Source organism: Pteropus vampyrus, unplaced genomic scaffold, assembly GCF_000151845.1.
Source record: "Pteropus vampyrus isolate Shadow unplaced genomic scaffold, Pvam_2.0 Scaffold41, whole genome shotgun sequence".
In the NCBI taxonomy this organism is placed as follows: Eukaryota; Metazoa; Chordata; class Mammalia; order Chiroptera; family Pteropodidae; genus Pteropus; species Pteropus vampyrus.
Window position 1 is genome coordinate 5,130,170 of NW_011888822.1, and position 72,089 is coordinate 5,202,258.

Genomic DNA, 72,089 nt, shown 5'->3' on the forward strand with positions numbered 1-72,089 from the left:
TGAAAAATGCTTGATTGGGATTTTATCTTGGAAAAAAAAACAACATAACATAAAAACAATAATATTTTATTTTATATTTAAGAGAACTTAAGCCATAATTTTAATTGTGAGATATTCTTAGAACATGATTATCTTAAGATCCATCCATATTGTCACAAATGGCAGTACTTCATCTTTCTTATAGCTGAGTAATATTCCATTGTATATATGTATCACAGCTTCTTTATCCAATCATCTATTGTAGGACACTTCAGTTGCTTCCATGTCCTGGCTACTGTTAATAATGCTGCTATTAACATCGGTATGCATATATCTTTTCAGATATATGTTTTCAAGTCTTTGGGCTAAATACTCAGTAGAGGGATTGCTGGATCATATGGTAGATCAATTCTTAGTTTTTTGAGGAACCTCCATACTGTTTGCCATAGTGGTTGTACCAATTTGCCGTCCTACCAGCAGTGTATGAGGGTTCCTTTTCTCTGCATCCTCTCCAACACTTGTTATTACTTGTCTTGTTGATAATAGCCATTCTAACAGGTGTGAGATGGTATCTTATTGTGGTTTTGATTTGCATTTTCCTAATAGCTAATGATGTTGAACATCTTTTCATATGTTCATTGGCCATTTGTATGTCTTTTTGGGAGAAGTGTTTGTTCAGTTCTTCTGCCCATTTTTTAATTGGATTGTTTGTTTTTTTTGTTGTTGTTGATTGTATGAGTTCTTTGTATATTTTGGATATTAGGTCTTTATTGGAGGCATTGCTTCCAAATATATTTTCCCATTCAGCCGGTTGTTTTTTTTTGCCTTGTTGAGTTTCTTTTGCTGTGCAGAAGCTTTTCAGTTTGATATAGTCCTATTTATTTATTTTTGCTTTTACTTCCCTTGCCTATCTATGAAGTCAAATTCATAAAATCCTCTTTAAGTCCAAGGTCCTGACATCTTTAATTTTAATTTTGCATCATGATCATAGATATCAGTTTGTAAAAATATACAAGATATTTATATATTTTGCTAAGGACTACTTCTAAATTTGACATTCAAGCAATTCCCATATGACGCATCTATAGTGACATATCTTACTTGCTTATGTTCCTTTTTTTGGTTACTAACTGGTCTAATTTTGCCATACCCCCATCTGTCATTGTCTTTGGGAATGAAGAGCGCAATTCTGCTCAGTAGGTAAGATCCCACATCTTTTGCAAGATTTATAATTTTACTTTGACATCCATTCGTATTGTTTTTGCATTGCATTTTGGGGATTTTAAAATAGCTCATAACCTATGAGATAATGACTGACAAATACCATTGACATAGTGAGGTGAGAAAACCTAAAATTAAAGCAGAAGATTGTTTGAGGGAAGACTAACTTTAAAAGAGGTAATTTTAGGGGGGAGGGTACACATAATATATACTAAGATAATAGGGACCTCCACTACTCAGAGCATAGTTTCCTGAAACAATATTGTTATGAGGTTAAGGAGCTTTTTATATACTCAGGTCCACATTTCAATAAGTGGTCTGAGATAACATCTTATCCATGTAAAAAAAAAATTAAATTAAATCCCTGCCTCACACAGAAACATGAATTATACTTGGATTAAAGACAAAAGTTAAAAAGAAAAACTTTAAAATGATTAGAGAAAAAGTAAGAGAATATCTTTATGACATTGAGATACGGAAGAAGTTCCTCAATAAGATAAAAGGCACAAACAAAAGAAAAAAGACTGATGAATATGACTATACTAAAAACAATATATAAATTCATCAAAATAAATAAAGAATAAAAAGACAAATTATTAGAGAGTGTATAAAATATACATAACTAACAACAATAAAAATCTGTGACGTTAAGAATTTCTACAGACCAATAAGAAGAAACTAATAATTAAATAGAAACTTTTGTATAAGTGAAAACATGAGTGTCTAATAAGCTTCTAAGAAGGCTCAACTCATTTGAAATATGAAAAATGATAATTAAAATCTGGCAATAGCATATTAGCTTATGTTAGACAAAATGTACCTGTGAGAATAACTAGACAAGCTTGACAAAATATTTTAAAAATTATCTTTGAAAGCATTGCTAAGACAATATCAATACAGTAAGAATTTGCAATTCTAGGACTGGAGAAAGAGTAGAATCTCAAAGTGGTGAGCCTGTAATCTGAAATGCTTTTCAACTTATGGAATTTGCTGAAATGAAAGAAGCAGTTGAGAGCCTCAAACTATTTCTATAATTTTTCAAAGTCAGTGTTTAGCACTCAAACAAAAAAGAGACATACATAAAGACAAGAATTGACAACCAAGGGGAAATAATAGAAACAGACCCAAGGAATATCCAAATAGATTTGTTATTAGACATGGCTATTAAAATAATCAAGAAAATATGTTAACATATTTAATATAAGATGGAGAATTCTGGTGGAAAACTGGTATAATAAGATGAGATCAATTAGTAACTTGAGAATTAAAAAGTAACTGAATTTAAGAACCCAATTAATGGGCTTAATAGAAATTAGATGCAGGTGTAGAGAGAATTAGTGAATGAGAGGTAGATCAGAAGAAAATATCCAGAATGAGGCCAGCATAACCTTAATACCAAAAACTGATGTAGATGTTATAAGAAAGTAAACCTACAGGCCAACTTTTACTATGAAAATAGTTTTTAAAAAATTCTGAGCAAAGTATCAGCATACTGAGTTCGTTAGTATTCAAAGAAGTTTAGTTACAACAAAGCTAAATTTATTCTAGAAATCCATGGTTGGGTTAACATTTAAAAATTAAGCAGTGTGACTCACTACATCTATAGCAAAAAGGAGAAAATGCATATTATTATCTTAATAGTTATAGAAAAAGCACTTAATAAATTCAATAAGCTTTCATGATAATATTTAACAAACTAGGAATGAAAGAGAACTTTCTTAATCTGATAAATCAATTTTTGAAACCTAAAATAATGTCATATTTAAGTGAAATGTTAAATTTTTTATCTCTCAGATTGGGAATAAGACAAATGTGCCTATTATTACACTTCTATTAAATGGCATACCATTGTTATTATTCTTTATATGTTTGGAAATACTTATGTACATATTTTTTCAAGTGAATAAAAAATAGACAACTCAACAGAAAAAAGTAGGTAAAAGTGTTGAATTGGTACTTCAAAAATATGATATTAAACAGCTAAGAAACTTTTATAAAAGTTCTCACCTTCATTAATCATCAAGTAAACAAAAATTAAAAGCACAATGTGATACACAGCCACCAGAATGGTTACTCTTATACATTGCTGTGGAAGTGCAAATTGTATTATCGCTTCAGATAGTTGTTTGACAGTGTCTTCTACAATTGTACTTACACATATCTTAAGACTCAGCAATACTCAACACAAATATATGCTTCAAACTCAAAAGAAATGTATGTAAGTGTGGCATTAAAAATACTGGAAATAATTCAATGTTGAGATACAGAATTATACATAAATTGGATATATACATACAATGGAAAACTATGTAACAATGAATAGCAATGAGTTATTGCTACGCACAACAGAAATGATATATAGCACCATTTCATGGTAGCATTTATAATAGCAAAAATTTAAAGATAATCTTAATAAACAGGAAAATGGATATACTGTGCAGTATTCACATAAAAGAAGTCCAAAAATATTGAAAATAAATGAACTAGCATTTTTTGCACAAAAATATTAAGTGAAAAAAGCAAGGCTTAGAAGAAAATTAGACAGTATAATAGTAAACTAATATATTAGTTTATATATTAACTAATGATATTATTTGAAGATACATGTATAAAAACTATGAGGGGGGAAAGGGAATGATGAACCCTAAATTAAAAATAACCTTCCTCGTCCATGGGGGATACGTTCCAACACCTGCACTGGATGGCTGAAACTGCAGATAGTACCAAACCCTATACGTACTGTTTTTTCCTAGATGTACATACCTTTTCAATTAAAGGAAGTACTTTATGGCTTCTCCTTGTCATATCTAAATTGCCAGCATAACTACTCTTACACTTTGGGGCTATGATTAAGTACAATAAGGGTCACTTGAGCACAAGGACCGTGATACTATGACAGTTGCTCTGATAACTGAAATGGCTACTAAGTGACTAATAGGCAGGTAGTATATATAGCATGGAGACACTGTACAAAGGAATGGTTCATGTCCTGGGCAGGACAGAGCAGGACAGCGCAACATTTCATTACGCTATTCAGAACAGCAATTTAAAACTCATGAATTACTTGTATCCAGAATTTTCCTTTTATTATTTTTGGTCTGTAGTTGACCGAAACCATGCAAAGTGAAACAGTGGATAAGAGGGACTACTGCAGTTTCTTTTCATAAAATGTAAGCACCATGAGTCGAGCCTTTTAGTCTTTTCTTTCTTTTTTTTTTTAAAAAAAATGTACTGTGTCGTAGTGCTTAGAACAGAGCTTGACACATAATAGTCACTCAAATAAATACTTTTTAATAAATAAATGAGGAGACAAGGATTGATATGGGAAGTTGTAGTAAGACTGGTAAATTTGTTACTTAAGCTGGACAATGAGTACACAGCGTGTGTGTAACTGAATTCCTTATACTACCTGTATGTGAATGTGCGGTCTTACGTATTATGACATATATAATATACTTTAAAATTTAAAAATACACTACCAAACTGTCAAATTGAGAAACATTACCAGGGAAGGTATAAAATGAATGTTTTTACCCTATCACTCAGAAACAAATTATTCCCCGGTGGGTGGGAGTGATGGGTATAGGGTAGGTGGTACCTCAGAGAGGCTAGATGACTCTGTATTTTAGGTAAAAAGTAGATTAAAAACCAGCATTTTAATATTATGACTCCACATGAAAATATCATGTTGTTATGTCCTGCTTTGTGCCTTTGTGAAAGCTAAGGAAGGAAGAAGAAAAAGAGGTAGATAGGTCCATTTGGGGGCAATTTGAGGTCATGGATGGCTTTTTAAGAAGGTGTAGCATTTAATTATTATTTCTTTCTCTAGCTCCAAAGATAATTTTTCTATGTACAAAAGTCTTTTAATTGAGTCAGTAAAAAATACCTATACCAAGGCATTCCCAAAATATGGTCTTAGAAAATTGCCCAATCTAACCACATGAGATTGTTTGCCAAAAAGTTTCCCCAATACTATGACCTTCAGTCAATCCTATTCTTTAATTTATTTTGCAGTTTTTTATATGTCTTTCTAAAACAAGCCATCCGTTTAAACAATTTGGAGGTCGACTGTTCTTATTAGAGTGTGTTTCCACAGAGTATATTTTAGTTCATTCCAACAAGTTCTGGCTGAGTTCCTATGATGTGTCTAGCACCTTTCAGAAGTGTGGAAAGCAGTAGATTCTAGTTCAGAAACAGCTCAAATACAGAGCTAACTTCTACCACAACTGACTTCATGAGTTAAGAAACTGGGTAATTTTATTCCCTGCCATGTTATCTAGAAGTCTACTTTAGTATTGTTGAATTTCATATGTATGTTATCTTAAGATCTTTTTTTCATTAGGACACCTTAAAGATATTATGAAGATAAGTTACTAATTCTGATAAGATATTCTGCAACAATTACACAATCTATAAAGAATTGGTATTAAAATATGTTAAAATGCCTATAAATCAATAAGAATAACACAAATAATCCAAGAGAAATATGGGCGGAAAACAGAAATAAGCATTTCAGAGAAGAGAAAACACATATGTACAATAGTTGCATAGTTGAAGAAATATTAATTATTAGTAATCAGAGAAATACAAATCAAGGCCACATGAGATATCATTTTACTGATAGTTGAATGGCCAAATGAAGAAGGTTGATAATACTAAGTATTGGAGAGGATGTGAATCCATAGGAATTTATGTATATTACTGGTAGGAGTGTAAATTGATGTCATCTCCTTGAATTTGAGCTTAGTGTTATCTCTAAGAGTTAAAGACTCACATACTCTATGACCCAGTAGTTCTACTCCAGTGAAATGCTTGCATATGTTCAACAGGACATATGTTCAGAGCACCACTGTGTACAATGACAAAAACCTGGAGGCAACCCAAGTGCCCATCAGTGAGTGAATAGATGCTTAAACTGTGATACATTCATCCATGGAATGTAATATAACAGTCAAATCATGTGAACTAAAATAGTATACAACAATATGGATGACTCTCAGCAACATGATATTAAGTGAAAAAAGCCCCCAAGTATTGCATAAGCATGATGTCCTTTTTATAACGTTAAAGATAACCAACTTAAAAAATAAAGTTTAGAACATACAGCATGGTGACTATAGTTAATAATACTGTACTACATAGTTGAAAGATGCTAAGAGAATACATCTTAAAAGTTGTTATTCCACGGGGGAAAAAAATGTGACTATGTGTGGTGATACATGTTAATTAGACTTATTTTGGTGATCATTTCACAATATATATAAATACTAAAAATATACAATTAAAAATATTAAAAAGTTATAAATTAAGCTTTTGCATTTTCATTTAAGCAAAATATAAAAATGATATTCACCAAATTTGAAAGGTACATTATAATGGTTTGTTATAAAATATATTTTAAGTGCCATAGTCAAAAATTTAAGCGGGATCAAGGGCATTGCAAATACAGGTGGCTATCTTCTAGCTGAAACTGGTAAACAGGAGGAATAAGTGACTGCTGATCAAAAAAGTCAAGGCATGTGTACCAAGAATGCATGGACCAAAAACATCATTGTCATTAACAGGGCTTTTAAACATAAGCCTTAAACTGGAAGACTTAAAAGTAGATACACTAAATTTATAATTGAACTGTTACATCTATGGTCAATTATGAAGAATACTCTAAGGTGAATAGTAGTAGGTATTATTTCATTTAACAACAGTTAATGAGATGATAGCATGTTATAGATACATATGCCTTTCTGAAGATCCTCCCTCATTGATTCTCAAATTTAAGATTCCTCTTTAAGAAAAAATAAGTGTGGTTCTCTGTTAAATTATTTTATTATAATATTACTTAAATGTATACATATAAAACTTATATAAGCAATTGTAAAGTTAAATATAATCAAAGAAAAAAATAAAAGCAAAATAAAGCCAGTATAATTAAAATTGGTTACATTTGTTAAATATAATTGAAGTTGTTTTACCTAGACCAAGTAACTGCTGGCAACATGAGTATGGGACTGACTGAACAAAGATTACTTTGAGTTCAGCCCACTTGAAACACCAAGTTAGTTGTTATAAATTGGTTTTCTTATTTTTGTCACTTTCTCTACTTAAATCATGGCAAAACTTTATCTCTCACTTGACATGCATTTAGTAAGTCTGCCTGTATTCTCTTCTCATTTGCCTCTAATAAATGTATGGTTCCAAAGTAATTATAAACCCAACTGCAAGTAAGGACATCATAATAGTTATTTTTTCCTTTGTAACACCACAAAATTCAGTGGCTTAAAACACCAATAATCATTTACTCTCATGATTTCTTTGGGTCAGAAGCTTAGGAGTGGCTGAGCTGGGTAGATATGGGGTAGGGTCTTTCATGTGGTTGTAGAGGCTGAGGTCATCTCAAAGTCTGTATCACTCATATATCCGATAGCTGGGCTAGAAAGACTCGAACAGCTGGGACTCCTCTAGCAATTTCTATGCAATCTCTCCATTTGGTCTCTGTAGCCTGACAGCTTGGGAAAGCCAGATTTCTTACACAGTGGCTTCCCCGGTTCATGCCTCAAAAGAGCGAGCCAGGGGAATGCCATATCTCCTTTCCTAACCGAGTCTTGGAAGTCATACAAGGTCACTTTATGTTGTTCATTAGAAGTAAGTCACTAAGTTCTGCCTGCGTTAAGGGAAATGAGACTCCATTTTTTGAAAGGAGGAGTGTGAGAGAATTTGCAATATATTTAACAACCCCCAGTTATTAAAATCATATGGCTATATTCAGTTGAAAAATGTTCATCAGTATGATTTAATATATGCTTTCATCTTTTTTATAAATCTTAGGGAATTCACAGAACCCTAAGAAAAGGTAAACCAATGCCCACGAGTCTACGAACCCCATTTTTAGAAAAATTCAATTATGCTCCAATTGCAATAACATGCAATGGAGGTTTCCTTAAGTTATAGTATAGGAGATAATGGACTTAAAGAAACAGGAAAAGAAGAAAAAAAACAAACTAGAAAGTGTTTTGTGAACTGGTGAAGCTGAAGAGCTTGATGTATGCATAGATGACTTCAAATCTTTATAAGTGCCTTTCCCATATTTTCTAATGATAGTTAAGAGACCAATTCTATAAATAGCTAGGACTAAATGTCAGGATCTTGCAGTGTTCATTCATTACTCAGCAAATACCATTCACTATTAAACAAAATACTCTTTTAGGTACTGGGTAATGCAGTAATGCATTCTCAGTAAGAGCAATGCAATCTCAGTCCTCAGGGTATTATTGGTCTAGTGGAGAAGACAAGTATTAAGAAAATTATTATAAATGTAATAAATACTATAAAAGGGAAATCATAAGGTTCTATGGGAATGCTAACTTAGTCTGGGGAAGGAGGCTGGAGCATTAGATCACCAGATGAAGGGGACGTGGGTGAAGAGTTATCTGGCTTTTTTTATATTGCTTTCAACCACTATATATTTCTTGTTTCAAACATTATACAAGAAAGTTTCTGGTCCATAAAAAAAATGTTGGATGGAATATGAATGTGCATATCGATTCATATTTAAGAATTATTTCGTGATCTTAAAATTCTGGTAAAGCGTAACAGGGAAATAGATATTCAAATGGCCTGAGTCAGCTGTCTATAAACCATCTCAGGAAGGCAGGTTTTCAGACTGGCTAGCAGTGCACAGTTGACTCACGCTGGGGATTATATGCATCAGAGCTTCTCTTCCATTAGCAATTTGTTTCTCCATCTTTGCAGCTAAGGAGTCAGAAAGAGCAGCTTACTTCTCACTGACTTCAAAAGGAGCCTGGGCCTGATGTCTCTGCAGCTGTCAGTGTTGCTTTCCTTATATCATCCACTCGTTGTGTGTAGGACTCCCATGACTCAAGAGATGTCTCTACCATCAGGCCAAGTGATGCTTAAGCTTTCTTTCAGCCATAACATTCATTTGCATAATTCTAAAGCCATAATCCAGGCACTGTTTTTGTTCCTAACATACAACACTATGTTGTGATGAAGAGCCTGCCCTGCAACCTGGGTCTGAATCCTGGTCAGTGATCCAGGGCAGGTTCAGTAACTTTTCTAGGTCCCATTTCTTCAACTGTAAAATGGGGAATATAATGGGATCTACCACAACAGAGGTTTATAGTAAGTGAGAGTTAAAAAGGATGATACAGGATGAGTACTTAGCACCATAATTGGTACAGTAGCACTCAGTAGATGTTAGTTCTTATTATATTTAATACTGAGAGTGTGGTGAAGAGCTACAGAGCCTCTTTCTTCATCCTTCAAACCCATCCATGATTTTCAAGGTTATTTTTCAAGTCGAAGCTGCCCTAGCCCTTGAGCCCACTCCTACTATTCATGGCACATTGAGTGGGAGGGGGAGAAGTGGCACGATGCCCGTCTTTAAAACGTGTGCCAGGCACCACCAAGGGCCAATTCTTTGATGTCTCAATCTGTTCAGCAGGAATCTGCCACATGCCAACTTTTGCTAAGACATGAAAAGATTTAGAGTTCATGGTGAAGTGAAATGTTCGACGAGGGAGAATTCTGCCTTTTGTTGGAATTTGGAAATGGTATTTTAAGGACTTCTAATTTCAAATGTTATCTTTTTCTGTCTGGAGGCATGATTGGACTGAGAGAAGTTGTAGAAGCACTGGACAGAACATTTCCCAGTTAGAATTTTCCTACTAAATTCTAATCAGAAGGACATGGACATATGAACGAACAGTAATGACTCAGAATTTCAAAATAAGGGAGAAAATGGATATACTGGTAAATTATAATTGATTATAAAGTGGTTGAAATCCTGGGGATTTAGTGGTCCATTTCGTTGAAGGGTCCAGGAAATGTGTTGATTTCAGGCTTGGCTAGTTCAAGTTGCTCAAATATTTTTACCAGGACTTGTTCTCTCTCCATCTTCCAGCTCAGTTCTGCTATGTTTTGGCTTTATCTTCAAGGAGATTTTTCTTGAGTAGTGGTGGCTAAGAAGTGCACTAGTAATTCTAGGCTTGAATTTTATTATTTCTCAACCCAAGCAGATTAAGAACATTTCTATTTTAAATCATGCCATGGGATTCTCATGAGTTCAGCTTGAGTTATGTGTCTTTCTCTGAATTTCACTGAGGCCAAGTGACACAGAGCTCTGCTTGGCTGGGCTCAGGCCACAGACCATCCCCTTGAGCCCAAAGGAAGTATTAAATTCAAACTTCACACACTAAGAATAGGGGGAAGGTTGTTTGCCCCAAAGAAAAGTGTGTTCGCAAGAGGAGGCATTCAAAAGCAGCAGATCTTATCCAAACAAGGATTTAGGCTGAAGAAAGCCATTAACACGCATCATATAAGGTTTAGATGGATACCTCAGTGAAACAGCTAGAAAAATCAGGTGTTTACCTTGATGAATCATTTTGTTGTTTCCTTTTCTTTAGCAAAGTCCCAGATGTGCATTCATCTAGCAAGCCCTGCCTCTGTTGAATTTTTACTCTGTGCCTGGCGTTGAGCTAGAAGCTGAGCACAAGGAAGGAGCAGGACCAAGGAAAGAGCGGGACCCTCCTGGAACTCCAGGCCAGTGTCTGGCTGAGAGCTGAAACATGCTACGACTTTGTTATATCGCTCTTCAACACAGATTTCTATATTCTATTATTCTTCCTGAATAAACCATGGACCTGCTTCCTTCCCCTTTGAAAGCTGATGGCTCACTCTCCAAGTTCCTTTGCTGGAAGGCATGTTATGAAACGGGATGTACCGTCAGAGACATAGGTAAGAAATCTGAACTGCATGGCCTCACATAAACCCCACCAGGTCTCTGTCAAGGGCGCCTTTCCCCTTCAACAGGTGTAAGGACAAAAGGCCCATTGTCCTTAGGAGCCTATAGGATAAATAAAAAGAACATGTCCTTGCTGGTTAATCTACTAGTGATAAAGAGTATTGTTTTATCTTCTGCCATCTCCATGGTTCCACGGGATGGGTTCTATTGTGACACAAAGTCCGCTTTGTTTTTCCAACCCAGTGAGACGTTTAAATTGACCTTTTATACATTCCGCAGTTGTCACACCTGAGCACTGAGCTGATATTATGCACTGAGAAGATTATCATTTTTTTTCCCCACACGGGTACTATGATCTACAGAAATGCTATGACTCTAAAGAAACCATGTGGTTCTCTTTTGCTTAAAAAAATATTTTTTGAGCAGTTTTAGGTTTACAGAGAAATTGAGCAGAAAGTAGGGTTCCTATCTACTCCATCACCCTGCAGCCAACCTGAGTTTTCTATTATTCACATTTTACATTAGTGTGATAGTGTGGGATATTATAATTGATGAGCCATTATTAATACATTATTATTAACTAAAATCCATTATTTACATTAGAGTCTACTCTTTACATTGTATATTCTGTGGGTTTTGACGAATGTATAATGACATGTGTTCACCATAATGGTATCACACAGAACGGTTTCACTGCCCTAACAATCTCCTGTGCTCTACCTGTCATACCCCCTTACTGTCAATCCCTGGCAACCATGGATTGTTTTACTGTCTCTGTGTTTACCTTTTCCAGAATGTCATAGTGGGACTCATACAGTATGTAGTCTTTGCAGATTATTGTCTTTCACTTAGCAATATGCATTTAAGTTTCCTCCATGTCTTTTTGTGGCTTGATAGCTCATTTCTTTTCATTACTGAGTAGCTTTTAATATTTCATTACTGAGTAGCTTTTAATATTTAAAGCTTTCGATGGATAAAGGCAGTATAATTACCCCCACTTCTAACTTCCCCCTTCACTGACATCTTCATGATTGTGGGAGATTTCTAGTTATCTCCTAAGTTTTAAAAAATGAGCTTATTATATTGTATAGTGTTATTTGAAAGAATGAAACACAAGACAACTTCAAGTACTCTCTGTAAGGCTGGAGAAATAAAAAGAAAATTCTAATATCTCAATCACAGTGAAACTAGAGGTCGTTCAGGCTACAGGCAACATTGGTATTCATGGCAGTTTTACCCAGAAGAGTTTATATCCATATAATTAGTGTTTTCCCTAGAATAAATGATTTCCTGATTTTGTTTTGTTTTGTTTTGTTTTGTTTTTGGTCTCCTATCAGCAGTGAAGTTCACACTTACTTGATTGGTAATAACATTTGTTTTTAATACATGAATCAAACCTTTTTCTTCTTTATTTATGTTTCTTAAACATAATAAGAACCCACTTAGTCCACAAGAAGAGTGATAGTGGAGGAGTTTCCATTTACTTCTCTGCTATTTGATAATTGTAAAGGGTACAGGCTTTAGTTTGAGGGAGTGTGAGTCGTGTCCTGACTCTGCCCCTTACTAGCTGTGTTTTTTTTAACAAGCCATTTCTCTTCTCTTGGCCTCAGTCTTCTCTTCCATCAACCACAGCTAATAATAGGGTCTCCCTTATAAGACTGTTAGGGATATGGAAGGAGATAATCCTTGGAAAACATTAAGCACAGTTTTAACAACAAAAATTTCTTCCAACCTCATCCCAGCCACACCAGGCAACTGGCCTGTGTATAAAAAAAATACTGAATGCAGTGTAGGTGCTCATTAAATTCTTCCTGACTGATCAAGGGGGCAAAGGGAGGGCAAATCTTATCACATGTGGGCTCTCAGAGAGCACAGTCAAGGAATCCGACTTAATTGGGGTCCAGCATGATGGAAGAGATTAGGTACCCTGTGCAATCTTATGGAACCAAGGACACCACTTCTAGAGCCTTTTGGCTCTGCTCCTGCAGAGATACGGCTACTGCTAATAACTCACATTCTTTTCTTCTCCCCTCCTCAGAAAGTCCATTCCCTGAGCAAGTGAAATAACTAATCGTTTAATAGTTATTAAGATCCAATGATGCAAGAAGTCTCGATCTCACACATGAGAGCCAACTATACACTGCAGGAATCATTTTTAATCTTACTTTTACTTTTTACTCACTTTCATCATTTTGTGGAGGAAAACTCCCTTGCCAAAGGCAGGGTAAATAAACTCAGACACATCCTGTCTCTGTTACATCTTTATTTATTCATAAACTGTCAAACATACAGATGAAAATCCACTAAGGCATGCTTGAAGCAGTTATATGAAGGCCAAGTGAGTCAGAGCATAAAAGCTTGCTGTTAAAGGAAGATAGTACCCAAAATAATACCAACGTGGCTCTATGTGATGACATGAATAAAAATATTAAAGATACCAGCAAAAGATGACCAACCGTCATAATTAGGAATGGACTCAATTGTGTAAAATAACATAATGAAAAAAAATAACAGCAACAGCGGTGCGAGTACCATAAAGTTAGTGGAAAAGTGATAAAGCTTAGTGGTTAAGAATATAGACTTGGGGATGAGAGTGGATTTGAAACCTAGCTCCACTTTTTATCTTTTAACCTTTAAATAGCCAACTCATTTAACTACTCCAAACCTCATGTTCCTTATGTGTAATATAGAATCTATCTATTTTAGAAGATCATTTCTGGAAGACTTGGTGAGGTAAATATAAAAGTGCTTGATAATGTTTGGCTCAGATAGACTTTCAACAAGAGTTAGCTGTTACTTTTAGCATGTTAATAAATTTAGCATTGTGAATCAAGAGGCACATAGCATTCAGTATTGCCCCAATTTTGCCACATAAAATCTTTTATTCCAGGGCATTCCATGAGGTTAATGTTCTGCAGAAAACGATTTGAGAAATGCTGCTTTAAAATAAACAAAACCAAAGATTTTGGAAGGAGAATATTTATCTTGAATATTTTTGTTAGAAAGTTAAGTTTTAAAGTGGTGCTTGTGGTTATTTCTGTAACATTTTGGGCATCAGGTCTTGGGGCAGGAAGGTATCCTCAGAGCCATCCTCATTTCAGTGAAAATACTGACTTCATTTACATCATACCAATCACAATAGCTTTTTTGGGACTCAAACAGAAGCAAGGACTGCCTGCTCACATTGGTTGCAAGCTGTGTAAAGGAAAGTCTTCTCTTTTCACCTATATCCTGACAGTAGGCCTCTGCCTACCACACCCTGACCCTGGGTCAGAATTTCCTTTGTGTCACATGAACACAGAAGCCATCACCTACCCCTTGGGGAGGCACTGTGGGCGTGGAAGAAGTATCTTGAGCCTCTCTGGAGAAGAATAAACTGCATGCAAGGGTATGGATGTTTTATGATCTGTTAGAGATGGATAATACAAGGTGCAGACTTGCAGCTTGACATTTTTCTTTTTTTAAAGCAAGGAAGCTCAGCAGTGAAATCCATTTTCCACAACTCCCAAAGTGGTTTTGCAATAAATCTGTGAATTTAATCAGCCTCCTCTGTTGAGGCAATCTCCCCTAATTGGGTTCTTGTGAGGTTCGATAGACATGATGACAAAAATACTTCATCTCTGAATAGGAAGCCGAGTCTCATCAAGAATGCTGATAATAAAGCTCCCATCTCCCAAAGAAATGGGGCATGGGTCTCCTAGGCAACTCCTGACACCAGCCTCACTCTCTCTCAGGTAATGTTTATCTTTTAGTCCATCATTCTTTCTCCTCCTTCTTGGCCAACATAAAGAAAATTAAAACCCCAAAATGAAAACAGTGTCTCCAGCACTATCTTGGCCAATGGACTACTAAGTAGGCTTCTAGACATTTTCCAGAAGACTGCAGAAAACGATTTGCATTAGAAATCAAAACAAAGATGGAACACGGAGTCCAAACAACATGAGCCTGTTTCTTTTCTCTGTCTTTGGTAGGCAAGATCCACTCCTGTCAATCCTGGCATTAATAGTGGTATTTGGAAGAGCCCCTGTCAGGAATGTAACACACACAGCTATTGGCTTCAGCTGGCTTCAGCTGGCAAAGCAACTTTGTGAAAAAAGTAGGTATTGGAGTTTGATACTTCATGTTCCCAGTTATTGGGCAAATATGAGAGAGAGAGAGAGAGAGAGAGAGAGAGAGAGAGAGAGATTGATTCCAACATTGGAGGCTAGCCTTACTCTGAAGGGGTTAGAGAATAATAGCAGATTCAACCTGGATTTTTCCATCCTGGAAAATGAGAGAAGCAATGCATGGTAATTGAATTAGAAGTGGAGGAGTGGAGGAAAGGGAAGAATTTCATAAGGATGTCATCTCTCTCAGCCCCATCAAGGGTAGCCTGACATTCTAGCACCCTCTCCATTCTCTGCATGTGAGAGCATTTCCACAGGTCCTCTTACCCCTTGTGGCCATAAGTGGTCAACAGATTATCTTGGTGATAAACACAATAACTCACCTGTGGTCAGAAGATACAGGGCCAAAACTGGAGGAAGAGTTGTGAAAAATGCCATATTCCCTGAGAATCTGGCACAAACACTTTCTGGAACAACAAAAGAGCTAGTGTGCTTCAGCTCCTCTAGCTGCAAGCCCTCACTAACCTGTGAATAGGGACACTGATGGGGCAGAAATGCAATCAAATCCCAGGTTCCCTAGTTTCAGTCCTGAGTTGTGGTTTCTCCTCTTCCTCCCACTGGAGAGCTTCAGCATGAATTGCTCCCAAAATCAACAGTAAAATTTAACCACTGCTCCTTGCAGGAAAAGAAGAAATCCTCATCCTTTTGGGGAATTTTCTTTTGGTGTAAGTCTTGCTGACTTTGGCATGCTTCTCATGCACACACAAGCTGTGGGGGTTTCCAGATGATCCTCCTGTGTAGACCAGGGCTCTCAACAAAGTGTGGTCCCTGGACAAGAAGGATCAGAATCACCTGTGAACTCATTAGAAATGCAAATTCTTGGTCTCTGGGAATTCTGCCCAGCAATCTGTTTTAATGAGCCTCCAGGTGATTCCAACACACACTTAATTTTGTGAACCACTGATAGAGGTTAATTATTTCTCCAGAATTCCTTACATTTTTATGCCCATGTGTTTGCTTCTTCCATTCCTTCTGTTTGGCATGCTTCTTTCTTTTCTGCCTGGCAGGCTCCTGTTCGGTCTTTATGCCCTCCAAAAACTACTCTCTCTTATTCGTAAGCCTCCCTGACAGCATCCTCTCCACTTAAGTAGAATTAATTGCTCCTTATTTGTGTTCTGACAACACTTAAGACAGCTGGTAGTACGTTATATTACTATCATCATATATCTATTTTTTATACCAGGCTGAGAGGGTAGGAAAACATCTCCTTCAGCGAATATTTTGTAAAAGTATCATGAGCCTATCATTGTGTTAGCTCTGGTAATACCAGAATAATATAATAAAAATCTTAATTAAAAAGTGGGGCACTGCCTCATTTACTTAATTCATCATTGAGTGTCAAATGAGATTTCAAATCCTTGGCTTAAAATCTCACTTCTGACATGTGCTAGCTGTATAACTTCAGGTAAGTTATTTAAATTCTTTGAATCTCATTCATAGTAGGGAAATGCTTAATAATATGTACCTTAGTGTTTACAGGAAGATTAAATAAGAAATATGTGTACAGCATTCAACACAATACCTGCTCAGAGTAGGCATTTAGTGAATGCTAGTTGTTATTACTAATTATATTAATATTAATATCATGATCATCCCATCATAATTTTAAAAATAACCTTTCATTAACAACTCACATTGTGCCTGGTACAAAGAATGTGAGCATAAATGTTTGTGAAGATTTTAAAAACATCAAGGCTCTAGACTTATCTACTATACTTCCTGGGGTACTTGACACTCATATAATGTGCAAATCTGACTTTACATAAAATGTTTCATTAGATATGCAAAAAGGTGCACAAGACTTTTGCACTACCTCCATTAGTTGCCCAATGCAAGTGTCGATCTCCTGCTCGAGTTATTTCAAAGTTGTGTTAGGTCAATTCACCCTCCACTCCACTCACACCTCCTTTAAACTATGATTGATTCTCAAACTTGATTTCACATTAGAATCACCTGGGAAGCTCAAAAAAATCTGATGCCTGTGTCTAACTCTCAAAGACTAAGATTTAATTGACATGATGTATGGTCTAGGCATTGGAACTCCCAGGTGATTCCAATGTGCAGCTGTAGTTTCTACCCACCGTGTCAGAAATCCTACACAGAAAATAAATGGTGGCTCATGATGAATAGTTAGGTAAGTATAAAGTTTTTGCCATTTTTCATAAAATTACGGCAATACTGCTGCTTATGGCATGAGGGTAGTAAAACAAATAAAGGGTCACCAGAAATGTTGTCAGTATTATAACATACAAGATGGGTAGGAATTTCTGGAATAGACTGATGTCAAAATATCAGGGGCATCAGGAACAACATATTGGTGATGCTTGTAGTTGCTACACTGTCCTTAATTTTCAATTTAGTCTCTCAGTCTACACAACTCACCCCTTGTGTCCTCACTCTGTGCAAACTAACTTCATTCATCAACAACACCCTGAAGGATGTAGGAGGGTTCCCTTCACGTCATCTTAGACTTTTAGCTGCTGAAACTCCTTTCAGATATCTTGAGACTGCTATTCTCTCTGGTACAATTTAAAGATTGTCTTACGGAGCTGTCCAGGGGCTCCATGGATTAAGACTCCTATTCCTGACTCCCCATCAATTTCCAAGTGCTTCCCTCTCCTTGACATTGCTTTTCTGATAAAGCAGCCCAAGTACGATGGCAATGGCGTGACTTCTTGGGACAGGGTTCCAGTGCCACCAGAGCAAAGCTCAAAGCTGTGACAGAGAGCCACATTAATCCTCTTCCTAAACTCTTGTAGGATCAATAACAAAGTGTCTGGATGGCAGAGTTTATTTCAATAGTAATCCTATAGGAGAGGTACTGATGAATTCTAAAAGATAACGCTAAAATAGCTAATGGGGAAAAAAATTAAACAATAAACAAGCATATGGTAGACTTTACATTAAAAAGAAAATTCTTTTTAACTATGACTTCAAGAACTACAGCTATTATGCAGTCAAGTTTTCTTCAAGTTATGCTTGTAGATAAACACTACTTCACCGGTCTTACTTTTTCTCCTTTTCCCTTGCTCCTCTCTCCATTTCTTCTTTTCTTTTCCCTTCAGCACTTTCAGGGACAGGGAAATGTACCATGGTACTGGTCAAGAAAGTGGAAAAGGGAGAGGGCACCTAACACTTCTTGACAGTTGCCCACGTGCCAGGCACGTTATGTAACAAAATCTCCTTTAATCCCCACAAAATGAATATTATATACCTATTGTCTTAGAGATTAGTAAAATGAGGCTTAGATAATAAAATACAATTTTCTCAAGGAGGCATAGCTAGCAAGTGTGAGAGCCAGGATTCAAATTCTGAGCCATAGGATTCCAAAGCCCAGTTTCTTCACATTACACAAAGCTTGGCTGAGCTGGGAACTGCTCTCTTCCAAGTAATCGATGACATTATGTTTTTTGTGTCTGTAAATGGAGAAAATGGCTGCACTTGGGCCCCTTGGCTCACCTGCTTAGACAAGATCATCAGGACACCTATTACTTCAGCTTGGATCTCTATCTTGTACCCTGATCACAATCATCCTCTTCTTAACATGTGTCCATACTGGTGACCCTGGGGAGCCCAAAGAGTTAGGGAAGGGTACACCATGGACACAGGTGCAGAACCACTCAAAGGATTAATTCTACAGATTCTTCAGCTTCTTTCTTTCTCAGGACAGACATTTCTTAGATCTGTAGGAGACAAGTGAGGGAGAGTGTCAAAGAGAGGAGAGTCTCAGGTAAGTAAGACACTATATAAAAATATCCAGTAGCAAATTCAAATGCTATTTGATAATTATCGGCTCTCGGATTCAGACTTTGCCGGGTAAATGCACTGGACAGAAGGGAGGACCCAATGGAGTAAAATGTGCATTGCTTCTGGCCAGCTCCATTTCTGCCCTTGGGAGCAGAGGACACTGCAGCAAAGAGAATTTTGAAACTACATCTCAAAACATGTGTAAGATTGAACACAGGCAAATGAACCACTCATTGAATCTCTTCGAGTTCCTGTATATTACTATTCAATGATGGATGGGCTTTACCATTCAAAAATGGGAATTAATTTTAAAAATAACCTTTCATTAAAAAGCTGGTCTGTAATTTTTGCAGGGATCAACTGGGTACTATGCATATTATTATATAATCCCTTTGGGCTGTTACAATGGGACTGGTTTGGTGCTATTATAGGAGAAGTGATTTTGATGTTTCTCTTTTCCTGTTTCTGAGGTTGTGCTGGACAAGCAGGCATTCAAATTTTGCAATTCTAACTAAAATGATACCCCTACTTCATGGTTTAGCGCTGTTTTTCCAGGAGTGGGCACAGAATGTGTTTCTGTCTCCTCCAGAGAATATTTTAAGATGTAAAGTGTCTGAAATAAATTATTCAACTGAGGCCAAAATAGTCTTCTGGAAAAAATCATATGCGAATAGGAAATAAGAGCAGTCTGGCTGGGGCTGAAAAAAGTTAAAATGCAGCTGGTTTTTAGAAATGGTAATATTTGTAATAATGTTTGTATTGGGAATGTAATGACACCTGGAATTGTGGAAGAGAGCACTTGCTTTACCCAGGAAATGTAGTGATTGTCTTTTTTTCCCCTTCCCTTCCCTTCCTTACCTCTCCCTTCCCCTCCCCTCTCCACCCTTGCTTTTTCATTTCCTTCTTCCTCTCCTTCCTCCCCTCCCCCACTCAGTACTTCTAAAACATTTATGAGCATATGAATGACCTGGAGATTTCGTTAAAGTGCATATTTAGATTATATAATTCTAGAGTGAGGCCTGAGGGTCTGCATTTCCAACAAGCTACCAGGTTAGGCTGCTGTTCCTGGCCCGCGGGTCATACTTTGAGTAACAAGTGCCAGAGGAAGTTCAGATAAATTATATAATAGTTTGTCAAGCTAGTAAATTAACTAGTTCATTCCTTTGATAAGTATTTATAGAAACCTGCTTTATGCTGGGCACTGAGCCAGGTGCTGGGGATAAAATAATGAGCATAACAGACCCCCTTCCCTGTCTTTATTGAGTTTAGAACCTAGTGTATGTGCTAAACATTAATCAAATAATCATATATTTAATATAATATTATGGCTATATTAAGTCCAGTGAAGAAGTAACGAGATCTTAAAATGGAGTGCCTTCATTAGTGAGTCAGAAAAGGCATCCCTGAAGAAGTGATATTAAGTTGAGCTATGAAGAGAATAACGATAGTCATTATGTTATAATAGCGAGCAGCTGACCATTAATAAGCCTTTACATTGGCCTGGTACTTTACTTTTTCTGTGCATTATCTCATTTAATCCTCATAGCAGTGTTGTAAGATAGGTGCTCTTATTGTTCAATTTTCCAGAAGAGAGAACTGAAGCTCAAGAGAACTTGCTCAAGGTCATATCACTAGTATACAAAAAATTCATGACTCAAGTACAGGTCATACATATTCTCAACGACTTCACTTAACTGCTTCCATTTATCATCTAGGACATTAACTAGGGAGACCACTGAATCAATTCAATCAACTGAACTGTCAACTTTGCTTCTTGCTATAACAATAGGCATGAAGGGATCTATTTTGCTCCTGCTGATGTGATGCAACAGGGAAAGCTCTGGGCAAGAATCCGGAAATGTGAGTTAGGGTTTTAGCTTTGCCAATAACTTACTGTGGGCTTAGTCAACACTCATTACAGTTACCACTTTTCAAGTACCTACTGTGTGCCAAATACTTAACATACATTATCTCAAATTTTCAAGATAATTTTGTAAGATCAGAGTTATATATTAATATCTACATTTTACAGGTGAGGAAACTGAAGCTTGGAGAAGCTAAAGTGGCACAATTTGTGAGAGGTTGGGTATAGATGTGAGATGTCAGTCAACCTAGTGCAAAAGTTCTCAAAGCCTGTGGACCTGTCGTAATGCCAAAGGCCTTTTGGCCTTTTCGGGGGGCTGTGTGGTCAAAACTATTTGCATAATAACTCCAAGACATTACTTACCTTTTTTATTGTGTCGACATTTGCACTGATGGCTCAAAAGCAATGGTACATAAAGCTATTGGCACCTTAGCAAAATATTTAATTTTTTATCAGTGATGTTAATTATATAAGCTGATGTAACATTTTCCGCAGAGATATTATATGAGGACTTCTGATAAACAGTCACGTAAGTCAAAGTTTCAGAAGATAAAAACATAAATGGAAGCTAATGTCTAGAGATATATGTCATATGAATGATCATAAGGGCCTCTGGGATAATAACCTAAAAGTACTTGCTGCCTATAACACAATTTGAGCTTTCAAACAAAAATTAGAATATTAGGAAACTTGTTTCTGCCACCATGAGCTTGTCGGCTTTTCCATTCTTAAAGCCTTTTTAAAATAAGAGTGATGACATTAATGAATCTGTTAAAAAAAATTTTTTTGGAAGATCTGCAAAACTCAGTGAACTACTATCTTCCAAACATCTAATGCTGTTAAAAATTATGCATGAGTAAAAGAACCATAGAAATTGCAAAATGGACCCATAGATTTTACTATGAGGGTGAAAAGTTCATTGATATAGTTCCAGATTCCACATTACAGCTAACCTTTATGAACATAGCTTGTGTTGACTTTTGTGAACTATCAAAGAAAAGCTATAATTATCTGAAAAAGCTATTAAACTTTTCTGGTTATGTATCTGTGTGAAGCTAGATTTTTTTCATACACTTCAATCAAAACAACATATAACAAATTGAAGGCAGATTTGATCATCAAACTTTCTTATTAAGTCAGACATTAAATGTAAAATAATGCTACTCTTTTTGCCAAATGTTTTCTGTTTTGGAAAATATAATTATTAAGATATGTTATTTATGTTAACATATAATGAGTTTATCATTATTTTTTCGAATGAGTTAATGAAGAAATATTTTTAAATTTCTTATTTTTGATTTTGAATACAAAAAATATTGATAGGAATAATGTACATAAACAAAGCTGTTTAGACTCCTTAATATTTTTTAGTAGCATAAGGGAGTCCTGAGACCAAAAAGCTTGAATACTCCTGGCTTGCCTAGTGTATAAGAACATGGACTCTGGGGCCAGTCTGCCTGGGTTCCAACCACTGCCTCCTAAGGCATGAAGGGCCTTAGAAAAATTATTCCCACTTTCTCTGCCTTAGTTTTCCCATCTCTGTAATAGAAATATCCCCTAGGGTTGTTGTGAATACTAAACAAGTTAATATAAGTAAGTGCTGAGAACACTGCCTGACAGTGTTAGCTTCTGTCTCATTCTGGGGTCAATGTTCTATTAGATTCACTTTTCTGAGCATCGCTTTCCTCATTTCTGAGATTTATTATTAAAGGGCATTCGCTTAGCCATTGCATGCTTGTGCAAATATATTCCCTACTGATTAAAAATATAATAGAGCAGCACTCTAGCTAGAAATAGTGCCAGCTTAGAAAACAATGCTATTTAGCCTCTGAGTGGAGGTTACATGCTCTATGTAGAAAAGGAAGTTATTTTAAAAGCAGAACTCACTCTGCTATAGTTGTGGAGGTGCTCTTTAGAGTTGAACTACGTTATTTTTTGGAATTTACTAGCTCTAAACAAGTATTTTGATTATGAAAGTTAGCATTGCCATCATGCCAACAGGCATCAAGTTGCATTCCATTTTCCAGCAAGTGTTTGTAGACCTCCTGCTGTGCCATCAGTACTATTCTAGGTGTGGGAATGTCACAGACAAAAGCAAATGATGGCAGAAATGTATATTTTGGGGTGTCTCTTAGAGGAAAGACAAATAATAAACAAGAATTTATAGTATGTCGGTTGATAATAGGTACAATGAAGAAAGATAAAGCAGAGAGGGAGAGAGGGGAGAGGGCATGTGATATGAATGTGGGTTGTAGTTTTTATTAGGGTGATCAGGAAGGCCACACTGCAGAGGTGATTTTGGAGTAAAGACCTGAGGGAGTGAACCATGTGTATATCTGAACAAAATAATTCCAGGCAAAGGGAATCACAGGTACAAAGACGTAACAAGAATCTTCTTGGTCTGTTTATAAGAACAATAAGGAGGCCAGTGTGGCTGGAGTTGAGTGGGCAAGGCAAGAGTAAAAATGTGATCAGAGACGTGAGAGATACGGACCACAAAGGGTATTAGTGGCCTTTACACCCTGATTTGGAAAGCCATTGGGGACTTTTGAAAAGAAAAGTGACATGATCTGAACTTCATATTAACGAAAACAGAGAAACCAACTAGGATATTATTGCAATAAATATGGCAAGACATTCTGATGCCTTGGATCAACGTTTTAGCAATGGAGATCATAATACATGGTCAGGATCTGGATGTATTCTGAGGCTAGAGCCAACAAGATTTGCTAATGGATGGGATTTATGGTTTGAGAGAAAGAACGAATTCCAGGATCACTCTAAAGCATGAATAACTGGAAGGATGGAATTTCAATAACTGAGATAGGAAGATCGAGGAAAAGGCAGATTTGATGGGAGTTGTGGGGAAGAGACCAGAGCTATGGGTTGAATATGTTAATTTTGGGATGACTTCTAGGCATCCAGATTTCTTTTCTTTCAAATACACTCAAAGATGATCCCAGGCAATAAAAGGTGATATATTGTTAAGAATCACTAAAACAAACAAACAAACAAACAAATAATAAAGGTGGTGCCTTTCTTTCTTGGAAAAATAAAACCTGAAAAATTACATATTAAGAGAGTTTTTTTCTTTTTTCTTTTTTTTAAACATCATTCTGGTGCAGTTCCAGAACTAAACACCCTATGCCAGGTGTGGTCTTATTAAAGTTTTGAAAGAAAAGACTATTTGTCTTGAGACACAATACCTTTACTTGTGGGACTAAAAATAGCTTAGCTCTCATCCCCAGAGTACAGGGATCTCTAACTGGCCATCCACTCATGCCCATGTGGGCTTGACAAGTGAATTTTCAAGGCTCACCTGTCCACCAGTCACACTACATCTGTGTTGTAGATTGATTTTGATTTTTCATAGCTTTTTTTTGCTTTTCTCAGAAATGTGACTTTCTCTACTGCATCCTTCCCCTCTCACTGATGCTATTGCTGAATCTGGCTGCCTGATTCATTGTCATTAATAATAAAAGCAGGGTTGGCCAGTTTAATATCATCTGCAGATTTCATAAACGTGCTGTTTGTACTTTTGCCCAAATATTTCCAAAGCATGTTCAGTAATGTGGATAATTATCTTTTAATTAACATAAGGGAAAGGTCATTTATTTTTCTCTCTTTTTTTAAGGACAAAAACGAACATACTTCCTTTTGTTGATTTCAATAGCTTGTTTGCTCAGAAAACAGTGAAGAAAAAAGGAGCAGGGATAGACTCTTTTGATGAGGATACCAGTCTATTTGTGGATTGGGGAGGACTGGCCAGAAGCTTAAGTGATATTCCCTGTCTACACTATGCCACACATATTTTCAAAACAAAGAGGAGCAGGAAATGCAGATATCATAACCTAAAATCTCTTTAGCTTCATCAGATGCCAGTAAGCAAATGCAATGGCAGAACACTAATGTTTTTTGACACAATAATCGTGCCTGCTTCTCCTTAATGAGCCAAGTTGGGGTTTTCCAACCATATAGAGGTAGGGCAGGGCTGTCAAACCACCAGATGTGCCCCATACTGGTAAGAGGCATTTACTTAATGGACTTTCTAAACACTTGTCTACATGTCAGTGATGATGCGCACATGACACCTCTCAGCTTGAGTTGCTCCTGTGTGCAGACAACTTTCATAGAGTCATGGGATAGGACTTGGAAAGGAATTTCCAACTGGGAATATATTTCATGGCACAGCTGCAGGCTGAAGACTGCAGAATAGAATTCACTTTCAGCAACTATGTGAATCCATGGAGTAAGTCCATTCCATTTGACTTCTGCAAAGCTGGCCAACTGAGCAGCTTTCTTTTTTTCTACTCAGAGCTGAAAGAAGTCGCTTTAATGGTTTTGAAATAACCATTGCCAACTCTCTTTGATGACTTTTATACTGTTTCTCTCAAGTAGGATATTTCTTCTCTTTTAGCCTAGGTAATTCCCCATCTTAAGGATTTTGTGGCTAATGCATGAGTTTTTGGGTTTTTTTTTCCTCGAAACAGACATCAACTTGAGTTAGCTGAATCAAAAAATGAGGATGTAGTATAAAGATGCAGATGTGTTGCAATGGAATTGTGAGCAGGAATGCAGTGAGGGTTCAGAAAAGACGAGAATAGTGAACTGGAGGGATGGCCAGAATCAGCAAGTACACACACTTCATCTCCGCTTGTATCTGCACATCTGCTGCTGCTTTTTTTTTTTTTTTTTGTCTTAGCAGACTCATCTTCCCTGTCCCTCATTCCACATGGTGGTAAAAGATGCCCACCCACAGCTCCCAAGGCCACATGTTGCAGTTCTAGGCACATGGAATGACTGAATCAATTCCAGTCTCTAGCTCTCTGCTTTAATTCCAGAGTCTTGAAGAAAATTAACCTAGCTCACTTCAGGCTACCACCCCTGGTCCAGTATAGCTTCTATCAGTCCATTGCTCAGGGTTAGGTGAAAATTAAGGGAATGATTGTGAGCAGTTCAGAAACTCAAAAAAAGTCTACTATTGTTGCAGGTGAATGCTCAAAGACAGATGAATTTGCATAAGAAAAAAAATAAGAGGATGCCAGAAAGGAAAATCCTAATCTTATTTTTCCTACAGAGTAGGAAATAGTATTCCAAACACTTTCACCCTTACAGAAACTGTCAAGTGATCCTCAGGAGCAGCTTAGCAGATGGGCTGAAAAGATCAGCAGGCTCATCGTAAGTTTTCAACACCTTAAAAACATCAGGCTTGGCTCTCACTCCCTCACACATTATTCAACCACAATGTATCTTCCCTCTGAATGTGTTATGTGCTAGAGGAGAACATAAAGTTCCATCTGTGTTTAGCAAACACATTTCAAGTACTATATTAAAACTAAAGAGAAGAGTGTAAAACCTGATTGTCTTCTTGATTTGTATTATAGGACTTTGACACGTGGACAAATATCAATTTGCAAGGATTCCATTTAATTAGTTCAGTGAATGTTTTCTGAACATTTTCAGTATACCAGATGCTCTGTTAGGCTTATTTATTTGGAAAAACTGGACTAGCATTGGCTAAATGAGGCTGTTCAAGCAAATGTCATTAGGATTTGGCTTCTTTGCCTCTTTTTATTCCAGTTTCTTCTTCATCTACTTCACTACTACACAGGTTCCCTCTACATGGTGGCTCTAGATTTTATGTTGTCTGATTCAAATCTAAGAGAAAAAATAGAAAAGAGAAAGAGACTCTTCTCCTCTCTCCTCCGCCCCCAACTTCCTTCTCTTGTTCATTCTGCAAAAGTCCAAGGATTAGCCTTGACTGGCTGTGATTGATCATGAACCCATTGCCAAGCTGATCACTGAGTCCAGGAGGAGGCGGTACTTTGACTGGCTGAGCCTGGGTCACATGGGCACTCTTGGAGTTGGAAAAGATATGGTTCCAAACTAACCAGAGGGATGGAGAGTGGGGGAGGGCTCATTCCCCAAAGAAAACTCAGGACACTGACACCCAAAGAAGGAGGAATAGATGCCGAAAAGGCAAACCCCACAAATATCTACTGCATAGGCTAAGGAACAAGGCAAAACACACACAATTTACTGTTGTAAAAACTTAATGGTAATAGATGTTCTAAATGAGATATTTGGAGAACAAAGGTGAAAAGTCATTAATTCTGAAAAATCTAGGAATTGGGTTTTTCGGAAAAGAAAACATGTGTTGTGCTTTGAAAGATATGAAGACCTTGGTGAAAGTGGTAGGGTGGGAGGGGACGTTGGGAGAGGACATTCTACTCTGAGAGAGCAATATGCAAATACCCTGTAAGATGTCTAAGAGGGTAGTACATTTTGGAAGATATTAGACCAGTGTATATTGAGGGCATGTTGGTTGATACAAATATGCATATATGACCCTTAAGGCCTGGCATCGATGTATCTATGAGCTTACTGAAGGTTCACATATATAAACCTTCAGCTCTCAAATTACAGACAAGCATAGCCACATTTCATGCGACGGTAAAATCCTCAAGGGCTTTGAATTTAGTCAGATCTGGTAAAAATCCCACCTCAGCTACCTACTAGCTATATGACTTCAGAGAAATAATTGAAGTTGTTTAGTCTTAGTGTTTTATCTGTAAGATGGTGACATACATACATGGCATATCATTCTTTTAAGAATTAACTGAGATGCCATATGGAAATCATCCAAAATATAATTAATATTCAATAAGTACTAGTTACTCTTTCTTCATATTCTTCATGTATACACTCACATTATTTTTAATAAGAATGTGAATTTGGTTTGCTCTAGTGCATACATAGCGACCACTTATTACTCTCAGCATTCAAAGCTATGCTCTGACTGGGCTTTGTAAATACTGGGAACTGTGCTGGATAATTTCTTTTGCCTCCCAGATTTACTCTCCACCTATCTCCACTCTGCCCAGTGTCTCAAGAGGCTGGCCTTTAGGGATTGCATTAACAGAGTCTCATGCCCTCTGGCTAATGGTGGGCATAGAAATAGACCAACAGGAGATAGAGGGAGAAAAGAGAAAATTGGAGCTTTTATTCTCCAGATTCTCTTCCTGGAAAGTTTCATGGTTCTTGTTAGATAGGCTTCTCCTCCTACTTTACATTCTCTCCCTCCCTCTCTCTCATCCTCTTTCTCCATCCCTCTCTCTCTTTCTCTCTCTCTCTCGCTCTCTTTCTCTCTTTCTCTCTCTCTCTCTCTGCCTATCTCTCTCCTTCTCCCTCTCTCTCTCCCTCTTCCTCCACTCTTCCTCTCTCCCTCCCTCTATTTCTCTTCTCTCTCTCTCTTTCTCCCTCTCCCCCTTCTCTCTCTCTCTCTTTCCTCTCTCTCTCTCTTTTTCTTCTTCTCTCTCTCTCCCCCCTGCTCACCTCTCTCTCCCTCCCTTTTTCTCTCTCCTTCTCTAACTTCTTACCTAGAGTTGTACACAATGCTGCGCTGTCTTTGTCTATTAGGGCTGCAATAACTAAATACCATCGGCTAGGGGCCTTCTAAATAACAGAAATTTATCTTTCAGTTCTGAGAAGTCCAAGATCAAGTTGTTTGGTGAGGGCTTCCTGGTTCATACATGGCCATCTTTTTGATGTGTCTTGACATAGTGGAAGGGGCAAGGGATCTCTCTCAAGCCTCTTTTATAAGGGCACTGATCTCACTTGTGAGGGCTCCACTCTCATGACCTAGTCACTTTCCAAAGGCTCCACTTCAAAGTATCATCACGTTAGCCATTAGGTTTTAACATACGAATTTTCGGGGGACACAAACATTCAATGTATAACACTAGTCCCACTATATGGCACAATTCCTTGTGGTATCTCTATACTCTGCACACACCTCTGTAAATTACTCCTTTATTAATCTCTTCTTGAAATACCCAATTTGCCTATACTATTGTTTTCCTATTGGGACCCTGACTAGGGGTCCCAATAGGAAAACAATAAATTGTTTCCCAATAGGAAAACAAATCAAGGATAAACTTGATGTCATCATCATTCTAATTTGATTAGGGACCCACTAAAAACCAACTGAGATAAATTTTTACTTCTGTAGGTAGGGAAAAGAATCTCCAGGCTGAATAGGAAGCATTTTGTTTAAATGTAGTTAGTTAATGTTTAAAGTAATTAACTGCCTAGAAAGACCTGTACTCTCCTCTGAGGCATGGTGATGCTTCCCTCATTTGGATTCCACAGATTATAAAAGGTCTCGTAATGAGATTGATATAAGAAACAGCAGAAGATTCTTTTTTCTCTTGGATTAACTCACAGAATGAGAGATGGGGTAATACATAAATCCCGTGCAGTTCCAGTTCTAATGCGTTTTTGATCATTTTGTTTTGTTCTGTTTTTGTTTTTCATCTCTATGGTTTCACCTTCTTAATTAATTTCTTTTTTCTTTTTTTTATTATTCCTATACTCTCACTTCCCTCCCCTTTGGCAACTATCAGCTTGTTCTCTGCATCTGTGGGTCTCTTTCTGTTTTGTTTTTCTTATTAATTTATTTTGTTATTTTAGATTCCACATATAAGTGAAATGATACCATATTTGTCCTTCCCTGTCTGACTTATTTAATTTATCATAGTACCCTCTAGGTCCATCCATATTGTTGCAAATGGAAAAATTTTATTCTTCTTATTGCTGAATAATATATATATACACACACATATATGTATAATATATATGTATATATATATATATACATATATATTATGGAATACATATATGTGTGTATGTGTATCTATCTATCTATCTATCTATTTATATATACCACATCTTCTTTATTCATTTATTAATGTACATCCAAGTTGCTTCCTAGATATACATTAATACAGTAATCTTGCTATTACTAGTAATGCTGCAATGAGCATAAGGGTGCATACATATTTTCAAATAAGTGTTTTGGAGTTTTTTGGATAAATACCCAGAAGTGGAATTGCTGGATCATATGGTAGCTCTATTTTTAAAATTTTTAGGAAGCTCCATACTATTTTCCATTGTGACTCCATTAACTTATAATCTCACCAACAGTGTAAAAGATTCTCGTTTCTTCACATCCTCACTAGCACTTATTTGTTACTGATGATAGCCATTCCAACAGGTGTGAGGTGGTATCTCATTGTGGTTTTAATTTACATTGCCCTGATGATTATGAACGTCTTTTCATATATCTGTTGGCCATCTGTATGTCCTATTTGGAGAAATTTTTATTCAGGTTCTCTGTGTATTTTTTAATTGGATTGTTTGGGAGATTTTTTGGTGTTAAGCTACATGGATTTTTTTTATATATATTTTTATTCTGTATCCTGAAATTTTGCTGAATTAATTTATTATTCTAAAAGATTTTTGGTGGAGTCATTAGAGTTTCTATATATAGTATCATGTCATCTGCAGATGATGAGAGTCTTATTTCTTGCTATCTGATTTAGATGCCTTTTACTTCTTTTCCTTGTCTGATTGCTGTGGCTTGAACTTCCAAAACTATGTTGAATAGAAGTGGTGATAGTGGATATCCTCATCTTGTTCCTGATCATAGATGAAAATCTCTCATTTTTTTCACCATCGAGTTTGATATTAGTTATGAGTTTGTTATATATAGCTTTATTGTGTTGTGATATGTTATTTCTATAACCATTAAATTGAGAGTTTTTATTATAAAAGAATATTGAATATTATCAAATGCTTTTTCTGCATCTATTGAAATGATCATATGGTTTTTAACCTTTATTTTGTTAATGCTATGTGTCACATTGATTGAGTTTTGGATGTTGAACCATCTTTGCATCCTTGGGATGAATCCCACTTGATCCTGGTATATAATCCTTTTAATGTGTTGTGAATCTGGTTTACTAATATTTTGTTAAGAGTTTTTGCATTTGTGTTCATCAAGAATAATGGCCTGTAATATTTCCGTAATATCTTTGTCTGGTTTTGGTATCAGGGTAATGCTGGTTTTGTAGTATGAGTTTGGAAGCATTTCTTCTTTAATTTTTTGAAATACTTTAAGAAAGAAAGGTATTAATTCTCCTTTGAATGTTTGGAAGAATTATTCTGTGAAGCCATGCGGACCTGGACTTTGGTTTGTTGGGAGTTTTTTGATTACTGCTTCGATTTCGTTGCTAGCAGCTGATTTGTTTAGATTTTGTATTTCTTCCTGAGTTTTTGATCATTTTGGGGTCTTAAATTGTTCCATGTAGAATGTCAGCCATTTTGAAAGCTGAAAAACCCAACTCTTCTTTAAATATTCACACCAAATCTTATAAGAACAACTCTGCTGGGCCTATGAAATATAAATTGGTTCAAAGGGGGCAAAGTGAGGAAATAGATCATAAGGAATCAAGCGTTCATGAAATATCTTTGAATCAGCTCACTCTTATACTGTCCAAGACCAATCAATTCCAAGCAAATTACTAAGCCAAACCATAAGAAATTACTATCATTCTACCATTTTCTGATTGCAAAATGGCAATTTCCTCACCCCAATAATTTTAATAGAACATTGCAATAATTTTAATAAGGAAATGGCAATTTCCTATGGCTTAACAGATGAATCTTGCTGTTTTTTCAGAGAATATGGCCCTTATTTACTTCTCTGTTTCTTGGAAGTATTTTTTTCTTACTTTAGTAGTGAATGCTATATATTTTTCTATTGGCTTGTGATAATATACTCAATAGATGAGCATACAAACTTATCATAATATTTAATCTTTTGTTAGTGATCTATTTATATAAGTTGCAGTGACTCGTTCCCTATATTTACTATATAAGGATTTCTGATAAATACACACAAATCAATACAATTCCAGAAGGTAAAAACCCAATTTGCATTAGAAACTAATGCCTAGAAATATGTAATCTATTAATGATCATTTTGACCCATACCCTGGTGGCTATTAAAAATTCTACTCTGTCAAAATCTTTAGAAAAACATTTAGTCTTAATGGTAAGACTTTTATTCTGCCATCTACTTTAAATAATTGTACTTCCTCATAAAACTAAAAGGTCACCTACCAATTTTCAACCAATATTAATGTATCCTTTTCAATGATGGCTTGTACACATTTAAGATTTAAGCTTAAAAAGAGGTATTTTCTTTAATGTAAAAAAATACCAGCCAATTGCATACAAGCCAAGATTATGCAATAGATAAATCCATTCCTAGGAAGAGTGATTAGGCATTATTACTATTGGATTGCAGTTTTCCCAAATGGAGTATGTTGAGCTTTTGGAAAAAAAGTTAAAAATAAAATCATCCTCTGAAACTAAAGCTAACAAAATCAACACAATATTATGAAATTAATTCTTTGAAAAAGTAACATACCAAATGATAATCTGTGTTTATAAGACAAGAGTGTTTCCTAAAGGCATCTAAAGAAAAAATCTATTCAGCAACCACCTCTTCTAAATATACATAAGATACAACTATAGTCCAGTTAACTCTAAGACATTATGTTATAAAAGATGATTTGGACAAAGGCTGAAGAGTTCGTGTATAAAATATTTTGCCTTGTGGTCATATCATATGCTAACAACTTTTTAAGTTGGAAACTTAATTTTTGTTATCATAGGTACATTAGTTTCCTGTGACTATGGTAACGAAGTACCGTAAAATTGTGGCTTAAAATAGAAGAAATTTATTCTCTTACAGTTTTGGAAGCCAAAAGTCTGAAATCAGTATCACCAGGCCAAAATCAAGGTATTGGCAGGCCCCGGCTCACTCCAGAAGCTCTAGAGGAGAATCTAGCTCCTGGTGGCTGCCAGCATTCTTTGATTTGCGGCTGCATCACGCCAATATTTAAGGCCAGCATCTTCAAATCTCTCTCTGTTGCTTCTTCACATCACCTTTTCCTCTATGTGTTTCTGATCCTCTTTTACTTAGTTCTTATAAGGATACATGTGATTGCAGTTAGAATCTTTCCTCATAATCCAGGATAACCTCCTTACCTCAAGATCCTTAGCTTAATTATACCTGTAAAGACACTTTCTCTTTATAACACAGCATGTACAGATAGCAGGGATTAGGAAGTGAAAAATGTTGGGGAGCCATTTTTCAGACTACCACAATAGGGAATATTAGATAAAGCTCAGTAGTGAACTGGAAGGACTAGACATTAGGAAACTGGAGCCAGGTCCTTACTTTGTTACAATCTATTTATGTTTCCTTGGGAAAGTCACTTCATTGAAATTCACTTTTGTCATCTATAATATAGGTGTCAGGTTTAGGGAAACAGATGTTCCCTAAGGTTCTTTTCAGTTTCAAAATTACATTAGGCATAGATAGAACAGATCAGTCAGCACTTATTTTTCTTTCTCTAAGGGTAGGGAGAAAGAGAGAGAGCAAGAAGGAGAAAGAAAGAGGGAGGGTGAGATAAAGAGAAAGGGAGGGAAGGAGAGAGTGGAGAGAGAGAGAGAGAGAGAGAGAGAGAGAGAGACTAAGAAATTATATTTGGAGTATTTAATAGATACAAACTTTTCAACCACCAGAAAGGTACCAGAATGTTGGAATCAGGGTAAATCTCCAGCTGATAGATATTATACATCCCGCAAGACCATAGAGACAATGCCCTTCATTCTGATTCAGAGCTCACAAGGAACTTTCTTACTGTTCTTTGTTTCAACTACCTGGATTTCAGGAAGTCTTGACCCCTAGAAAAAATATATCTTCCCTATTCTGGCCAAGAAGCTAAACTTTAGTGATTTTTTAGGCCTGATCACTAACTAAACTAATAAAATGTAGTTTCTTAGCATCCTTCTATTCAAATTACCTGGTGAGTCTATTTTGAAAGTGCCTGGCACTTATTATTTTATTTACCAAACATTGATCTAAAGCCAACAACAACAACAACAACAACAACAACAACAATAATGCTATCTCACTTGCATTGAAGATTACCTCTTACAGGCACAGTGCTAAGCACTCTATATGAATTATTTCATTTGCTGTTCATAATTTTCCAATGAAATAAGGTCTTATTCAACAAATCCTGCTGTATGCCAGGTATGTGATTGATACTGGGGATGTAAAGATGAGCACAACCTTGATTTAAAAGAACTTAATGTCTAAAAAAACCACAAATATTAAACAATCACAGAAATAAATGTAGCATTTACAGTTGTATTAATTGTTACCTGCCCGATGGAGGTACATGATACTATTGTACTCATTGCAGAGATAAAATAAGTCACTTTGAGAGAAATGGTGTGACTTGTTCTGGGTTACAGTCTAAGTAAGAGGAAGAACCCTACTTTTGGTCCAGGACTATTAACTTCCAAACCCCACTGGTAGCTACTCTGCTATGCCTTGCCCCATGCCTAGTTTCTTGATCACTATTTGAAGTTCAACATGCTTGTCTTTTCTGTTGGCAACCTTTAAGTGGTCATTTTCCCACCATGACTGCTTGGCACCAAAGTTTAGTTTTATTGACTCTTTTGAACATTCCTAATATGTGGAAATTCTAAAAAGAGCCCTCAAGCCATTTCTGGAGTCTATAACACAGACTTGCTATCTCATTCTATTAAGAGTTTGATTCCAGGCCCACTTCTGAAAAGTGAAAGTGTGTATTCTGTAAATTCCTAAAACTGACAAGAACCCTTTGGCTATTATTCAAAAATGTCTAATACCATGAACTAAAGTGGTGAGTTATTTCCGCACTCCACACACAACCCCTCCACCCTTCAAAGTAGAGTGCTAAAACTATGTTTACCATTGGGTGCAAAACCATTTCCCCTTGAAGATAATGTGAAATAATTTGACAATGATGGTGGATTGGAAAGCTATGTTGATACAAATTTATTTAACTCTTCTATGATTTAAGAATTTTGTTTTAACTGACCACGTTTGTGTGCAATAAACTTTTCATATGAGAATTAAAAATTAAACTTTACATACTGTTAACTAGATATGGCATTAGTAAACACAACTATTTCCTCTTATAGTAACATAGCGACAACTACACTAAGTGTGAACTTGCTTTAAATTTATTTTTTCCCCAGGATACAGTCACTTTTTCACTTTTTCAATACATTGCTATGTGGGCAAAGCCAGAAAAATCCGATATTCACCATGTACTTTGTAGTTTCTATAAGTAAATGTGAGCAGAAATTTTGACTTTACATCTGGTGTAATTAAAAACAAACAAACTTAATTCTTTCTTTGACATTTGTACGTAAGATTATAATACAAATTAGCCATTTGGAGGAAAAACTTGACATGTCATTTTATTTTTTTTACCATTTGAATCCATGGTGACTTAAGGAGGTGTTTTTCTTCCTTTAGAATAAACAGTCAGTTTTGAAGAGCTTTCCTTTGAGCTACTCACTGGCAAACTAGTTAGCAAATCAAGCAGTGACCCCACAGATTTACATAATCATCATTACATATTCACAGCAAGGATTGTGACCATGTCAATAGCAGAATTTAAATTGGTATACCAACTACACAGTTGCCCAGTCTCATTTAAACTGGTGACAAATGCCATTTAACCTAAAGAGACTGCTCTTCCATTCATCACTCCTGCCGGTATATCTCTATAATCTCTTATAGCAGAAGATTCCTGAGAAATCATTTTCATTCTGCCTAGAACTGGTCAACCCTATTTTAGAAATCCTAAAGTAAATACTTCTAATCCCTGTCTTCTTTAAGTGATCAGTCAAAGGATACATGACATGTTCTTTTAAGTGCCAAACAGCTGTTTCATTTCCCAATTCGAGGATAACACTGTAAATGATAGTTCTAAATAAATATAAAATGTAATCTACTGATAAGGACAATGTAAATATTTATGGCTATTATGGAAACAAATGTACACATTTTTTTAATATTCTCCAGAGGCTGAAATCCATCCATTGTAAATCTTTGCTGGAAAAAGTCTCTGGTAGATTCTGCTGAGAAAGTGGAGATACATGGGAGTTTCGCATTTAATCTGGTTCAGGCTCTAGAAGATGCGTACAGGAGGGTGATTATAAAGGGAAGGGCCACCTTTAGTAAATTGCCTTTCAGAATAGAAGTTGGATTCCCATTGTTCTCCTGGTTTCAAATTCTTATTGGAGTGAGATTGTATGTCCCCTTGGTGAGAGAAGACACAGTTTGCAGTGTCCTGGGCAATGTTTTTTTCTAATGAGAGCCCTACTTTAGTTTTTGCACACACAGGTAACTGCAAAGATTGAAAATATTGCTTCAGTGTGACAACATTTGTTTTTTTTTTTTTCAGATAAGATTTTATACCATAAAGCACATAAAAAGAAAAACAAAAGACTATATACTATGCATCACAAACTCGCCACCGATTTTAGGCAAGCTCTTTTTTATTTTAGGCCATACTTCTCTGGACCTTACTTTTCCCATTATTACAAGAGATTGTGCTACAGTCCCTTCTAACTCCCTTATTTTGTGCTTTAGAAAACAGTTTGGATATCTAAGTACTATAATTTGACTTTAAAAAAGATAGATTATTTTCAGCTACAAAGATGAATGAATAAAAAGAGAGAAATCACTTCTTTTGCAATTATCAAAGTTTTCTCAATGTGTGTATGTGTATATATACACATACGTACACACACACACACATATAGATTGCTGAATACACATATTTGAATTCTGCTTCTGTGACCTTGCTACTGTGAAAATTTCCTCATGTCATTAAATACTTTGTGAAAATATAACTTTTAATACTGCATAATATTCCATTGTATGGATGAATTGTGATATATTTAATAGTAACTAATGTGAGATATTTAGTTATTTTCTAATATAAATGATCTCTCATCTAAATGCCTGTCTCTACTGCATTTTAGTTTCTCACACTCTATTTTATCTCTTGTGGTTGACTCAAATTTTAAGACTGGGAAGACAGAAAGATGCAATTTTGAATCCCTGCCTAATGCTTGCTGGCAGTAGGATCTCTGTAGATGTTTAACTTCTTGGGGATCACAGGTTCTGAATCTCCCAAATGGGAACCACAAGCCATTGTGAAGGGAGGGCGATCTATATGTCAAGTGTTTGCTACACAGAGGCTCTTTCTCTCTTTTTCTTAATACAAGAGTCAAAGGTGTCCGTGATTAGGTTTCATCATCTCAGTGAGAACTCCTAGAATTATGTGAAAATTTTTCTATGTTCAGATTTTTTTCAGGGGAAAAACCACAAGGATAATAAGCACTGCAAATCTCCTTCCTGCTCCATGGCTTTCCATTTTGCCATAAAATAATAGGACTGGCATTTGCCTGATCCCTAAGGGAAGCCATATTTGGCTCTGATTTCTCTTTGAATATCCTCCACATCTGTTGGTGAGCTTGCTGTTCAACATGAACCCAACCTGACACATGAGCTCTATGCTGACATTCCAAGGTACTCAGTCCATTGCATGGCATACCGTAAGTACTTGGTCAATGTAACTTGTTGCTGATGTTATTATATATATGAAGAAAATTTTAGGAGAGATACATACATCAAATTAAATAACTGGCCTGATCGTGGAATGCATGGTACATATGAATGGAGAGTGCACATCTTTTCTCTCTCTCTCTCTCATTCTGTCAAAACTGAGACCTGTATCCTGAAACACTTCCAGGTTTCATTTATCTTACATAGATTTATTAACAGATTAAATGAGCCAGAGACTATGATTTCTATTATATCTTCAAAAAAAAAAAAAGGATGTGTGCAGGGGAAGGAATTTGGCAAGAGGCAAATTCCTCTAGCCTCTTGGCTCATCTCATCTGTCTTGAATAATTTAGACCACAAGTTGACTAGGCAGAGGGAAAGCTGCTGAGATTCTTTCTAACTTTGTGATTCTCTGATCTTACAGATGGTCTGTTTGACAGATCTCTCAAAAGCAAGTGCTTTTTAGAATGTCCATTACATAACTGGGCTGCTTAGGCTAGTGGGTATTGGAAGTTCTTAGGGGTAGGTCACCGTATGCATTTGAAATGATAAACTCCTAAAATATTTGATTTATGACTTTCTGCTTACAGCAAGAACACTCCATGACATCACTCAAGGAAAAAAAAAAAAACTTCTTGTTTTGTTTTCTTTCACTATGTATAACTAGTGTTTTTGGAAATATCTAGAAACTAACTCAGATCATCAGAAATGAGTAATCCAGGAAAATAGTGCCTGGACTCAGTTTGTCCATAGATTGGCTTAGGGAAGTGAATGTTTTGGAAAGACCTAGTTTGTGTTGAGCAAGCCAGTTTTCAGCAGCAGGACTGAGAGCATTACTGTGTGTGAAAAAATTATCTGCATCATTTTCCTGTGTATGCTCAGAAGCCAAATCAGAGGCAGTATCCCAGTCTTGGAGCCTGCTTCCTTTTTTCTTTAACCCATGCTAATTAGGTCAGTTAGAACAAGCTCTTTTTCTGCCATTTACTTTTGCCTACTGTAATGGGTTTTTACAGTGTACCCCCAGTGAATCACCCCTTCCTGCATCCATGCCTTTATGCAGTCCCCTCCTACATGGACTGGGCTTAGCCATTTGACTAGCTTTGTCCAATGAGACATCAGTACATGTAATGCAAGCAGAGGCTTGAAAAGCTCTGTGCGTTGTGGCTTGTCTCTAGGAATGCTACCATATGAGAAGGGTTTTGCTACTAAAGCTCAGACTCTCTTCCTAGAAACACATGAGCTATGAGTTACAGCCAGCACTAAATGCCACAAATGTGAGTGAGGTCATCTCAGAACCTCCAACCTCAATTGAGCCACTAGATGACTGCAGTTTCATGCATGATGCCAGATGAGACATACAAAACTACCCAGCTGACTCCAACCCAAAAGTGTAAATTAAATAGCTGTTTTAAGGTACCAAGCTTTGTGATAGATAACCAAGACACCTAGTTTTGACAGGGTAGAGACTGACAAATTCACTGACTGCTGCCTATTTAGTTAATGCTCATGCAGTTAACTTTCCTCCACAGTTCACAAGGGACTCAGAGATGAGAAGATGAGGCAAATGGATGAAGGCAGAAAGAGATAGGATAGTATGAAAGAGATCACTTTTCCTTTTTCAGGTCTTTCTATTCAACATTTAACTTTTTTCGGATGATTGTGCTGGGTTCTTCTTAACTGAATGTTAATAGTAGCTAAATAAACCTGCTTCCCTGCCCCAGATACTATTTCTTTGGGAGGTTTCTTGGGAGAGCCAAACCTTATGTTTGATTCACACGCTTAAATACCAAGGGATTGTCTTTCAATGGAATGCCACTGGGTTCTGCGGTATGAAATTAAACATTTCATCACAGGTCAGGCTTTCCTTACTCTTGATGTTCTGAAACATGAACTGCTATCTCTGGCACAATATCAATGTGTAGCTTTACCAAAGCAAATTTTTTTTTCTTCCTCCACTTTAGCTAGAATATAAGTAGTTACTGCTAAGTAATGCAAATTCCTTTCGTTCGTCTACAAAATTTAATATTAAGCTTAGAATGTTTTAGCTTTTAAAATCTTATAAATATTGTAACATAAGGCAATATTGTTTATATTCAGATATAAATGTGCAGCAAAATAAACAACATCCTCTAGATCTTCTAAGTTTTAATTTTTCCCAACACAGTTTAACTAAATAAATAATATCTAGGCTATTCATCTGAAAATGAATATGTCTTCTTGCTTCCATATGTCCAATGCCACTGTATTTCCTCAAAACCCTATTCTGGAAAGAATGTAAGAATATAGCTAGAAAATTCCCCACTACTCTCTATCTTAGCTATTATGTGTTGAAAGATAGTCTGAAATTAAAAAGCTATTGTTTGTTAGAATTAAAGGCTGTTGGATTCTTCGAAAGAACACTTCTAAAATTACATGGATGGACAAACAACCTGAATAAAGAAATGAGCAAACTTTCCCAAGAGCTTCCTTGGCTGGCTGAGTCACTGAATGGCAGCTGACAAAGTTTTCAATAATGCCAACTCAGCTGGTTCTGTAATGCTGGTTCTGTAATGCTGTGTAATTAAAAGTGTTAACAATTTTGTAGCCTTTATCAGAACATATTCTCCCCACATAGCTTCAGTGACTTGGTCACAACTATTAGACACAAATAACTCTTGTTTTACTTTATCTACTAAGATTACTGCCCCTAGGCAAGTTGCTTGACTGTATCATTCCCAAACCTAGGGAACTCCAAAACCTAGCAGATGGATTGGGGGTGGGGTGGGGGGTCATTTCAGCAGCATCCCTTTGCTATTTTAGAATATCATAAACAATTAAGCCCCCTTGGATATTTACAGAGGAGAGAAATGTATATGCTTTTGGTTATTTTCTGTCAGTTGCTTTTGTTAAGTTTATCCACACATCAGCGAAGTGATGAGGGTTTTGTCATAGGACTTGTCATGTTGGAAGGGACTTAAGAAATCATCAAATTCTCCCCAACATTTTATATTTGGGAAATCGAAGGCTGTCAATGTGAAAAGACTTACTAGCATCTGAGTCTTCTAAACTGTTAATGCACTGTTTCTGTACCATGCTATGGAAATGTAAGAGTTTGGATCTTTGCCTCTGGAGCTAGGATAACCATGCAGACCACGTAGGCCAATTCTCAGGTCTAGAAGTAGTCATGAATGATCAAGATGAAACAATATCAAGCTTTCTTAAAAGATAAGAGTAAATGCATATTAAGCACCTACCTAACATCTTACATGTAATATAGAGTTCTGTATGTCATTATGTCTATACATTCTGTATAGACAGATGGGTGCTAGAGTGTTATCTTCCTTATTAGGCTGCTGGTCACAAATATACTCTGCCGCCTTCAGTACTGTGCCAGAGTAGACATCATGTCTTGATCACAGCATTCTTTCCCACTGATTTAGAATCCTTTTGAAGACATCACTTGTAACAGCCACTACCAAGCTGACTCTAAATGAAACTTAACTTAGTGTGCTTGAAGATCAGAATCTGTGTCTTGTTCACTACTGTATTCCCTCACCAGGACTCTCATAGTGCTTTGTGCATACTCAGTAAGTATACTAAAAACATACAATCAACTTAACACCAGTGTTATAATTACAAGAGTACAGCCAGGGGAAAATTAGAGGTTGGGGATTGCTATTTATTCTGAAAAATCCCAAGGCTCTCTAAAACCTCTTATAAGGTTGCTAAGAGGAATTACTCAAAGGACCAGGTTTCTGCTAGGTCAGAGAGACATCTTGGCTCCTCAGAGCTCCTTTCATAGTTAACACAAGAGTGCTGGGTATGAGTCAAGGGGCACCTGGACCTGAGCTGAAGTCATGCAGTTCTACTTGGAGCTTCCAAGTCAGTGGCGCCAGTGGTGGTTTCCTCAATTATTTCAGACCAGCGTCTCCTCCCTTAGCCTTGGTTCTGGATCTTTGTGGCTGGACACTCACCCACCCTGTCTCCACATGAATAATTCAGAGATGTGGCTCAAAGCCAAAAGCTGCCCCAGCATTCCAGATTCCACCCCCAACTCTCAGATGGTCTTTACTTAATGCCACCAACAGTCAGGGAAAACATGGATGATGGCTCCCAACATATCCCTTCTGGGGTTGAAAAAGTCCAAGAAGAAGAGATGAGTATTTGTCTCCTGTGAAGTTAAGAAGATATAAGATAATCATCAAGATATGCTCATTGGTAATACAATTAGAGGTGAATCAAATCTAATTAGATCTGTTAAGTCTGGTGAAATGTTTAATTAATCTTAAATGGCTGCCTCTGAATGTTGCTTTGCATTAATTTCTCAGACAAAACAGAAACATCATAGCTCAAGTCATAGACTGCAAGATGGGTGTCACCCTACACTACACTGATGAGTAAATACTAATATAACTGAGATGATGTTATAGGCATTTAGAAAAGGAGTTTCAAATTTAAATACCTTCAGGGAATAGCATGGGATTTGAAATGTTCAGTTGAGCAGTAAGACAACAAAACGGTGGAGGATATTAGTGATGAACCTTTTAATTTGGGGGGCTTAATATTTAAATTAAATATTTTTACTTACGCCTGGCCATTCAAAAAACAAACAAACAAACAAAAAACAAAAAGAAACACCCATCTGCAGGCCTAATTTGGCCAATCCACAGGAGTTCATGACCTTGATTTAGAGACTTTATATAAATGAATTTAAATTCTTTAAAAATATATTCCTGTGCTCAAACGATAGATAAATCATCCGGCAAGGTCGAGTTATTTTCCAATTCTGCACTTCCATCTACACTCTCTATCCCATCAATATAAAAATGGGCAACTGACATCTCAGGAATTAAACCAGCTCTTTAACTATAGAATGAGAGTCAGGGCCAATATGGAAAATATTTAACCAGCAGTATGGTAGAGGTTTTGGCCAATGAGAATGGATGCCAACTGAAGAATCAGAATCCCCTTAGGGAGCTAGGCACTTAGTTCCTGAAATGTGAGGAGGTTTGAGGAGACTCAGTGGAGGGGCCAGGGAAGCTAAAGTGGGAGGGGAGTCATTTAGAGAACTCAGGCAGTAACTGTTTACCCAGTACTCGAGAAATATTTAATACTTTAATAACCAGTACAGCTGCTCTGGTACCTATTAACTGAATATCCCAGGATAGGAAGCACATTCTGAATTTCATCTGAGAATCTCTCCCATCAGACTGTCTGCTTAGCCTTCAAGACTTGTTTGCATATTATGAATTCTAACAGTAACTGACCTGGTAGTTGGGGCATACCCAGTTCTGCTTGGATACTCTGCCATTTAGCTCACAAGGGGAAACCTTAGTAGAACACAGAATACTTACAGCCTAATAATTTTTATTTTCATACCTGACAGGAGATAAACTCACAATAATTGCATCAGGGTTAGAGATCTTAGCAGATGACATACCTTCCACTTTTCCCAAGAGGAAATATACCTGGATCATTCTCTCTGTCTTCGCTATACTGTATGGAATGAATTTGGAAAGGACAGTGGAAATTTGCGGAGGACTGAGCTTAGGTAAGGCTGAACCTAAAATCTTCTAAAGCCTCTGGTCCCATTTGTTATAACCTAAATGGCCTAAAATGACAAGGCAATGTAGTGCAGGGGTTAAAATGATGAGTTTTGAGATAAACAGATTTAATGTGAATCCTAATGCTACTTTGCTTGCTGTAAGATCATTGAGCAAGATAATCAACTTTAAAATGAGTGTAATAACACCAGTTGTATAGAGGTATTGTGAATATCAAATAGGATCATATGCGTGTATGTACCTCTGCCTGGGCACACAGAAAATATACAAATATAGTTATGTATGGTTATGGAATGTGAGTTAGGTCATTTGTTACTATGAGAGGGGACTGCTGTCTTTGTAATGCAGAAGACATGTTGGTTCATATGTGATTTTATTTTTCCCTAGAAAAGGGGAACTGGACTAGCGGGAGTCCAATTAAAAGCTTTAACCAGTAAAGAAAATGTCCTCAACTTGGCCTGCTATCTTGGCAGCAGGAGACCTTTCATTTGTTTTTAAAGACTATTTTAAACACACGTCCCCACCCCTGGGGCTCCTTCTCCAGGGATGGGCACCTTCCGCCTTGCTCAGCTTTCAGTTCATGGAAGTTTGCACTTCCTCTTATGCCCACATCAATGGCAGCCCCACTGCTCAGAGCTTCATTTTCATCTGTATCCTCTCAGCACCTACAAGCCCTGCCCCTGCTTAGGCACTACTAGCATCTCCACATTATTTGTGTGTGTGAGAGTGTATAACCTTTTTAAGTACCAGCGTGGCAGCCTCCAGCCATGGCAAGTTTTCCACCTTGGCTGGCCAAGTTATTTCCCCATGGACCAGTTGTTTTGCAAGTGTTCTTATTGCAAAGGTGTGTAGGTTTTGAGTGGTCTGCTCCTAACCTAATTTGTCCAAATCTTGGTTATTCTCCGTGCTTATTTTTGCCCAGAAGGAGATTTTTTTTAGGAATGCAAATATCACATTATGAGGATAATAGTGGACAATAGGGAAAGTGTTCTAAAATGAATGCTATTTCCTAGAGTACAACTGAGCTTGTTTCCCAGTCTCCAGAAAGGGGATCGAAGTTATGACTAGGCTTTTGCCAAGGTAAGTGGAATGCTGTTGGATTTTTTGGAGTTATTCCTCAGTCATTAGCAAAATAGTTAGGCATTGATAAAAATGGAAGACCCCGTTTCCCCTTATAGTGGCAGTAAGTACTGTTTATTCAGCATCATCTCTTGTGTTTCAGTAGAAGCACATTATATGTGTGTGTGTGTGTATATATATATTCTCTTTTAGAATTACAGCAACTCTATGTAGCACATTTTATAATCCATATTTTGTAGATGAGGAAACTGAGGTTGTCAGAGATTCTGGAATTGCCCAAATTTTCTTTGCCGGAACTCAAATTCTAACATCTTCTAACTCCAAAGGCTTAGCTCTCATACACCACTGGTACTGCAGATAGAAGACCATGTTTGCCCGGCCCTTCGTTAAGCTCTAGAGAAGCTCTGCCCAAAAATATACATATAATGTGAGCCACACATGAGAGCCACATGTGAACTTTTTTAAATTGTGGTAAAATATATATAACATAAAATTTATCATTGTAACCATTTCTAAGTGTATAATTTAGTGACATTAAGTATATTCATAATATTGTGCTACCATCACCACTAACCATTTCCAGAACTTTCTCATCATTCCAAACAGAAACTCTATTAAACTCCATTAAACTCCAACTTTCCATTCCTCCCTCCCACCAGCCCCTGGTCACCTCTATTCTACTTTTTTTCTCTATGAATTTGCCTATTCTAGGTACCTCATATAAGTAGAATCATATACTATTTGTCTACTTTGTCTGACTTATTTTACTTAGCAAAATGTTTTCAAGGCTTATCCATATTGTAGTATGTCTCAGAATTTCATTCCTTTTTAAGGTTAAATAATACTCTATAGTATGTATATACTACATTTTGCTTATCCCTTCATCTTTTGATGGACACTTGGGGTATCTTGCATATGAATTTTAAATGTTCTAATAGCCGCATTAAAAGAAGTGAAAAGAAACAGATAAAGTGAATTTTAAAAATATTTTTTGTTTAACTTAATATTTTCAAACTCATCATTTCAACATATAAGCACTGTAAAAATTATTAATAATATATTTTACATCTTTTATTTATTACTATGTCTTTAAAATTCTGTGTGTATCTTATACTTACAACACATCTTAATCCAGCCTAACCACATTTCAGATGCTGACTAAGCACATGAGACCAGGGATTACCACACTGGACAGCACTGCTCTATAGATTTAGTTGGGGGCCTTCTCTTTAATCATGTTTCTTTGAGCCCAAAACCTTAGTGATGTAAATTTCCCATTTAGTTACTATGACACTTAAAGTCCCCTTTTCAATTATTTACAATCAATGTGTTTCTTTGTAACACCAGATTGTAAAAAATATAGGGAAATATAACATGGTTAAGATTAGGTCCAAGACATATGCACATATAAGGAATAATATAAGTAGTATAAAATTCATTGTCAAAAAGTAAGGAATACAAAACGACAACTATTTCTAGAGCAAACATATAGTTGCAAAACTGAAGAATTTTTCTTCCGATTTGTGAATTTTTTATATGCAGTTTATGAACATTTAAAAAATCATTTTCCTTAGGCATTTTATAAATTTTCTTAATTGAAAAGAAAATGACATGAAATCTGAAATATCATAGAAAACCTGGAATGATTGTACAAGAATAAATTAGGGAGACACCAATACATATCAGGATCATTAAGGAAGAAAGGAGAACACTTAGAAGATGACAGCCTCCTGGATGCCACACTCTGGGCCTTGTATACACAAACATACAAAAATGTCCATTTCATATGGTTCAACATAATACACTACTTCATTTCTGCATGTGATGTGAGCAAATTCTTCATGAAAAGTGGACTTTAGGAGGAGCTTTGAAGAATATATACAGTTTACATAGGCAGAGGCTCTTTCTTGGGTATGGAGTCAAGTAGAGAGAAGGGTGTTAATATTATAAAAGCAGCAGCAATGATGGTAATAGCCGCTGTTTCTTGAGTACGTACAATGTGACAGACACTGTGCTAAGTATTTTATATAAGTAACCTCATTTAACCTTATTACAACCTTGCAGGAAAGATATTCTTATTCCCATTTGGAGATTAAGATACTGAGGCTGAGAGAGATAATAAATAAGTTGACCAAGATCAATGTGTTATTTCTAATTCCAAAATATCCACCAACCATTCAGGCTGGCTGGGGCCTGAAGGGTTCCTAGAGCGTGGGACTTTTCATTTTAAAATAGGGACAGTCTTGGGCAAATCAGGACAAATTGGTCACTGTGATGCCAGAATTCTTACTATATCATAGCAACTTGGAGTTCTTTGCCCACCAGTCTAAAGAGGCCATTTCAAGCTTTCTCATTGTTGACCTGAGCCAACAAGAACATTTTTTAGTGGACTTGGCAATAGTTTGAACACATGTCAGCAAATACAGGCATCCTACCATGAAGTTGGACAGAGCGTTTAGGAGGAAGCTTCAAGGCTCTTTCACTGTAATCTCTATGTCAGGAGTTCTTGACCTGGGGTAGAACTTGGGGTGAGGGAGTATCCATGGAATTACATCATTATTTTTATTAACATCTAACTAAAATTTAGCAGTTCCTTCAGTTGTGAATGAAGGCAACAAACCACAGCTGTACCCGTGACTTTATCACTTACGTAAATTGTAGATATTTTCATATCGCACTACAGTTTTTGAGATACTTCAAATCATCATTTAAACTCTCATCACTTTAAAATTGTGGTAATTATCAAATCTGCTGTTAACCCTGATATTTTATGTGTTAATTAATACATGTTTTACTGATCTGTTTTTGAAAAAGATATTTTGACATTTGCATTTCAATATAATTAGTTTGCTTTGCAATCTTATGCTCTTTATTTTACACATTTTAAAATACGATTCTCAGAAAGAGTCCGTGGCCTACAAGAGGTTAAAAACCTCTGTTCCAAACCAAGGGGTGACACAGGAATTCCTTAGATCAACAAACATCAGCAATTTCTCCATCCCTGACAGCCTTCACTATTCTGGTTGCTTTTTTAGAGGAACAGACCATTCCGCTTGGCTTTCAAATTCTAATCTCAGGCTCTCTCTAAAACTCTAATCTAATCCGGTTCAGTGGAAGAATATTGGACCACAATTGACTAAATCCAGAAAATAAACATATTCAACATCTAGGAAGTAAGGGATAGGGCTTTAAACCCTAGAAGGAAGAAGCGTCCCTCACTCAGTCCAGCCTGCCCATTCCTCACAAGCATTTTTCTTCCCTGACCAATTGTGAGAGTCCCTTTGTGAATAACATGTCTGGATTAGTTTGCTGAACAATTGCCCCCTTTTAGTTAGCCTCTGATTGTCCTTGCTTTTGTGAGTCAAAAATCCTTAATCTTATTTGAATGCAATTTAATTCCCTAGAGAGCTGAGTCTTTAGTCTCGTAGTTTTATAAAGTGAGTGCTTAGAGAAAATGCATGAGAGCTGACATAATACTCCTTTAAAGCTAGGTCAATCTACGAAGGAAATAATTAGATAAATGTGTACTCCAACTGGGGAGAGGAGGAGGAAAAGTATTTCTTCACAAATTGCTTTTAGGACATTTAAGTGGAATTGAATTAGAATGTCAAGGGCCAGACAGCTCTCAAGAGGTCATTCGATCTAGTCCCCAGTTACTGGACAAGAGCACAGATATGAAAATCTAGCCCATACTTAAAAAGCTTTGGAGTGAAAAACAAACATTTTACCCAAGCAGGTCCTGCTAGGTAGGTAGGAGGAGGTTGTGAATTTGAAGGAATATTCATAATAAAATAAATAATAACATGTAGTTCATTAATCAATTAATTAATTAATTAAACACATATTTATTGAGTCTCTGCCATGTATCAGACTGTTCTGGGCTCTTGAGATAATCAGTGAGCTTACCTTCCAGTGTGGGAAGATAGATAAACAATAAACCTAATAAGAAAATTACGAGGTATGTTGGAAAGAGAGAAATGTGTTGAAAAACAGAAAAAAGAGAGCAGAGAATAGAAATAGAAGTGTTGAAGTATGGGCAGAGAAAGATATCTTCATAGACTTGTAAACATAAAAGCATTACTACATGTTAACAGCTTAGAATAGTGCCTAGCATTGTAAGTTCTCAATAAATTATATATTACACACACGCACACAGATATACATTTGACATTTGGTTAATATGTTAGATAAATTCATTTGGATGCAAGAGAGAGAAATAGATTTTGCTTAATTTAAGCAAAATAAGGATTTTATTAGAAGGATGGTACAAGTAGCTCTGAAGAACCAGAATCAGTCAAGAACTGGATGCCTGCAGAGAACCTTTCACAGTTTCACCTACCCAGGCCTAAGCATGGTGGGAAGAGCAAAGAAGTTCATCTCAGAAAGGCAGTTGGTGAAAAGATGATGCAGTAAAACGGGAGGATAATCTCATCCTAGTTAGTAATCCAACATAGATCTATAAAATAGATTAAGTTTATAAAAAAGGTAATGAAGAAGGGTATTAAACACCCCCAATACTAGTTATAACCCAATATCATGCTAAGTTTATTGGATAGGTTTTAATTTAGTAGCATTAAATATACACTAGGATTGTCTATCTAAAAAATTACCGAATTTTGTTAGGAATAGACAGACTATAATTACAACCATGGTAAATTCACTCTTAGAAACCTATACATGGATTCTGGAGAATTAGGTAATCTCCGATGAGGGGATTATTGTCCCAAATGTAGTCAGCTGGGTACCAGATGAAGTGAAACCAAACCAGACATGTTCTCTTGACTTCAGATCATCTCTTTTCAAACCAAACAAAATCAATATTAGATAAAGCCATTTGTCCTGTACTTGGCTTCAATCCATATCAACCCTTTTTTCTGCCTTTGTTTAGATATATCCATATGGTTACTGCTCTGACACAAGAACTTGTCTGTTACCCATAGCAAAACCTGACTGCATTCAAGTCTAAAGGCATTGGAGCTCTGTCTGTGATCCATTAAAACTTGCTGTAGTATATCTGAGAGTGTAATTACCAGTGCACTGTGATTTACAAAAACTTTCTCATCTGAGACATAATATTTAAACACGTAATAGTTCTACTTGAGTAATTTAAACACTTGATTTGTCCCCTGAATCTCTCTTAATACGTACAAAGGTGGGGATTTACTTGCCACACTACCTCCCTCTGAATATTTTCTTTCCAGTCTCTGGGCACATAGGTTCCCTTATTCTCACAGAGTTTCTTTTTGGACAGAAATGTTACATGTTTCAATGAATCATGCTTATTTTGGAGATCAACACGATGCAGGTGTGTGATGATTTAGAGGAAGGATATGAGTCTGAGATATAAATGATTTGGATTTCAGATACGGTAGGCCAGAGAGACTTATTTTGTTATGACCGATGGAATGGTAATATATTTGGACATATGGAATTCACATTATGTCTAATTTTCTTCACTGTTGTTGGCAGGAAAGCCATAGCTAAAGAAATGGCTTTCTTTTCCCTTGTGGTATTGCTTAAGCAGTGGAGAGTCACCAACCCACATTTGGTTCTCGCATTGATAATCTGCTCAGGCTAACGAGTCACAAGCTGCCAGTTAATGATAGCATCTTCTGTCAGGTGTTGTGGGAGGTAAAGCTATTCAAATACAGACCCATTAACCATTCTAGACCTTACCAGACTTAGGAAGTACCTAGAGGAAGATAGTATTATATAATTTTATAGGAGGAAAAATCTGAGCTAGAAACATTAAATGTCTACTCCAAGAGAATTAGGACACAGATTTCCTTCTGAACTTCTTAAAACTTCAGAGGCAAAATGGAATATAGAGATGAACCAAGGCAGTGTTCACTAAAGTGTGTTATATTTGCCTATGCTGGTAGGCATAGCTCAGATACTAGGTGCTGGTACCAGGCATGATTCTAAGCACTTTACATATATTAACTTACCTTGAAAAATCTCATAAGAACACTCTGAAGTAGGCAGTCTTATGATCCTGATTTTACAGATGAGGAAATTGAGGCAAAGAGATGTTAAATGGCTTGCCCTACACCACAAAGCAAGTGGAATTTGAACCCAGGCTGTCTGCTTTCAGAGTCTGTGCTCTTAGCTAACATACCGTACCTGTTGGTTTCACATGTGTCGGTATTAATGTATATTTGAAACAAAAAGATAACTAACTAGCTATTATTTCTCTGGATAAGCCTAAAATATGCAGAGTACTGGTAATATATTTGGTACAGATATGGTGCCCATATGTACCATGAATGAGTCAAATTTCCAGTGATGGGATCTTCTACAATAACACATTAGAAGTATGGGTATTATGATATTATATGTTATTAAATTAAAGACAATGCACTTATATTAAATTACAATTTATTTTAAATTTACAGATGCATTGAATAGCTTTTTGTATGGCTTTATTCTTTCGGGCCTATATTTTTACTGCCAAATGGAAAACATTTTGAAAATTGAGTAAGAGTGATTAAAGTTGGGAAACACTGATTTTAGTCCAAATCTTTTATTTTACAAGTGAGAAATTTAAAGTTTGGGTTGGTAAAGCAACCTGCTAAAAGTAAAGGTTAGTTATTGTTAACAATGGTTAATGTTTTTTTGAACTCCTACTAGGTACTAGGTACCATTTTAATTGTTGTGAGGTTTATACTATTTAAATCTAATTACAACTTATAAGGTAGATTCTATTGTTGTTATCTCCATTTTATAGATAAAGAAACTGAGGCTTAGAAAGAATAGGCAACTTGCCCTGAGGTCACAAAGCTACAAAGGATGTAGTTCTGACTTGAACCTCAGTCTTTCTAATTTCAGAGCATAAGATGTCATCTTCACAACTCTATTTTCATTCATGTGCAGTCTTAGCAGTTAATTACAAAGCAATTTCCTCTCGATATTTCTTTCAGTGTCACATGACCTCCCACTGCCTCTGTCTACTAAGATTAGCTGTCATGAAATATAACTTTAGAAAGAAAAAGCGGAAAGTATTATGCTGAAATTTACCTTTCCCCCAAAATAACTCTCTGAAAAGTTTCAAAATAAATGCAGTTCAAAGCAGAAAGCTATTAACATATCTGCCGCAGTAGTAAACATTCTTAATTCTAATGTGATGAAATAATGCCATCAGAATACAAAAAAACAATTTAATGGTTCATTCAGAAATGTTTTGTAATACCATATTAATATTTTCATAACAGTACGAAGTAACTTGTTAGAGATGAGCCAACTGTTATTTAACTTCTCTGAGAATTCTCCCTCTTAACCTTCTCCTGCTCCGACCCTCATCTTATCTTGTATTTTTAAATTTTACTGGGCACTAATACTACTTCAGGAACAAACAATAGCCTTTAGGTAAGTCTTTCATTAGAAAGAGAATCTCAAGATTTTCTTTATAAACAGCACCTTGTTTAACCACCACCCTTTGGTGATAATAAAATGAAGAAAAGTTAATAACATTCTGCTCTCATTTCCAGTCAAAGATGGTGGCTACAGAATAAATATCAATGCTTTATTTGGAGGCCAGAAAGCCTGAAAAAAAAAAATGGAACCCAATGGAGTGAAGCTGCCATATAAATTTAAGTAAGAAAATCTATCTATGGAGAGTACGATAACAGTTTCTTCAGTTTTCTCTTATCACAGTCATATAACCCAAACGTTATTATGTCCATTTTACAGACTTGGGAGACTGAGGCCGCGTAACCAGTAGGGAGTAGAACTCAGATGAGCACCCATCTCCAACTGCTTGTAAGCTCCGTCATTCTACACTGGGACAGGAGGAAAGTTGGTGATACACAAGCAAGTTTTTAGAACACACACATTTATGATGTTTTTCCTCTCCTTGTTACTTCAGTTTCCTAAACACTTTTCCTGTGATTAACAAACTAAATTAATTATTGATGAGGCAACAGATGAGCACATAGAAAAACTCACTTGAACTGGATATGTTCCCTTTAAGTGGGGACTTGGGAATAGCATGGAGCATTGTTTTATTCTTCCTTCGAGAAAAGGCCTAGAGAATGGGTCAGTGCCCAGCAACCTGGTATTTGGGTATAAATAATTATTGCCCTCACTAAGGGCTGTTACTCAGGCCCCATTGTACCAGAAAGTATATCATCTCAAGATAAAAAGTAGAAATCTCATAATAAAATATTTTCATCCCTGAATACTGGGATGTGCCACAGTTCAAAGAAGAACTGTTTATTCCACCCATCGGGATGGAATTAATAATGTCCAGTCATAGAAGGTACCAACTCCAAGATCTAAAACACCCTCAGGATGATATCCAAACACTGTACCATGACCCACAAAACCTTCCATGATGTGATCATTCCCGCCTCAAGGACTTCGTGGTTTCCATTGACATCAGGGTTGGTGCCTCTGTGTTCCAAACTCAGCTGAAATGTCACTTGCTCAGTCCTTTCTCTCGGTAGAGCATGACTTTTTATGTGACCTTTCAATTTCTTCTTTTCACAACATTGATTGCTGTCTGAATATTTGTGCTTTGATTTCCTGTTACTGCCTGTCTCTATCACTAAAATGAAGCTCCCTGAAAGCAGGAATGGTCTCTAGTGCAGGAGGTTCCTCAATATCTAGAATAGTGCCAGGCATGTAGTAGATGCTCAATAAATACTTGTAATTATTCATTAATAAAACCAGGGGCGTAAATATACATTATATAATTATAGATTTTATAATAATCTTTTTTTTTAAATATAAATACCCTGAGTTAAAAGGGCAAAGGCCATATAAAATGAAAGGTATCATCAGTAAATTTATTATTAGTTAGATTTTTTTAGTATTAACTAAATTATCTTATTTTTATTAAACATCATCTACAAGCTTCTTTTTTCTTCTTCTTGAGCCCACTGATATAACCTATGCACTACTTCTTCATCTCTTCGCCAGCCTTTTCTCTCTCCTCCTATTGGCTTTTATCAATCTGACCATATCATTCCCCAGCTTGAAGCATTTCCATCACATGCCAATATGCTTAAGATAAAGTCAAATTCTAACATATTTTCCAGTTCTGCCTAGTATTTCTAGCTTCATTGCTTTTCTCTCACCTTCCTTTTTCTCTAGACTCCAGTCATTTTTTCCTTCAAGTTGTTAGAAATCACCAAGTTCTCTCTTGCCTCTGGGCATTTTCCTATTTCCTATCCCTCTGCCTGGAATATCCCAACTCACCAAACTAACATCTAATCACCTTTTAGCTTTGAAGTAGTGGTCACTTTCTTCTGAAATTTTCCCCAACCACCGCACTTTCTCCAGTCTGGACATCTCTAGTACCTATTCCACCCATTATAGCACTCATCAGACTATACTGCAGTTTCCAGCTGCCTGGTTTGTCTCCCCCGTCAGACTGCATTTGTTTTGCATACTCTTATACTCCAAGCTTTGAGCAGTATGCTTGGTACCTTGTTGTCACTTCAGTAATTAAAAATAAATGGATAAATAAATAAATAAAATGAAGAGAGGCCTATTCCATGGTTTTGAAGGACAGCTCTACTTTGCCATGTGGAGACTTTCACTAACTATCAAAGTGTCTGATAAGCCCACTGTACTCAGAAATCACTTAGGCCCTCTCCCCTTTTTGAATGATTACCAAGAGGCATTGTAAACCCCAGGGGAGTCTTAGCTCCCAGACCCTGCCATTTACAGTGTAATGTAAGAAGTTCATTCCTGGAAGCAACATTGTTCATGGTGGTACCTTTCAGCATAGTGAAAACTCGAAAAATAGGGTGGTCTCAGCCAAGGGTCAAATTGCAGATACAGTGTTCTATGTATTTGGCAGTGCTCTGGAGACAAATACATAATCACAGAGGTATGCGATCTGGTCGGAAAATTCAGGCCAGATAGAATGACATGGGTAGAAATGCACACACACAAACACACATAACAATGAGCACTCTGATTTGTAAAAACCACATTAATGGATGGCAGCTCCCTACCTCTGAAGTGATTTATAAATTGAAATAATTGCCTCTTTGAACTGTTCAGATATTAATTGACCTATCACTAATGTACATACAGTCTCTAAACCATCCAAACATTACCTAAACATTTTATTCCCTTTATTCTGGAAATCCAAAAAACCACAAAAATAGGCTCTTTGTTCTGGTGCCAAGGGTCATAAAGGAAAAGCCATCATCTTTGATGACTTTGCAATTCTTATACTATTTCTTCATCAAATTAATTCTAAGTGAAATGGTGAGCACTCTGAGCTTGAATTAGTCTCCCCTCTGTGCTTCCTCTTTAACGGTCTCATCCCCAAGCACATAGATCTAGTTCTGACTCACATTTCTGGTAATGAGAGCAGGGCAATTCATTATTTTTTTAAATTAATCTTAGCTTTGGGTTCATACCACCATAGTTTGGGGGTGCCTGGCATTTCCTTCCTAAGTAAAATGAGGGAGAAAGTAAATTGGCTGAGGCCCAGGTGTACATAGAATGTGGCATGCTTTTTGGGAACCTATTCTGTGAGGGTGATCTTGACCTACATTGAAAGACAGGCAGAAAAGCATTGTGCTTAAGACAAGACTCTAGGGAAGTGGTTCTAAACCAGGGATGTTTACACACACACACACATACACACACACACACACACACACACACACATACACACCCATCGCTACCAAGGGAATTTGGGCAATGTCTGGAGACATTTGTGGTTGTTCCAACTTGTTGGGGAGGAAAGATTGCTGCTGGCATGTAATGAGTAGAAGTCAAGGATGCTGCTAAACATGCAATCCCAGGACAGCGCTGCACAACAAAGGATTATCCAGTCTAAAATGTCAGTAGTGCTGAGGCTGAGAAATCCTGCCCTGGAGTCTAATATACTTGAATTCACATTCAGCTTTGCTCTTTTATGGCTGTGTGACTTTGGGTAAATTTCTTGATCTCTCTGAAACTCCAGTTTCTCTTCTGTCAAATGGAGATAATTATAAAGTATGTTCTTTGATGGCATTCTGTCGAGACTGACATTTTAAGTGTCTAAAAATATATTCTATTTTAATTCACTTATTAGGACATTTTAAATGGAAATGCAAATTGCCACAATTTTAGGGGAAACTGTCAACTTTTAAATTTTACTCTCAAACTCAACTTTTATTTTCTATTTATACTAGTGCATAATAGAAAGATACAGAATGTATAATTCTATATGTAAAATAAATTTTGCAATAATTGATTTTTCATTTGATGTGGCTAACTAATATTAATTTCAAAATCTCAAAGAATCATTCTGATTTGATTGAGTAACAGAAAAGGAACAATTATGAATATATGCTAAGCCAGAAATATACTAATGCTACTTGCTTTATTCAAGTAATAAAAAAGAAAAGCTTTAGGTTTCCAGTGGGCAAAGACACCGACCTCTAAAAGTGCCTAAGAAAGTGGGAAAAATGGAAATATCAATCATATTTGGATGTCTTTCTATGTGAAATTAACATATAATATCAGGTTAAGCAAATATGAATTCTATACAAAGTTTAATATTTATCTGAATAAGAAATCAGTTTGGACTTGTAACATGTTTATATAAAAAAGTTTCCTGAAATTGTTATTTAAAATAAGAAGTGTTTTGGTATTACATAGAAATAGTCTGCTAGTGTTTTATATCATCTCGGAATATACTGTCCCAAAATAATTTGATACATGAAAATCATGACCACTCAACACTTACTAATGACACAATTCCCACTTCTTCATGCTAGTTCTTATTTAATATGCTAAAAAAAAAAGTCTTTTGGTCATTCTGCAGATATTTATTGGGTGTCAACTATGTGTTTTCACTGAGATGGGTACTAGGGATAGAATTTTGACTTGGAACATACACATGGTCAGCAGACAGTGCAGCTTGAGGAGTGAGGACTCAGAATTCTAGAGTCAGAGAGATAGGTGGCTTGAGTTCTGACTGAGCCACGTGTTAGCTGGTAACGCTTTGGCCACTTACTTAACCTGTCTGAGGCTGTTTCTTCAACCGAAAACTAGGCTGAAAAAGTATTCTTTATCTGTTTGTGGAGACCATGCTGATAAAAAGCACTGAGCATGGAGCACGCTACTTATTAAAAAAAAAATTGCTCAAAAACGGTTAGCTATATAACTATAATTAATGACCACTTTGTCATTTCTATAGTCCAGAAATGGTCTGTTCTGGGAAAATGAAGGCTGGTTTTCTACATCTATCGGAGACTTTAAAAAGCATTGCGAACCAGAGGCTGAATAAACTATACTTCTTAACGTAATATGTACAAGCTTACCAAATGGAGCCAGCTGTTACAAAAAAGACCTAGGGTGGTGATGTTGCTTCTGTTTTTTAAAACTTCTGATGGCCAACTGGATGCTTAATCCAGTAGCTGTACAAGCTGCTCTGAGTTGCATTGTTTACATATTTTCCTTAGACATGGGTAGGATTATGAAACAAATCCTTCAGTATGCACACATTCAGAGCTGCTTTCTAACTGAAATTTAGAAAATAAATTTATTTCTTATAGACAGCTAGCTAATGACAAAATTTTAAATGGTTTTGAAGAAAAAATGCAAATTATATAATAAATAGAAATTTTTTATTAAAAACTAATGCATGTTTCTTATAGAAAATATAAAAAGCAAAAAAAAAAGCAAAAATTCATCTTTAATCTCAATGACCAGAGATAACGTGTGTGTGTGTGTGTGTGTACACATACACATAGAGTGTTACTTTGAATAAAATTTTCTTATTTCATTTAATACTGTATTGCGATCACTAAACATTACTATACTATAGCAGAAGTCAGCAAATATTTCTATGAAGGGCCAAAATGTAAGAATGTTAGTTAGATTTTTTTTAGGCCTTGCAGTCTCTGTCACAACTACTTAATTCTGCCATTGTAGTGGAAAAGCAGCCATAAACAATCTGTAAATGAATGAATGTGGCTGGGTTCCACACACTATGCACTGGATTCCTCCCCTAGCCTGCAGTTTGCTGATTTTAGTATAAGAAAGAGCCTCATCAATAGTTATAATGAATTATTTGATCGAATTACATTGGAGTGTCATCAAGAGTCATATTTTATTATCATAGGGAAAATGTATTTTTTAATCCTCTGGGCCTTGGAGATTTCTTAAAGGATTGTCTTGTTAGTGCATATTTTGGGGAATTAGATATAAACAAACAACAACCAGGCATTAAAGAAAAATAGTTTTCTTGAGGTCAATTAAAAAATGCAAGAACTCTGACACTGTCCATAATTAAGTGTGTGCTTGTTTTACCACCATAATTTCCTAAATTCCTAATGTTGTTTTGGGAGCAGCATTCCCATGCAACGAAGGAAAATGCTGCCTGTTATTGCTGGCTAGGAGAGTCCTTCTATGTTATTACATAAATGGTATGAGTCTAAGCCTCTGCCACAGCCGCTATCGAGACCCAACCCCCTTCTCAAATGATAATATCGTTTGTTACTAGGCTGTTCTAATGGGGAGGAAAACATAGAGGCATGGGTTATAGATTGTGTTCCATGGGAAACAGACTCTGGGACAAATATTAGTATTTAGAAGGTTTATCAGGGATTCCTATTAGGATCAATACCTATGAATAAGAGAGAGATGGAGGTAGGATGGGGCAGAGAGAGAAGCTGGCCTGTGTTGCATTCTCAGCAAAGGCCACAGCTGACCCCATGGGAAGCTTTGAAACTGGGGTAAACATGCAACATTGTCCTGAGTTGGAGAGATGGGACCGAGCCTTTATCCATTGGTTATTGGCTGAGCTTGGCCTCAGAAGGGAGAGTCAGCTCTCCTCAGCATTCTTTTCCCAAAGGGGGCTGACAACCAAAGGTAGCCTTCTGGCATCACTCTCAGCCTCTGGGACACTAAGTCTTTCATTTCTGAAGGGGTTCCCAGGTGGTAAATCAAAGCATTTATCATCTCACAGGTTAAGTCCAGATGAGACTCTTGCCCAAATCAATGTTCTGTTCTTAGTTTGAAAAATCAATGTAGTGATGTTTGAGAGGCAGTGTGGATTTTAAGTCTGGTTTAATTAAACCATATGCCTTAATAATTTCATTGTAATCCTATGAATATCAAGACCTGCAAACCCTGTATGTGCAAGGCACGGCTGAACATATGTAAGTTAGATAAAAAAACAAATTCAAGACATAGGTTTTGTCCTCTGGGAGCTTATAGCCTCTTTTGGAAATGCAAGACTATGAATTACAAGGTGAAATGGTGGCAGTATTGGGGATGATACAGCAATTCTTGGTTCTAAGAAACCATGTTTCACCCAACCTATATGAGTGCAGAAGAGTTCCCATTTTATATTTTAATCCACTGCTCTTTAGAAATTCCTTAAAAAGTGTTATTAGTAGTAATCATTGCTTGATTTCTGTTGCAGGGAAGCTTGAAGCCCTAACAGAATGTAGATGTGTGGCAAGACTTGGAGACTGGCATCATGGCTAAGATTTGTTATTTCCAACAGGCACTTAGTTATTAGAAGTCCCCTGTGCCAGCTAATTCATCTCTCAGCGCCTTCTTTTGGATGTCACTTTTTTCTTCCTCTGATGATTATATATATTTTACCAGCATATTATAATACATTGCAGATATTACTCAGGGGCCGCATTGCATAAAAATACTACATTAAAAATGTACTTCGACTCACAAATGAAATGCAGCTTCAGCTCTTTTTCACCTGCAAGTGAAAAATGAGGTCCCTCTACAGTTAAAAAGCCAAAGTAGGACTTTGTACTGGCACCCGGAGGGTTGTAGACCAAGTTTAAGATTATGAAAAAAAGTATATGTGGAATTCAAATAAGGGCAAAAGAGATCTCGTTCAGAACACATAAAATGCCAAAATAACTGCTTCTGTGAGACATATATGCAAGACATGTATAACCACATGAGATTTTGTAGTTTTTAAGAAATAGTGGACAGCAAATATGGTTTTCCCCAATAAGGCAATGCCACACCAATGGTTTCATTTACTCATCTACTTATTCATTTATTCATTGTTTCACTCAATAAAAGGCTGCTGAGTTACACATTTCCAAGCAACACCATTGATATCATTGTCTGTGTGGGTGGTGCCCCTGGAGCTGGGCATTACACGGCCATGTTCACTGACCCCGATTCAATGATATATACTGGATGAGTATGTGCCAGGCACTGTGCTAGACACTGAGAATAGAGCAGTGAGCAAGATGGACTTGGATCTTGCTCTCGTTTATCTTTATTTTGAGGAAGTCGGACAAAAATAAGTAACTACAAAAACCAAGAAAAATGTAAACTAAGATAAGTCCTGTGACATATGTGGACAGGATTGCGTAAGAACCTCTAACAGAGAGACCTCCTACTCTGGGCTGGCAGGGAAGAAATTCTGAGGAAGCAACATATAAGTTGAAGTCTGAAGGATAACTTTGGTTTTGAATGTGAAAACTGGTATTGGGAGGGATGTTTTAGGGAAAGAGGATAATAATTAGGTCAGGAAGGAGTGTGGGATAGCCAAGGAATTGAACCAGACCAGTGTGGCTACATCGTGGGTGCAGAAATGGGAAATGTAGGAGGTGGGGCTGGAAAGGTAGTTGAGGGCCTGACCTTACAGATCTTTGAAGAGTGTGTTGAGAATTTTGGTCTTCATCCTAAGAAAAATTGGAAGATATTAAATGTCCTATACAGGAGAATGACTTTTATGTAAGTCATGCTCCTGTGTTTTGGAGAAAATTTGACATGAACAAGAAAACATGTGGTTGACAATGTGGGAGCTGTTTCAGTAGAACAAGTGAGAGATGATGGTGGCTTGTCTAGCGCAATGCCAAAAAGGATGGGAAAAAGTGAAGAGATCGAAGATATTTTCAAATAAAATGTCTTAACCTAATCTCATTCTATTTGCTGACCATTACCACTGAGTTCTTTTGACCTGTGAGTGCTCTTAAACAACATTGAATATCGACTATTGTGAGTGACTGTGAAAAGCAGAATTATTTGATGTTAACATCAAAGACCATTGCAATCAAATGTTGGTTTGCCTATTAATATAGCATGTAGTCAATAAAATAGCCATTACCCTTTTATTGATCAGAAGCCTGTCCGACAACCTAAAATCTATTAATTTATTCATTCTTTCACTCAATAATCCCTCCTTCGTCTTCCATAACACATAGTACCTACTCATCTGAGATTGTGGTCAAGGTGCAAAGAAATAATACATATCTAAAGCACTGCTGAATCATAATTTTTGTTAGCTACTTTTTACTACTGCTGTTATTCATACCTGTATTTTATTGGGATTTTAGAATGAGAATTAATCATGTTCTTTTCCCTCTAAGACATTGCCGATTTTAAGAACATGGGTTGGCTTCTTTGCCCACCTCTGCCAAATGTAGTGATTGGTATACCTAACCAAAGGAAATCTGCCCATCTGCACATCAAAATTGCTCTTGTGCCTTCACCGAGGACACAGAGGGTATGAGCAAAGCCTGGACCCTGCCTTGACCCAGGAATGCTTACATCATGGAAGAACTGAGCAGAACACTGTCACTTCTCAGGTAAATCGTAGAGCAGAGAAACTAAGAGCACAGATCCTGGAGTTAGATTGTATGAATAAATCTGGCCATGTGATTTATTAGCCAAGGAGCAAAGCAAGTCTCATAAGTTTTCTGTGACTCAGTCTTCTTATCTATAAGATAGGAATGATAATAGTACTACCTCATAGGGTTAAATAAATGAAAATGGTGGTGTCTGGCACATAGACACTCTAATATATGTTTGTCATTATCAATACCTGAAAAAGACCCCTTTGCTTCTTCAATCCCACCTACCAGAGAGGTTACTCTTCTTCCTAAGGGAAAGAGCAAATGAGGAGCAAGTTCTTTTTAAAGAGAAGTATTGCTCCTATGCATTTTTTTTTCTTGGGGCATGTGGTGTAAAGCCCTTTTTCTATGGGAACACTGAGCAGAGAGGAGCAAGGGTTTACCTCCCATACATTCTATTATTTGACATAGTCTTCTTATGGCCTTGAATCTGTCCCAGCTCTCCAGGACCCTGTCTCTACCTGGAAAGAAGGGACTTTCATAACAGCCTTATGTAACATGTACTGTGCTTTGCATCCAATAAGCACTCGATCAGTGCTTGATAGATTTGAACATGAGCATTTTTCTCTGAGTGATTTTGTTCTTAATGGACTCAGTCTTGAGGGGCTGTTGCCTAGCAACAAAACACAGGCCGCAAACAGGAAATGTGAGGTTCTCATTTGTCTGCTCCCTTCCTTCAGAACAATCTAGCCGTCTGGATCCTGATTTTCAGGATGACCTGGAAATATAGGATACCTGAAACTAACAAAAATTTTCTTAGCACAGGGCAAACACTTTTTATAGTCACCTTCCTCACTTGCACTGATCTAGAATTTTTTTTTTTTTCCTGATCTGGAATTTCTGGGTTTCTCTATTCAAAGCAGAAACAAAGAATTTAGAAAAAGTTTATTATAAGAGCAATACCTTGATTTATTTGTTTCCTTGATTCATATGCTCAGAAATTAGATTTAGTACAACATAGAGGAAAGATTAAGTAAAATACAGGATACCAATTACACCAAGAACATTAGTAAATATGAAGATTGTGTTACTGCGTAGAAAGTACTCACAAAAAATACTGAGTAGAGCAGAGTACCAAACTGAAGGTATACTATGTTTCTAAAATGAGAAATATATTTTTTCTTTATTGTACTAGTTACTCTCTGAAATTATCTGTTTGCTGTTTATTACCCGCCTCCTCTATTTGCACTGTATGTTCAATGGGACTTTATCTATTTAGTTTATCTCTGTGCCTACATGGCCTTGCGGCAGGTTTTGTCAAACTGTGGCCAGCTGATCAAATCTGACCCACTGCCTGTTTTGTGAATAAAGTTTTATTAGAACACCACTAGTTTTGTTTACATATTGTCTATGGCTGTTTTGCCCCATAACAGAGACCGTGTGGACTTCAAAGCTTAAATCTTTTACTCGGTGGCTCACTATGAAAAACGTTTGCTGATTTCTGGCCTAAACCACTAACTGACACATATTAAGTGCTTAATAAACACTTGTAGAATGAATGAATAAAAGAATATATGTGGATAAAGAGTGGAAGAAAATGTAAAAAACAAAAACAGTGTACTATAGAGATAAGACTATACTTGAAAAAAAAATTTCTTTTTAAATCCTATAATATTTGTTTAAGAATGCCATTTAAAAAAGCAGAAACAAAATTTTAAATGTAAGACCACAACCTTCGTAGATTATTAGGAATATAGTTTTGAGGTCTTATGGTTCAAGAATTGCTGCAATTCTAGATTATTGAGCTGTTTGCTCATGTTTTCATTTTCAGTTCAAAAGCAAAGCTCCCTCATTACTAATTATCCTTCTAATTGTGAGCTAACAGTGGGGAAAGCCAGCCAGTGGGGAGTACCGGAGAAGCTATTTCATAGCAGACTATGCGGGTTGTTCAAACACAAATGCAACAGACCCGACTTATGTAGTAATGTAAATAATATTTACCAAACTGGTCATTTATCAAAATTAAATTGATCCAAAGCCTTATAAGCCTTGGTTATCTTAGTTCTGACTCCAGATATAACATTTACCTGATAACTCACAGAGCTCCCAGGCCAACTCCTTCCTCCTTGCTTAGCTCTTCCTGGCCTTCGAAAGCAGCCTTCTTTGTTTAAAACTCAATTTGTTAACCAAGAAAAAGCAATGAGCCTTTACATTTATAAAAGACCAAGAAAAGAAAATAGGAGAAGAGACATTCTATTTGTTTCACAAAGGGATGAAAATTGGTCTCCCTCATCCCCTCACTTCCATCTCCATATTTCTTTGAGTTTGGTTAGCTCTTTTATAACTATTTGCTCATTTGCTTAATGCTCCTTTAGGGGCCTTTCCAACTAGTAGCACAAGCCAAAAGAAGAGAAGCAATCTATTCACCAAAAGTTTGCATTTTTAAAAGACATTTTGCACACTCCATTTCACAAAGAAACAATGGCTGTAAGAGCTATGGGACATTAATTTTTCACATATTCAAGATATTCATCTTTAATACACATGGCCATAGGTTCAAAAAGTAATGTTAAACTGTGTATGTTGGCCAGAGTAATGCTATTCAAGACTTCCTTTTAGTTCTCTGTTGCAAAGAAGTGTTACCCCACTGTGTTCAGTGTTTTCCTTTGCATTTCAAAGCCCTGGAATCAAATATAATTGAGGTTGCATATTGGATTTTTTGGGGAGATGTGCATTTTTGTGAATTTACATGCATTTATATCCTTAATGAACAGTGGTAGTGTTTTTCTAAAGTAACTCAACAACCTTTTTTGCCAAAAGTTAGTAAAAGTTCACAATGCCCCAAAAAGAGGCCTGGCCACCTGACTGACTTCATTAAATATGGCTGCCTCCCCCTTCTCAGAGCTCCCATTTGTAATTAATCATTAAAACAGCTAGATTAAGTAGGATACAATTATGATGAAGGGTCACCTTGCTTTTTCTGGAAGAGAGAATCAAAATGATTCTTAAGCTCAAAGTGATACAGCTCTTTGTAAAGGTTTCCTTCAGAAATGACCTTTCTAGACTGGAGAGGTGAAATGTCTTAGACTTAACAAGACAAAGCAGCAGCCCCAGTAAAATAACACTGATGTGTATAAACACACAGAGAATGAAGAGGCCAAGTAGGACAGAATGTCAAAGACACAGAAAAGGTCATGCCAACAGAAATGGAGTAGGGATGCTATTTGTGAATCTACTTTATAAAAGACATATTTTCTTACTTCAGTAACATATCTTTCTACACAATTTTAAATGTAGGATATTACTTAAGCCTCTTTTTTGTCCATATCTAAAGCTACAGGAAGTCCAGCAGCCATGTACTCTGCTTTTATTAGGTTGAGTATATCCAGATGATTTTAATAAAGTTTTAAAAGGACATTAGTTTCCTGCTATTTCAATGAAAACCACTTGCCAGATGAATTTAAAGCGATAGATCTATTTCTTGTCAACACATGCCCTTTTTATGCAAATACGTAATGTTTTTATGATAGCCAACAAAACAGCACACACAGTCAACTGCATGCGAATAGGAGAAAAATGTCATCATCATATATGTTTAAGGATGAAGAAATGGAGAGTGTGATGGGTACCAGAGTGTGCTGCCCAGATATTCCTTGAGGACTGAAGTTCTTGTTACCTCAATCACTGAGAGTTTGGAGTCCTGGCTACAGGAGTCTCTCTCTGGAAATTATCAGCCAGAGAGGGTTTTGTCTTAGGTTATGCCTGTTCTCCAAGGACGCTCACAATCTAGCGACTGGCTAATATGTATATATGGGTGGGAGGACAGGGAGAAGTCTATAAAGGCCTTGTCCTCTGACATGAGGTGACCTTCAGGACCATCCCAGCTAGAAGCAACTGAGGCCTTCATTGTGACTACACTGCAGTTCAGTATCTCCTTGGGCCCAGTTCTACATCTTGTGATCTCCCACAGGGTTTAATCTTAAGAGCACTGCATGCAAATCTTCCCCTCAGAGCCAATTTTCCAGGGAACCCAATGTAAGATGGTAAAGAATGTTTCTTCCTAATTTCTTTCACATTGATTTTATTTTTAGCTTTCTATTATGGAAATATGCAAACATACACAAAAGCCAAGAAAATAATATAACTCATCAACCTTATCAACATCTTGCCATTCTTGTTTCATCTAATCCTTTTTAAAAACTGCATTCTTTTAATGTAAATCATTTTACCCATAAATACTTCAATATGAAGTATTTACAGATTTTTTTAAAAAGCAATAGCCATAATGCTACTAAAACATAAAGTTAACTATAATGCTTTAAAACCATCAAAAATCTAATTTTTAAATTTAATTTTTTTTTTTTTTTTTTTTTTTTACCATACACATTGATTTGTGAATTTCTGTTTCCACTTTAAGGACTCACCCTCAGGTAATCATGGACCCTAGCCAAGACCCTTATCCTGGCCTTCTATTTGGTCTTCTAGTCTCCATTCTCACCTCTCTCTTAGGAAGCCTTTACCACTGTTGTCAGGTCAGTTTTCCTAAGTTTTGCTCCGTCGTTATTCCCCATCACCAATAGCATTGTTTCTCAAAGTATGACCTATGGAACACTATTCTGTCGATTGCTTTTTAAGAAAGAAAAAATGTAATAAAATGGATATTCTGTGATCAAATAAATCTTAGAAACGCTGTGATTTTATCTCCTTCTTGGATGTTCATAATGCATACTAGCCTATTCGAGGCTTTGAGCAGTCCTGCAGTAAAGAACCTGTCAAACCTTTTTAATTCAGTATCTTACAGTCCTATTTGGCTATACAACACTGTGTTTAATCCATGTTAACAACCAATAGAAACTGTGCTCTATGGAATACTCCCTGGGAATTGCTGGCTTCCTGGAATGGCATTCAAGGCCCTCTGTAGACTGACCCTAGCTGTATCTTCCAAAGACTAGGACTAGAATTTTCTTTTAACTTCCTCTTTGGCCCATTAGTTCCCTCTGTCTTAGACAGTCTTTTTGTTGAATCTCTTTTTGTTGTTATTATAATCCATCACATGCTTCAAATCCCAGATTCTCTAGAAGACTTATACAAATCTAAGACCAGAATCAATATTTTCTTTCTCTGAATTCTCAAAGTGGCTGTGCAATATATAGCAGTGTTGGAGACATCAGGCTCAGAATCATTGTTTTGCATGTTACCAGCAATAGGACTTTCTCATCTACAAAATGATAATAATGTGGCATTTACCACCATAGAATTGTTTTGTAGGTTAAATAAGAGAATGAATACAGGTGCTCTTAAATCTAAGGTCTTGAAGTCAGGAATTGTGTAGAATTAAGCTTTGTAGTTTCTGATGAAAATTGTACAGTTTTGAGTCAGGTAGATCTTGATTCATGTTTGCTGGATTATTATACTTGACTGTCAACAGAGATTCTGGATCATGCATTACCTTCATAACATAACATTGATGAGATAAATTGTCTATGCCTTTGGAAGGTAATTCTGTGTTTTAGGCTGTGATAATTCATCCTAGTTGTGCCCTTATATACTGTATGGGCTTTGGAAGGTAATCTACCATTTCTGGAGCTCAGTTTCCAGATTTGTAAAATTTAAGGGATTGGGCTAAATCAATGACTCTCAAAATTTTTTTTTAAACCACCAAGAACCCTTGACAATTAGTTCTTCCATAATTTGACAGACTTCTTTTTTTTAAAAAAAAGCAAACCGTACTAATTGAAGTAATAATCAATGACCTTCTTATTTTTTCTAATCAAAGTCATAAAAAATAATTTTATTTGCTTGTTCAGTCTTATCACAGATAAGTGGACAGTTTCCCACTGGAATTTCTATAATATTGAACTATAGTACTTAGACACAGATTTTGGCCTTGACATATAAGAAACATAAGATAGCAACTCTATTCTTAATAATTTTTATGGTGCCTTTTTGCTTAAAAATTCTGTGATCCTCTGAGACTAATCAGGCCATTCAAAATGCAGTTCTTACATGGTTTATTCATCTTTTCTGTATGTAGCTTTTGTTATTGTTGTGAAGGGACCAAAGATGTGGAACCCAATGTGGAGGAATAGGCTTCTCAGCCTGAGTAATGAATAGGCATCTTCTAGAGAAATAAGGCAATGAGAGAGTGGAGTAGGAACAGCGATCTGCTGACCTGGGCAGAAGGAACTGGTATATAGACCCAAAACAAGAGAGATCAGAGAAAGTTTGGTACTTTGGGGAACTCTTTGTGAGAGTGTATGTGCACATCTGTACTGGGTCAAAATGTAAAATGTATCTCTATGCATTGAGGTCAAAAAAGTTTGCTTAACATGATTTCACGCTTCAGGAAGCTTTCTTACAAATACCTGCTACAAGTCACCATGGGTACCAGGTGGTAGACATCAACAAAGTAGCACAAACCCATCTCTCCCACTAAAACATGGGGCTCAAGAGAGCATGTCTTATTGTTGATGTGTTAGAATCTACCAACAAGTTCATAGTAAAAGAAGGACTTCCCTCGGAAAACCCAGAAATGGATGGCTTCAGAAAGATGCATCAGTTTAGTGAAATTCATGTTTGTCAGTGGAAGTTCTGGGCCATTTTTATGGTGTTAGATATTTGTGGTCTCCTCAACTTCCTGTGGTTCAGGCACTTTTTTGCTTAGCATCTACCATGGGAGAGCTGGGACCTGCCATCTGTGCTGGGAACTTCAAAGATGTATTTTGGTTTACATTCTGTTACAATGAAGTCAATGCAAATTGTTTTTATGTTGTTTAAATTTTTGTATTTTACTTGTTTTTGGAAGGGGGAGAATAGGGGAGTGAACAAGTACCAGCCGTAGTTTAATATGGTGTTGGTCTGACTTAAAAAAAAAAAAAGAAGTCCAACAGATGTTAATTTTGATTCATTGTTTTCTGTGGGAATCTACTTTTTACTGGTCTTCAAATTCTTAGATCTAGATATTTCTCACTAGAGGAAAATGCTAAATTTCCATTTAGATATATTCACTTAACAGTGGCAACGTGCCATACCTTCTTTTCTTTCCTTATTTTTTTAGAAATAGCACAAACACTTCCTCGAGCTTGAGGCTGACCTGAACTTTATTCAATAGCCATTCAAAGGTCAACTGAAAAACAATATTTCTCATGGAGGAAAAGGCTCTCCATCAGAGTTTAGAGTGAACCAGAGTGACCTTAGAGTAAACTTAGTCCAATTCCTACTAATTTCACAGATGAAGCAGTTGAGCTTCAGAGAAGTGACATGAATTGCCCAAGAACATGAACTCATTAGTGGCACAGCCAGACCTAGAACTGAGCTCAGGAGAACCAGGTAAGACTCCTTCCATTTGGCATAACTGCCTCTTCAAATGCTGGGCAAAAGCTCCTCCAAGATAGTGGTTCCATGGAAAACATTGGTCATGCAGTCAGATAAAAGTCTCTGTACATTTTGTTCCTGACAAGAAAATTTAAAAAGTAATTGATGTTGAAGAACTGAACATTTTATTTATTGGTTAACTTAGTTTATTTCTGTAGCATAAATCTCTAGAGAAAATTGGTAGTTTATTAAAGTTATTTACTGTGACGAATAATAAGATGAAAGGAAGTTTCCTGAGAATAGTCAGTCCTTCTTATGTGATGATTTATGGAATGTTTCCCTTAGAATTATGATTATTGGGAATGTATAAATTATAATAAGAGAAATTATCCTAATCACACACTAGAAGATGGAATCGAGGAAGGGAAATTTCTAATAATTTAGGTCAGAGTTTCTCAACTTTGGCACTATTAACATTTTGGAACCGATAATTCTTTGTTGTGGAGGGCTAACCTGTGATTGTAGGGTATTTAGCAGTATCTGGCCTTTACCCAGTAGATGCCAGTAACATACCCACAGTTGTGACAACCAAAATTGTCTCCAGACCTTGCCAAATGTCCCCTAAGGGGTGAAATTGCCCCAGTTGAGAATCACTAATTTAGATAAGTCTGGATGTTTAAACTTTAAGGGAATAGTTCCTTTGCTAGGAGAGAGAAACAGAGGGAGAGAAACAGAGAGAGGGAAAGAAGGAGAGAGGGAGAGAGAGAGAGAGAGAGAGAATAGAGATGGGTATTATTCTTTCTAATTATAAATATAATAAATACTTATATTTATAAAATATGGAAACATGTGATTTAAATAATACCAAATTACCTCAGGTCAGTCTCAGCGTGTTGTCACAGTCAACAAAGTCGTAAGTATGACATTCACAAATCAATGAAAATAAATTTAGCTCTCTACCAAAATCTCCCCAAGAGATGTAGAAACAGAAAATGTAATTCATAACCCCTAAAATACTCGTAAATCCCTCTTTAAATATCTATTTATTTCTCTTATTACAGCGGTTGCTCTTTCATAATCTCTTTTCTCTCTCAAACGCAACCCCAAATTCTGGCCCTTGCTGGCTTTTTTTGTCTCCTCTCCTGCCCATGCTTTAGTCTCTGCCAACTCAGTTCTTCCACATGTGGTTCTTTGGTCTTTCTGGTCTAGACCTACGTAACTTCTTACCACGTTGCTGCCTCACCCATTGCCTAGATCCACACAACTAAAGACCTAGAGCCCAGGCAAATACTAAATCTTCCTTGGAATGTTCTGAGATGAGGGAAAGTTTTAAATCCTTACATATGACTATTTTTATTCCAGTCGTGCTAGAAAGAATAATGATCATTAGCAATTCCACTATTCACAAACTCCATAGTTAATAATCTGGTGTATATCTAGGTAGGTGATTTTGACACCTGAAGCTGTAAGAAGAGAATCAAGATGAAAACATACAGTTTGCATTCCCTAGTTATAGAGGGAAAATAAGATGACCTCTGCTTACATTTCCTTTTTTTCCCATTGAATTTTGAGGCTGACTTTAAGATGTTTTCATCATCATCATTATCTTCCTCCCCTTCCTCCTTCTCCTCCTCCTCCTCCTCATCATCATTTGTTAAGCACTTACTATGTGCCACAGAATAAGTATTTTACAAGAATGTCATACTTAACTTTCATTACAACTAGTAACACAGGTGCTATTAGTATTTCCAATTGACTGGTAAGGAAATTGAGTCTCACAGTAGTTATATAAGCTACTCAGGACTCCATAGCTATTAATTTTTTATTTGTAAGTGGAAGAACAATTCCCATGCTCAGGAATCTCTGGCTTCACTTCTTTTGCCATGTGTCTGTCTTTGAACACCTGCTGGGGCAGGTAGCCAGGTGAGAAGTATCTGCTACCATTTCCACCCATCCTCCAACAAGGTCCATAAATGGCTGGAAGAGAGCTGGTTAGGTGAGCAATAGGAAACCCTTTGCCCATAATTTATTTGGTAAGAACCTATCCAAATATTCTTCCCCAGGCACATCACTCATACACGCTCTATCTTTGGAGGCGTCTCATGGTCTCACTACTCAGAGTATGCTCCACAGACCTGCAATATCAATGTCACTTGGGAATTTGTGAGAAATGCAGAATCTTGGGCAGCCTCCAGACCTACTGAAAAGTTTCCCAGGTGATCTGAATATAGTGCCCTCAGGATATGAGAAGGTGGTCCCAAAACAAATCTTCCACGGTCCAGTGGTCTGCAAAAGATCATACTTCAGTTTCGCTTGGTAGGCTTGAGAAACCACAGGTTGCTGAGCCTCCTCTTTGTTCTAGTGTTTTGGGTTCAGTAGATCTGGGGTGGGGCCCAAGAATTTGCAATTTTAACAAGTTCTAAGGTGGGCTGGGGGCTACAGTTTGTGAACCATTACTACAGTCAAATAAATTACAAAGCTGCTAAAAGTTAAACTAAACAGTTGATTTTCTAAAAGGTCTGAGTTGTTACTTGGTTTCTCAAACTCCTGGGCCATTGAAATCATTTTATTTTATTTTATTTGGAGGGAAAGGCAAATTATCACTATAGATTAGTGTTCCACATAATGAACTTTGGGAACCACTGCTCTGGAAACAATAAAGTCTGGAATTTTTGACTAAAACAAAAACAAAAAACAAAAACCTGAATGTAGTAAAATGACTTCTTCGGTTGGGTGAGGGGTAGTCTTGGTTTGGTGTAATGTCAGCACAGCTGTTGTGTCTTGTAGCAAATGAATAGCACATTTCTCCAAGGGATTTGTACAGATTGAAAATAAATTATTGAGATTCACATAACATAGACAAGGAATTAAAAAAGGACAAAAAATATATCTGCAATGACATTTGAATTGCTGTTTTATCCCCACCATTGAAATACAAGCCAAGAATAAAACATTGATTAAATAGAAAGCATTGACATTTTACTCCTGTGGTGCTGGATACCAGCCTAGACAAAGAGCCGGTTAAATTTGAAAGACAAAGAGTCCTTTTGTGAGGCAGTAAGTTCATCTGGGAGAAATATTAAGTGAAGTCTCAAAGGAGAGAGTTCTCCAATGTCTTTACCTCCAACATTCATTGAGAGGCAATAGGTAAAATCATATTCAAAATATAAGAGAGTAGAAGGATGAAGGAATTTATTAAAAGATGGAATTGGGATACACATAAAACTCGATTTTTGCCTCCACTGAGGGAAATTTATATTAGGAAATGAAAATTACAATGAACAATGAAATATGAGTAAGAAGATACATTCTTCTGAGCAAACAAAACATAAAATGTCAAGTTTATCATATTCTTTATCGGTAAGAGATATAGCAGTGGACAAAATAGACATTTTTGTCTACTGTCAAAGATCTGTAAGTAGTACAAGCTTAAAAGTAATAAAACAATAAATTAAATAAGTATTATCTTTAAAGATAAACAAAAAGAGGGTTTGAATAGGGTTTGGTTACATTTGCTTTAGAAAGAGTTCAGAGAAATCTTCTCAGATTATTTATTTGAGCTAAGAAAGAAGAGAATAGAAGAAATGAGCTATATAAATGTTTGGGTAAAAAACATTTTGGAAATCCAGAATAGCGTATAAATAGGACTATAATTGGGAACGAAATCGGGGTATTTATAGAACTAAAAGGAGACCACATTAATTGAACACTTGCTTTGTACAAATGACCACATTAAGCTGCATGTGTGAGTGTGTGCCTGTGCATGTGTCAGGCTAGAGTGCAAGGGCGGGATAGTATTCAAGATTAAGTTGCACCTTGGCCTCCTGATTTCGGCTATTTTATTTCCCATGATTCATTTACTCAGCCCTGAAATGCTCTAAGTTGGTTTCTGCCATTTTAATACAGAACAAATAAATCATTTGACTGGCTCCAGTTCTACACGTAGAGTCAGGTGTAGTGTTAGTAACTGTTGTTCTTGATAAAATATTCTTTTATATCCCCTGCCTGTAATTAAGAGCTATTCTTTGACATTCAGGCTAAATTCAATTTGGGGCAAAAAACTCTAATGATTTAAAGTTGCCCAACAACATTGTCTTTAAAGAGACTTATCACATCTATTCATAATAGTGCTACCATGATTAAAGAGGCTTTGGACCAATATCGGAGAATATTGAGTTTATATTGACTCAAATTCCTTCTCCTTGTTACCTATTACTGTAAAAGAGTTTCAGCTAAATAGATATATTAGGTAGATTTTAAATATAAAGAAATGATTGGTTGAGATATTTATTAAGATACAGATAAAGATTTCTTAACTCCACACTTACAAAAGTGCGTATGCAAAAGATATAAATATATCTAGAAATGACTTTATTGGAAGAACATTTTAGAAAGTGGATCGCCGAAGATTATTTTTGCATTATTTAATATAACTAAAATGAAAATACAAAGCATGCAGAAAGATCCCAAAAGCCTGGGGTTAATTATCAAATTGTTTTCCTCAAGTCTCACAAGGTATTCATTCCTGCAAGACAAAGAGAGCTGGCAAGGGAATTCAAAGAGAGCAAGAC